This window comes from Vipera ursinii (genome assembly GCF_947247035.1).
Source record: "Vipera ursinii genome assembly, chromosome: 1".
In the NCBI taxonomy this organism is placed as follows: Eukaryota; Metazoa; Chordata; class Lepidosauria; order Squamata; family Viperidae; genus Vipera; species Vipera ursinii.
The window spans coordinates 119,206,596-119,278,684 of NC_139512.1; the positions used below are offsets into that span (position 1 = coordinate 119,206,596).

Sequence of the window (72,089 nt, forward strand, 5' to 3'; positions counted from 1 at the left end):
CTTTCCTTCTGCAGAGGTGCCTGTTCGTGTTGTTCAGTCCACTGCAGATGCAAGTCACATCTACCAGGCCTCAGAGCGTGTGGTGCTATCTTGTGAACTATCTTGCCCAGATGTTGCAATTTGCTGGTATAAAGATGGGAAGGAAGTGGTGGAAAACAATGGTTTCTTGCTGGAAAATGAGGGATTCCATCATCGCCTGGTCATCCCTGCTGCCCAGAAACAGGATACAGGACAGTATATGTGTGATGCTGCTGGAAATTCCATATTTTTCAATGTCACCATCACCGGTGAGGAATTCTCTGGGAAGGTACCCTACTGCATATATTTTGTATTTTTTTTTGTTCCTAAAATCTAGCAAGAGGCGAAGTGTATAGTGCTAGATAGTGACAATATAAATAATAAAATAATAAATTGGGAGGGGCATTTCTCCAAGTACATGTCCCCCAAAAGTTGCCCCTCTTCATTTATTATTTTGAGTTAAACTAAATATATATTATTGCGCATCTTGCAAAAGGAACTCCGATATGAATTGCTTAAATGCATGTATGGTTTGCTCTTTGGCACGGCAAGGTGACCTCCTATATATTCATGCAGTATGTTTGTCTACCAGAGCCTCTGGTGCAGATTTTGCAGCCAGCTGAACGTTCACTGGAGAAGCAGGTGCAGGAATTTGACGGCCTAGAGTTGAGCTGCACAGTGTCCATTCCTGATGCCCCAGTGCGTTGGTTCAAAGATGGCCTGGAGGTGGATGAGACAGAAAACCTGTTGCTTCAGGCAGAAGGTGCAGAACGTCGCCTGGTGATCTTGAGGACAAGTGTGGAAGATGCTGGGGAATACATCTGTGAGACCAAGGATGAATCTGTTTCCTTTGATGTCACGGTTTCAGGTGAGCTCTCCGGCCCTGATTCTGCAGTTCTTAAATTAATAAATAATCCAAAACCTAACCTGACCCAGCACTATAAATTATAAAACCATCAAATCTGCAAAAGCCTACCTTAATTTAGCTAATCTATAAATGCACTCTTTGTGTCCTCCCACTCCTAAATCTGGGTCTATACTTGTGCTTCTACATTTGTCCCAATATGGAATGTCTTTTCACAACTCTAGCAATGCCCATAAACTGCTGCAAAGTGTTTTAACAACAGGACTGAACTTAGTGTTACGAAAATTATGGAGTTTTCCCTGCTCTTTTTTTAAAAAAAACTTTCTTTCTGGTTGCATGCAATCAAATATAGAATAAATATTATGCCATTAGTTTCTAAACCTTGCCTTTTATCAGTTATGATGGGGAGGTGGAGGAGAATAAGGAAAGTTGAATGCAAGGAAAGATTAACTGAGATCAGACACATACAGCAACTGTGACAGCCAAGTATGAAAGTAACTTATATGATTGGACATTCGGGCCTTATTGAATTTTGCTAAGGATGCATCTCTCTCCTTAACTTAAACTTATTATTTGGCTGCACAAGTAATAATAGACTTTGGGATAAATACTGCAAGTATAATACTGACTACATCTGGATCAAGTGATGGGAATTTATTTTCTAGAGTGGCCAATCAGATATCCTTCGGGAAAGGGCAGTATATAAATCTAAATAAATAAATATCCTAAGAAAGCCACATAGCGAGACATGAAAGCAGCAGTAACTAATTGCTGCCCAGATTCTACAGTTTCTGGTGTTGGAAGTGGGCTATAATGAACAACTTCCTTCTTGGATTGATTAATTAAGCCTTCTGAATTAGGACAGATCACTACATTTCATGGGAAATAATTCTGTAGCATAACCAGGCAGGTATAAAGAAATGCTTCATTCTGTCATTCTGAATAGTCTTCTCTTCAGCTTCATTAGATGATTTCGGGATCGAATAGTGACAGAGACCTATCTACCTTCCCCACACCATGCATAAATTTTACAAATTTTTTCATGCTTTCCCTCTTTGCTTTTTGCCTAAAATAATAATAATAATGAAGATATCAAAGTTAGAATCTTTTCTGCCTAAATAGATAAGCAAAATTGCTGTGAAAATAAATTTTGCTGCTATAAAAAGCAAACGCAGAAAAGACTGCTATTAAATGTATGCATGTATTGCGTATATTTACAGTGTAATTGATTTGTTGAGAAATTGGCCACTGTAGAGCCAACTATTCGTGGAGAATCCCTATTGACTAAAATTTCCTTAAATTTTAAAACAGTACTGAGTCACTCGGGTTTGCTATGTAATATATGAGATTTTGCTTGTTGAAGCTTTGACTATAGCATAGGGCTGGAATGCTTTGCTGAATGTTTGCCCAAAAATAATAGTAAATGCAGAATCTTGACGATGCTTGGTAAACAGCAACATTTTGCATACAGTAGTATTTATCTACATTTTGCATACAGTAGTATTTATCTTCACTATTATATAGAATGGGCAACATATATAGAATTAGCATGTGGATCAGAGAAAAAAGCTTGTGCATAAACTGCTAATGTGAAGATGCAGTATAAACATCTAATGTCACACCTGATTTTATGAATAGAGCTGCAGGGAAAGGATTGCAAAATATTGCTTTAAGATAACAGAAGCTCTTTAAAATGGGATTTTAATTATTAGTAGAAAGTTGGGATGACCTAATCTTGGGAAATTGAGCCAAACTACACATACAGAATTATTGGCTAGAGTGGGGAACAAAATACCTTGGAAGAGGAGATATTTCAACTTGAGGGCATTTTTATTTTTACATAGGATACTACATATATAAATATACACAGAAAGCACACAAACAGAGCAGCTGCAATTAATCGCAGTAGAAAGAAGGAACCTTTTAAAAATTCCCTTCCCTTTCTTCTGAAATTCTCTTCCTGCTAATCTCCTCTCTATAGAGAAAAATACCAAGATAGAGAGGAATCCTTGAAGCACTTAGGTCAACACCGTTTTAGGTGGAAGGGAGGATCAATTTTCAGGGTGTTTTTAGAAAGACAGAAGTAACATCTATTATCTTCCAAGCTGAGAGCAAAATGGAAAAGGGAATTGTCACAATTTACCTATTAAAAAGATGGATCCCAAGTATCTCCAAGGCTTCCCCTCTCTCTTCCCAAATTCAAGGTATTCTTGCTGCAAAGGTATTCTCTGACCTATAAACGTTTGCGGTTTTGCCCAGCAACAGCAATGTTGCCTGTGGCCTCTTCAAACCTGGGCTACCTGCCGTCTCCTTCCAGAGCCCCCTGTGAAGATCTTGCAGCCGCGCAGGACTCCCTCTGTTCTGAGGGCCTCAACAGGGGAGACGGTGACTCTGGCCTGTGTGCTCTCCCATGGGAATGCGCCTGTCCACTGGGTTAAGGACGGTGTCACAATAGAGGCCAACAGCGGCCTCATCCTGGAGGAAGAGGGTGCCCGCCGGTGTTTGGCCATCCCTGCAGCTGGCCCAGAGCATTCTGGGAAATACATCTGCCACACTGTTGATGATACCATGACCTTCACCGTCCAGGTGTCTGGTGAGTGCAGCATTCAGGGAAGCTGATAGTGCTAGGAAAAGGATCTGAGAACGTACTACCGGGGGTGGTTGGTGGTTGGGAGAATTTGTCTAACAGGGTTGAATTATTTAGATATACTATTCTGTGTTGGTTCTTAGTTTCTTTTCTCGATGAGTAGGTATTCCAAAGCATCACTATACAGATCTTGAGCAAAATTGCCCCAGAGCTTCTGAAAAGCAAGGGTCTGTCCAATCTCTAGAGTTGGCACAATGGACATAAATATATTTTATCTTCTAATTCAAAGAAAGTGTTCTCTGATATGCAGGAGAGGCAGAAAGCATTACCTCTTACCCTTAATTGTCCAAACAAGCTAATATTTCTAGGTCTGCAATTGTTTGGTGACAGACTGTATATGAGGATTGGTATGAACACCATTCATGAAGCCATCTTGCTGCAGGCATTTCAGTTGCCCTTAATATTGACTTCCGTTAGCCAGGAGAGGATTATTGGCTATTCTGTTTGCATTCTCTTTGAGTTTTCTCTGTGTGTCATTATAGTGTGTCCTACCACTTTTATGTGCAACATGAATTAACAAGAAACCTATGCCTTTTTGTGCATACCATACCACCAGGCTAATGCGGCATATGTAAGATGCTAGCAAACGGAGAGTGTATATGGCAGCAAAGTCTGTCAGAGTGTGACAGCACAGCAAAATTGCACAGGTTTTCCCCTAGCTCGGCTGAATGAAATATTGACTAGGAGCTGGGAAATGTTAAAGGCAGCCTCTTTAATGGCCATAAACATAGGGTGAACTTGCTGGTAAACAAATTTTATCTGTCTCTGAAGTGAGGAAAAAAGAGAACGCAAATAGATTTTCCAAAACTGGCGAGGGTGGAGATTTTAGAAATTTGCATTGCATCAATGCTGGTTTGTGGACAATGTAGTGATATTAATGGGGGAGGCTGAGGCCCAAGGAGCAAGGAAAAAGCAGCATCTGGAAATGTTTTATTTTTTCAAAAATACACAGTTTATAAAAGTATGGTTGGACCAGATAAAAACTTTCCGAGGTCCTTAGCCAAGAGTGTGGCAGATGGAAGGAATCTGAACTTTCCCATGGCCAGACATCATTATATTGAGAATAGGAGGAAATTTAACCCATTTTCTAATCTGCAAAGTGCATCTCATTCACTTGAAAATTCTGGTTTTAGGATTATTGTAGGCTTTTTATTGCACATATGGCTCTCTGTGTTTAATGCTTGGTTCAACTTTGTCTGGTAGATGCAAGTGATAAGAAGTGGCTTTAAATGTTAAAATACAGAGCTTTTTTGTACGTTCCTTTGAAATTAAATTTTTAGTTTGATAAACTTTATAGAAATTCTGAGGATAGCATAGTTACATGTGGTCTAGTCTCCCTTCTGATTAAAATCTATCCTTACAATGTAGTATTGTATATTTATTAAATGCCATTATTGGTACTTGGACAGCTAGCATCAGACTGCTATTTTCCTACACAATGTCAAACAACTGACATTTTCCTGCCTCTTGGCTGCTTCTAAGGAATCTTTGGCTAAAGAAACAGCTGAGATACCCAAAGAGTTGGCTGAGTAAAATAAATTCATTTTCAGGCGATTTCTTTTACTTGACCATGCCTATGCTTTCTTGAGAGAGAAAATTGGATTTCCTCCCCTGTGTACAGTTTTACTTAGAGAAAGTATTATTAATAGAATAGTTGTTCTTTTTTTTAAAAAAATGAGATCTTTGATAAAAGCTCCTGTATTTTTAAACTGGCGTATGCACGGCATTCATTCAGAGTTTCTGCAGAATGTAGCTTTTGGTGTCAAAAATCTTTTGTAGGTCAGGGCCTGCCCTACAATTGGGCTAAGTAAGAAGGTTTTCTTGAGCAGTGCATTTTAATTGTCATGAAAGCACAGCTGGTCTACTTACTGTTGTATTAGTTTGGATTCTTAGACACAGTGCCAGAGTAACTTGACCAACTTTCTTTTGTACACACCTTGATTTGAGAGGCAGGCATGAGCAATATTCTTCTTTAGATAGCAAAACATCTGGGATTAATCAGTTACATTTCCATACATGGCTTTAAATAGCAGTATATAAGAAGCATATAAGAAGTGTAATGGAAAATACTTTGAGAAAGTGATCCTTGTTGCAAGAGAATGACCTCTGTTGCTTTGGCTCAATTGGAACTTTATCTGGCATAGCAGCTGTATGTAAGAATGTCCTAGCTGGGTAATTAAGAGAAGAGAGGAAAAAAACCTACAACACATTTTTCAAATAAACTTTGAGCAAAAATATGGAGAGATGTCTCAATTTCCTATTGGAGGAAAGAGGTTAGCTCCTACAGGAGCTGAATGAATTTAATCCCAGTGGGTCCTCGATAAAAGCCATCAGTGAATTGCTGTAGTTTTTTTTTTGTCCTGTAGATGGAGCTGGCTTTACGGCAGGCTTGGCATCTGATGTGCATTTAATGTATTCAGTGCGTAAGTGATGATGAAGGCCAGGAGATAGGATATTGTTTGGTTCTGATTTTGCTTTTCGTTGTTTAAGACGAGGCAGGAAATAAAGTACAGGTCAAAGTACAAAAGGCTTTCTTCTTTAATCCGCCATGTATACAAAGATTGTATAACTTGCGTGATATTAGTGTTGCTTTGGAGAAATGCTTGCTTTCAAAAACATCTGCTATGGACATCTGAGACTTGAAGACCTTTTCTCCACTACAAGAGGCATTTGTAGAAAAGGCAGGGAAAGGAAATCTGCAGACTCAGGGATGAAGCATCCTTTGGCATTTTGTTCTCATGAGACAAGTGAATGTTCTGGGATGCTTAATGTTGCAGACCTGTTGAAAGTCTATGAGGACCTTTGAATGGGAAATTATTAGGGAGCATCTAATAAAAGGGAGAAGCTCAATTTAAAGAGCTCTTCAGTTGGATTTATAGGTAGCTCTTGACATACAACCATTTGTTTAGCATCCACTCAAACAGTATCTTACAACTGGTTCTCACATCATCACAGCATCCCTACAGCAGGGCTGGGCAATTAATTTTCTCAAGAGGCCACATGAGAAACTGGGACTGTTGTGGAGGGCCAAACCAATAGGGCTGTGAAGGTGCATGAGCCCGCACACAGATACACATTCCAAATAAAAGCAGTGTAGTTGTATTGTGTGCATGGAATACACTCATTTAGATTTGATTCCTAATTTCTGATGGACCTCATGTGGGACAGGGAGAACCAAAGGACTGGATGTGGCCCAGGGGCTGTAAAATACCCAGGTCTGCTGTTCGATCATGTGAGCAAAATTTGGATGCTTAGCAACCAGTTTAGGACAGTTGCAGTGTTCTGGGATCATGTGAAGCAAAGATAATGGGGAAGGCGGACTCATTTTTTGACTGTGTGATTCACTTAACAGAAAGGTCATAAAATCAGATGTGATCAACCCAACTTGCTTAGCAACAGAAATTCTGGCCTCACTTGTGGTCAAGGACTACCGGTACCTATATAACAGGAAAGGGAAAGCTATATGGATAGGATGCTCACTGTCTGACAGAGACACCTTTCTCTTGCTGTCTTTTCTGTATGGACAATGATGTTGGAAAAACAGAGGAAGGGTGGTCCCAAATCACTGAAGCTTTACAAATGACAGTGCCCACTGTTTTATTTATGTTTAAGGTATCAATGTCCAATGGACTTCAGCAGGGCTGTCTACATGCCTGTTGATTCCAGAGGACAATCTTATGACATACTCTTGTTAGAAAATATTGACTAATCCTTGTTATAGTTCTTCCCCAAGCTCAGAAAGCCCTTAGTGTTTCTCTGGGAAAGGAAGGCTGGTTCTAAAACTGGCTGACAATGGTGAGAAATGTAATCTAACACAACCGAAGGATAATAATAGGAGAAATCTGATCCAGGTTCTCCAAGCAACATGTTCTCTCAGGTCAAGGTCAAGATCAAGTCTACCTTCAGCTACGTGTGGGTTTGTTTTTAGAGTTGATATCTTAAGTCGGATATCCCTTGGAGATTAAATCCTCAGGATAAGCTGCTCCTCACACCATTCCAATTTCTCTTCAATTGTGCACCACTTAGGAAACTTTTTATGTAAAATAAGAGGATTAAGATAGGAGGATTGCTATTGGGTTAATCACAATAGTGTTCCCTTCACTAAGATAGCACTTAAAATTAGAACAGGTGCAGAAATTTTAACTAACATTGTTTGTACTGGCAGATCCTCCAGTTAAAATAGTGGGACGAGATGAGCTGCAAACTCACCACCATTGTTTGGTTTCTGAAGACCTGGTGCTCTCCCTAACACTGTCTTGCCCCAGAGGAGAGATGAAGTGGTACAAGGATGGGGAAAAACTTCAGGACACAGAACGTTTGTGGTTGGAACAAGATGGAGCACAACATTCGTTGGTGATTTCAGCCGTGGAAATCTCTGATGCCGGGGAGTATCTGTGCGACAGTGGTGATGATAGCCTCATCTTCCATGTTACGGTGGAAGGTAATGTCTGAGTGTGCGGGGTGGAAGGGAAGGCCACTTACAGACAAGTTCCTTTTATGAGCACATTGCCTTGTTTATAAAGCAAGAATGTCGAGTGTAACATGGAAAGACCATTATCTTCCAGCTTCCAGCTTAGTTCAACACTATTTCAGTAATCCATATTCAGTACAAGAAATAAAAGATTCAGTAAAAACTTGTTCTTCCACTTACATTTGAAGAAGGTCAGCTTATTCACAGTCACTAGCGTTGTCTCTTCTTTTTGGTAACAGTAGATGTGGCTGCTATTTTGTGAATGGAACCTTAGATGGTTCCTCGTGATTCATAACCCGGAGAGTGCATGTTTTGGCTACTTAAAGTCAGTAGGATTTAACATCTTCTCAGAAACATGCCTGTACATTTGATTTATTTATTTATAAATTGCTTATACTGCTTCAATTTAAGAAGACTTTTAAGGGGTAATTAGTCTTTACACAATTGCATTTCCAGCACCTTCTGAAATCCCACTAATAAAACACAGTGTTATCATTCAGTGCAGAGCTTAAGATGGGCTTTGATTCTGCTGTTATTTATAGTAATTATTAGGCTATAGGGAGTTGGTTGCTTATAAAAGAAAGTTAAAATTTAGCATCAGGAAATGCTGGGTATTACTGAGGTACATCAAGTACTGTAGCTACACAACACCTTGCTTACTTAACATAAAGTCTTCCACTTTTATTTGTTGTGGGAAAAGGTAACACATTTTATATAGGACATGGCTGTGGAGGTTGACTTGCCACAAGGGCAATATTGCCTCCTGCATTAGAGATGACTGTGTCTTCTGCACAACAGTTCCCCTTTTCTCTGAAGTGACACCTAGGGGAATGTCTTCCTGCCATGAAGCTTCTTTTTTTTGGGTGTGGGTGTCCATTTAAAAGACTCTGATGCTAAAACTTGGGTTTAGCTTGGGTGGGGAACTAAGGCAAGCAAGCTACATATTTTTAGATCCTGAAATAAATGACTTTCAAGAGCACGCCCATTTGTCTGGTGAGCTACAGGACACTCATACTTTGTGAAGACTGGCAGGAGGCAGCTTGTCTCATTCAGCGGGCTGCCAAATGCTCTTTGGGCCCTGTTTTATGACAGTGTTTTCTTTTTCTTGCTTTTCAAGAGCCTCCCATCTCCATTGTGGGAAATGCAGGGATGCCAGAGCATCACTCCTTGGCAACTGGAGAAGATTTAATCTTGACTTGCGAGACGTCTTCACCTACAGCTGCTGTGCGATGGCTCCAGAATGGCAAGGAGCTAGGAGCTGGCAAGCGCATTCACATAGAGGCCAGTGGAAGGCACCAGCAACTCATCGTCCGTAGTGTCAACCCAGGGGATTCCGGCTCTTATGTGTGTGATGCAGGCACAGACCGGAGGGTGACTGCTGTAGAAGTAGCAGGTGAGAGAGGTTCAAGAGGAACAAAATGAAACACCAGGGAGAGGGTGGAAAGCACAGGGAGGCACAAAAATGTAGTTTATGGGGGACAAACTGGTGTAGAGCAATGGCTAAGTCTGAGAAGTTGAGCAAGAAGTTATTGGTTCAATGGTCTCCTCATTTTGGAATTTATAAAGTGTCATAGAGAAACCATTTTACACCGCTGTCCTGCGAGCTGCACTGGCTGCCAGTTTGATTTTGGATGCAATTCAAAGTGTGGGTTAATATCTATAAAGCCCTGCATGGCATGGGTCCAGGTTACTTGAGGAACAGTCTTAGCCCAATGCAGGCTCAGGAATTCTGGGATTTGAAGTCCATGAGTCATAACAGAGCCAAGGTTGCCTACCCCTGGCCCAATGGAACAGGACCACCTCACCCATGCTGGCAGAGGAGGCATGCTGCAGACCCTATTGGTCAAGGAATTCTGACCATTGGAGTCCAATAGAAAAGCCTTCTCTGCTACAGTTTGTACCTGTTAGAACAGTGGACTCCAATCTTTCCAACTCGGCGGACCAGCAGAGGTGACGGTGGTGGTGGTGGTGGTGGGGTAGAGGGGATAGTTTTGTGCATGTGCACCACTTTAACAAATACAGCTTTCTACGCATGCTCACCCACCATTTCCATGGCCTGGCACTGGTCCGCAGACCAGGGGTTGGGGTCCCCTGCTTTAGAACATCTTGCCTCTCGGGGTGAGATCTGTTCTCTCCCCCCCCCCCCCGGCCGACCTTCCTGATGGGCGTTGGCCTGGGGCCCAAATGAGGAGGTATCACACTGGAGGTGGTTGATAGACCAATGGAAAAGCCCACATCACCCCCCCCACACACACACAGACACAAATTCTGCTCCCTCCCCTCCCACCTTTTAATCATAATTTGTATTTTTATTGTTATTAGAGAGATATGCATTCATGGTTTTACTGCTTTAACATTGTAAACCACCCAGAATTGCCTTGCAGCAAGATGGGCAGTAAACAAATTTAATTAATTAATTAATCTTTCATCATCAATCCTGCTGACAGTAGTAGGGCAATAATAGCTACCTGATGGCTGATACAGATGACTGACAAAGTATAGGTTAGTTCTCAACCTACAACATTAATGACCATTTACAGTTATGATGATGCTGAAAAAGTGGCTTACACTGGTCCTCACCGTCGCAGTGTCCCTACAGTCCCAGGATCAAAATTTGGGTGTTTGGCAACCAGCGTCTATTTGCGATGATTGCAGTGCCCCAGGGTCATGTGATCGCCATTTGCATCCTTCCCAGGTGGCTTCTAAGAAGCAAAATCAATAGGGGGAAGCTGGATTTGCTTAATGACCAGGGTAAAAAAGGTCATAAAATCAAGACGCAATTCACTTAATGAATACGCCACTTACACATGGAAGTTTTGTTCCCGGTTGTGGTTGTTAATGAAGGACTACCTGTACATATCTATTTACCCCCTAAACTACGGTTCAAAGATATTTGTTAATTTTTCTTCATATCCTCATGATGCTGTCCTTGTCTCTTCTCTTTCCCATAGCTAAGGTGTCTAAACCATTTTTAGTTGATCTGATGTTAGGATTGTGCTTTTCATTGTCTCCTGTCAAGAGACTTGCTATATGCTGACTCTGTAAATCACTTAGAGAGGGCTGTAAAGCACTGTCAAGCGGTAGGTAAGTATTAAGTCAGGGGTCTTCAAACTTGGCCTTTTTATGACTTGTGGACTTCAACTCCCAGAATTCTTCAGCCAGGCATGCTGGCTGAGGAATTCTGGGAGTTGAAGTCCACAAGTCATTAAAAGGGCCATGTTTGAAGACCCCTGACCTAAGTGTTGTTGCTATCAGCATGATTTCTGCTTCAGCAGCAATGGCCTTGGTGAAGCTACCAGAAGAGGGCTTGGGACCAGCCCTCCACAGAAGTAACTAGGATTAACATTTGATTGATTATGTCATCATGCATATATAATCATTTGCCCCCCCCTGCTCTCTCCCCTCCCCCCTTGCCCCCATCATAGACAGCCATGTTCTGGTGAAGTAATGGTTCTGTTTCGGAAGCTGCTGAATCCCTTTGTTCAGAATGTTTCTGAACTCCTTTGGAGACTGTGTCTGGGAGGATTTCCCATCTCATCCCAGGCTAGTCCTTTGCCTGCTCTCCATTGGTTGTAACTTGGTCAGATTCTTAGACCTAGAAAGAAATTGTGGGGGAAGCACCAGGACAGATGCTTTGAGGAGAAGCAGAAAATAACTAATCGGTCCTTGCCAAAAGATAAGGTTGAACAGAGATAAGAAGCATCTTTTAGCTCATAGCTTCATTGAATTACGCAAGCCCCTTCGCCACGACAAGGCAGTAATCCATGAAGGGAAGCATCTAGGTTTAGATTCTTAATTAAAAGCTGTTTGTTTCTGGAGATTATACAGAGGAAAAAGAGTAACAGTGGTGACCTGCCACTGGTAATGGAGATTTATTCAGTTTCCCCAGAGTAATATGAAGAGGTCTTAAGAAGAAACTGGACATCTTTGTATTCAGTATTTCCACTTCTTCTCCTCCTCCTCCTACTCTTACATAGTATAAAAATAAATATTACTTATTTTTAGCATATGGCAATAATTAGCAGAAGGAACTGTCATTGCTGCTGATGCTGCCTGGATACGTTAAATTAATATTAAAGTGATTTCAATTCTTTTCCAGAATGGTAATAAAATAAGTGTCCAAAAAAGAGAGATGTAGCTGTAGTTTATCTAATCTCTTTTTATAGTTTCAGAAAGATTTATAATGTATTGTACTTCATTGGTAGCCTAAATTTGTTTTCCTAATTTTTTTTAAGACAGGGAACATATCCAGCTTTGATTAACAGGGAACTCTTTTTTTTCTCTTAGCCCCCCCTGTGCACGTTGTGAATAAGGATGATGCCCGGGAGCCTATTGAAGTCCAGGAAGGAGAGAATGTGACACTAGTTGCCCAACTTTCTCAGGAGAAGACTTGTGTCCAGTGGCTCAAGAACAGACAGCCTCTGTATCCTGGGCCACGAATGATTATGAGCAGTGAGGGACTGGTCCACAGACTAACCATCCAACAATCTGAACCATGTGACTGTGGCATGTTTAGCTGCAATACTGGAGATGATGAAGTGCATTACACAGTAAATGTACAAGGTAAGAATGCCCATCTTAATTTCAAGCCAGATGCTCTAGTGTCAGGCCTTAGAAAAGGGGAGGAATACATGAGGTAATGTGATGAGAGAAGCATGAGTCTGAGCGTGCTATGAAATATAGGATGGCCCATGTCGGGTGGACAGGGAGGAAAATACTGGGTTAGAATGATGGGGCTGAAATAGACTTGACCATTCCTTAAATATTGTCCTTTCTGACATTCACACATATGAGATTATTTGACTGCCTGGAACTTAGAAGCTTTTTCTTGAAGTTTCATTCTTCTCTGCATAACAGATATGCTCATAGACTGAGCTTCTGCTACTATCCTCTTTTAAACTGTAGTAGCAATTGGTTTGGCATCTCTGGGATGTTGGCCTTTCCCTTTCAATGTGTTTCTATTGTTATTAATTTTACTTATTTTTATTTTGTCTGGTGATCAACTGCTTACAGTATTTCTTGTTTCACTGAAGACAATTTGTGTGATTTATGGAGACAAAGAGATTCTGTGGTATCCTTAGCCTGCATAGCCTCAAAGCCCTCCTCCTGTAATTGCCGATGTCGTCAAGCTTATCTTCTCCCATTGATACGAACTCTGCCTATTATGCCAGGAGAGGAACATGTTCCAGATGCCTGTTAATGTTTCCAGAACTTTATATGATCTACTTCTAAAAGCTACTCTTCTCACTGAAGAGCAACCCTCCAAGAACAGGTACTGAAGGCTGCTGATTCAGGACCATCTGATGCCTCTACCTCGAAGATACTGTGTCCATCCCTCAGGCTAATTATATCTTAGGCAACAGCCAACATGCCTAAGTCAGCCTCAGAAAAATAATTCACAGTTGACCTGGAACATGAAATTCTTGTCTCCAATGCTGGGAAAGTCTCTGGACTTCTGCAGTTGTTTAGGAGACCTGTTCCATTCAGGATTTGCATGACTATCCTCCCTCCATATTATTATAACAACAACAATAACAACTTTATTGTCACTTTGAATGTACACCAATTGGCATACATCAAAATGAAATTTTGTTGCATACAGCTCTAAAAGTATCACCGCCTCCGATATACACTCCTTGTTAGTGGCCAGCTCAAGTTTCAGAACGTCCATTTTAGTCTCTAGGGAGTGAACAATGGAAAACAGGGCAGATGGAAATGGTGCTCCATGTGGATTAGCCCTCAAATTAGCTTATATTCCTGCACAACAATCTTGCCTCCTTTCCTTTTTCTGATCCTGTCTCTTTCACCGTTTTCTTTTCTTGATTTTGGCTTAGATTAGCAGTTCTTCTTTCTCTAGTGGCCTAACAACCACAGCTTCCCATTTCCCCCCCCCCCCAATATTGTTGGCCATCATGGTGACAAATTTTCACTTGTACAGCGTTGCCTGTCCATGCACGGACAATTGACACATGGTTGAAGCATCCTATTTGAAATGGGCAATATATTCTTGATTAGCTACAGACTTCAGAGCAACATCAAGAAAGTCCATTTCATCTTCCTACGTACTACAGTTCATTGGATACGAGGAAGGACAGAACTTTTCTCTCATTGACAAGTGCACATTTCTGTCAGTGTCTTATGGATCCTGTCACATGCCCAAGGCATACTTGGCCAATCCTTCAATTGCTCAGGCATATAGTAACAGCTACTTTTGTTACTTTGTTCACCCATTTGCATCCATTGCAACTCTGATACTTGCCCTCTATCCTAGAGAGGCAGACATTCAGAGAATATAGCTGTGTGTCTTATCAAATTATTCTGTATAAAATACCTGTGATACTCACCATACACTGGTTTTCTATGTAGTGGATTAACGTCGATATCATTACGGATGTACCTTATCATTAGCTAACTTTTTATCTGGTTTAGATCCATTTGTTATATAAATATTTCATGAAATACTTCCTTTGTTTTACTTACTTATATCTGTGCTGGTACCAATATGGAACATGTCATTGTTCCTGTTTGTGCTAATGCAGAAGCCATTTGGCTACTTTTGCCATTTGTGGTGAAACCCTGCATTCTTAGTAGCTGTAACTTTAGGCAGATAAAGAGATGTGCATCCTACATACAACATGCACTGAAGCAGAGAACAAAGTTAGATTTGCATTTTGATATTTCTTTCCTGCCGAAGCCCTCCTGCTTGAATCAAGATATCTTGCTAGCCCCACCCTGACGCCAGCTCTTTGACGCTGATGGAATGGACTATGCATGTTTTGGATATCTACAGAACGGTTGCTGTTTATTTGTGTCAACTGATTGCTTTCTGGGGAAACCAACATCCTTTTTGTTATGTATTGATGTAAATTACTTGGGAACAGTTATAAATAGGTAACTGTTGTGATCGTTTAAACTCTAGACCAGGGGTAGGCAACCTTGGCTCTTTTATGATTCATGGAATTCAACTCCCAGAATTCCTGAGTCAGCTGACTCAGGAATTCTGGAAGTTGAAGTCCATGAGTCATAAAAGAGCCGAGGTTGCCTACCCCTGGTCTAGACTGCCTGTCTGCAGAATTGTAAGCTTGTGTTTTGGGCGGGAATAACTGCTTTAATTCCATTGGGCACCGCCTATCAGCAGTCCGTATAAATAGAAGTTAAGTGGGTGTTAGGGCTGCTTCTGTGTTAACCAAATAAGTGTGTTGTTACTTTCACTTTTGCCTCATCAATGCCTCAAAGATCCCAGTACTTAACACTTTTGTGTGCTTTCAGGGGCTCAGAAAAGTTTAAGTTTACACACTCAGAAACTTTCCAAAAGAATTATGGCTGTCATAAGGCTCAGTTATGGTTTAGTTAAGTATCAGTGCCTTCTTGCTAACTGGGCTTTCTCTAGGAGAGCAACAGCAGCCCCTGAAGCTTTTCTTAATCACGTTTCCTTGCCCACACTTGGGAAGAATTGTCTGCCTTTATCCAACCCAACTTGCTTGATATCCTTCCTGGAGATATGGGAGAGCTTTTTTCTGTAAACCACTACCTTCTCCAGATAATAAAGTTGCTATTATGTCTGGCCCATGTATTAGTCACAGAGACCATGATAAAGAGCTTTGAACTGTGATTTTTTTTTTTAGTGGTCATGTGAATTTATGTTACCCATCCCCATTTAGTGCTGATGACATGTATGACATCTATCTGTTTCTTAGAATGGCCCTGTTGATCTCAGAAACCAGAGATTAGCAGGAGTCATTAGTATGTGTGGTATGGATATTCCGGTGAATTCTCCCCCCCCCACCCAAGAATCTTTAACTTCTGACATACTCTCATGAATCGCGAAAAAGTAACCAGTTACTCTCCAGCTACAAGGTAGAGTTTTGATGATGCTCAAAATGACATCTGTTAAGAGAGAATAGAGAGAGAGAGAAAGAGACCACGTAGCAGCTTCTGTGGTCACAACGGTGGGTGTGGATCAGAGGCCTAGCTAAGTGTTCCTTGCTTTCTTCAAGTCTCTCTGCTCCTTTTCTTACTCTAGAGACCCCGGTGCTGTTTGTGCCAAAATCAGAACATCCAGAGAAGGTGCTGGTCCTGGAGGGGGGCAGTGCAGTGCTCTCAGCCATTGTCTCCAAGGAGTCAGCTGTGGTCAGCTGGGAAGGACCCCGAGGTAACCTGGTGGCAGGGGAGCACTGCCAGCTGCGCAGAGAAGGACGGGTCCACAGTCTCTTACTGAGTAATGTAGGCAAAGCTGATGCTGGAGAGTACATCTGCCATTCTTCTCACGACCGGCTGCATTTTGAGCTTAGTGTGAAAGGTAAGAGATCCATGCAGAAGCTGTTCACTGTCCTGGCAATTCAAGAAGCAATCAGATATCGGCCCATAGCAATGGTCGTGGGTACTGTGGTCATATTTGGTCTTTGGGAATGTGCCAAAGGCCCTGCTCCACAAAGCAGGAGATGGGATGTATACTCAGTTTAATTTTTCTTCTTGGTTATCAGTTTGGGAGGCTTTCAGAGGCCATGGCCAATTATTTAGGGACCACCTGATGCCCTAGGGCAGGGGTAGGCAACCTTGGCTCTTTTATGACTCGTGGACTTCAAATCCCAGGAGTTGAAGTCCACGAGTCATAAAAGAGCCAAGGTTGCCTACCCCTGCCCTAGGGCATCAGGTTGGCATCTTTGTCTTATGGAATAGCTTAATAAATAAAATACAGCCTGCTCAAGATGGATGACCACAGTCCAAAAGGAATGAGTTTTTCTGTTATATTAAAACAAGGGTTTTGTAGGCAGAGAACCTTTGGTTACATTCAGCCATGGGATGATCCATATTGGTCAAAATTCTCCCAGCAACACAATCACAAAAAGAGCCTGTCAAACGAAGGATCCTATGTATCCCCAGCTGGACCTTCTGTCTCTTTAGCTTGCTTGACTATGGAGACTGTAGATCTTCTAATCTATCAGACTGACTGGCTTTGTTTACAAGAGGGGTCCTTGTGGTCACACAAGAAACAAACTTTGTCTACAGCATGGAAGCTTTAAGGCTAATTTCTCAACCTCTCACATGTGTTGCTCAAGCAGTTGGGAAAAGGGGAGGGTTTCCTATTATTTCTTCAGTAGTTCTTGCTGCAAAAATGTGTGGCTGTTTTTTTTTTAAAAATAGCCTGTTTTTTGCAATAAGGGAACTATTGGCAGTTATTAGCTATGAGTGCTAAGTAGATCATTTGTGTGTAGAGGTAATATATTCCTGATTGGCATATGGTTGTGGTCAAGCAGTATGAAAACTGTTACAGTCTACTGAGAGACTTTGGATACGTCTGCCTGGTCACTGTTGAAAACATAATACAGGGTGAAACAAACCCCTGTCTGATTCAGTAAGGTTGTTTCTGTTTTGAGTTCAGAGTTCTCTTCTAGGTACACCAATAACTGACCAATAATTCTGGATATCTATGTTTGATGCAGTTAGCCTGACTCTGGCTAGTAGCCAAATATGCACTTTGAATCTCTACGTCTCAGGTGTATTTGTTGTCATCTTTTATTAAAAAGATCCCAAGATGCAGAAGCAGAGAAATACTCTTTCCTGAAACTTCATTGTGCCAGGCAAAATAAATAGGTCTAAGCAGTGGTGGAATTCAGATATGTGAACAGCTGGTTCTCTGTGTGGATGCCACTTCTGGAAGTCCATTTTGGGCCTGGGCAACAAAAAATTAGCTACCGGTTTTGCTGAAGTGGTGCAAACCGGCTGAATCCCACCACTGGGTCTAAGCCTATGAGGAATATATTTATTTATTTATTTATTTATTTATTTATTTATTTATTTATTTATTTATTTATTCGGTTTATATAGCCATAGCCTTTGGAGTAACTGACCTTGAGAAGAGGCAGCGAGGATTGTCTTTTTTGTGGACGCTTTTTCTACTGTAGATATGTTTGAGCCAGAGTGAACTGTAGTCATGGGGTCTAATAGTTTAGAAAGAGAGCAAACTAGGAATGTGAAAATCTGCAAAAGTGGTGAGTTGTGGTATATTGGGGATGCATTGGAGATTTCCAGTCTACTCTAAACTCCCAATAATTTGACTTGGGTTCTGCCAGTTGCCAAGATCCGATTGTCCTAATCAAACTATTCTTTACCTACCTCAGAACTGCTGGTGAAGTTTGTTCGGGGTCTCTCAGATGTGACAGCACTGCAGGGTGACACAGTATTGTTCTGGTGTGAATTATGCAAAACCAAGGGTGATGTAACATGGCTGAAAGATGGGCAGGAGCTGGAACCCAATGAACACCTGGAGATCCGAGCAGAGGGACGAGAGCGTTCTTTGACACTCAGCAATGTGAGGACTGAAGATGCTGGCGAATATTCATGTGAAAGCAAAGATGACCGTACTTTGGCTATTCTCACAGTCCAAAGTAAGTCCTTTGGAGAAGTTGGAGAGCAGATACCTTGCATGGAAAAGGTCTAGTTTCAACTTCTAGTATGTTTAGGTACAACATCACATTAATGTAAAGCATCCTTTGGCCCCATTGATTAAAAGGCAGAAATTGTATGAACACATCCAGATCATATCAAATGGAGGAAGACCATAGCCTTCCTTAATTAGGAAATTATTTAAATAATTCTTGTTTCATAACAGCATGTACATGCTTCCCAGGCTACAGGGTAATTCTTTTATCCTCTGTGCATTGCTACACAGGTAGTCCTTGACCTATGACCACAATTAGCCCAAAAGTTCTGTTGCTAAGTGAGACATTTGTTAAGTGAGTTTTGCCCCATTTTACGACGTTTCTTGCCAGAGTTATTAAGTGAATCACTGCAGGTGTTAGGTTACTCACATGGTTAAGTGAATCTGGCTTCCTCCTTGACCTTGCTTGTCAGAAGTCTGCAAAAGGTGGTCACATGACTCAGGGACACTGCAACCATCATAAATGTGAGTCAGTTGCCAATCGTCTGAATTCTGATCACATGACCCATAGGGATGCTGCAATGATCATAAGTGTGAAAAAGGGGCATAAGTCACTTTTTTTCATTGTTGTTGTAACTTTGAACAGTCACTAAAGGAACTCTTGTAAGTCGAGGACTATCTGTTCAGTGGGCAGAGCTGGTGTCCACAAATATGCAAAAATCAATGAACGAGATGAAATATAGAAGGAATGAAGGGCAATGAAGCTAAGCTTCAGTACAAAGAGGCAAATCTGGATGTCCTAAGACAGGGCTCTTCAAATTTGGCAACTTTAAGACTCGTGGACTTCAGTTCCCAGAATTCCTCAGGAAGCCATGCTGGGAATTAAAGTCCACAAGTCTTAAAGCGGCCAAGTTTGAAGACCCCTGTCCTAAGAGATGAATCCCATGGTAATACCATGTGGGTGGTATTCTGGAGGTCTTCTATTGGATTGGTTCTAGGTTAGCAAACTCCATCTAATCTGAAATGGCACCTTTTTCTCAGTCCCTAGGTTGGTGGAGATAATTTCTGAGCTGCACAATTTAACAGTGCTAGAAGGGGATGATGCCACCTTCAAAGTGGTGATATGTCCAGATGATGTCAGGTTGAATTGGCAGCTGAATGGACAAGATGTAGTGAATAGTGAGCGGTTGACCATAACCAAGAATGGGTTATGCCACTCCCTCACCATACAACAATGCCGCTTGAGTGACACCGGCATAGTTACCGTCCATGCGGAAGGTCTGTCAAGTTCAGGCAGACTCAGTGTGCAAGGTAAGAGGAATGTCAACACCATGTATGTTGCTTTTTGATAAATGCAGATTCTTGGGCAGAACTACTTACTATGCATTAGTGACACTAATTAGTAATTCTCATTAGTTAGAGTTTCAAAGGGGTTATCAGCTAATGCCAGGGCTGTGTCCTTTCTTGTCTTACAAATTCCACGCTAAGAAAATATAAATTCTTTACTCAAAATAATATTTCTGCTTACTTAGTTTGCATAATTTATGCTGCTTCTTTAGCCATGTAGGGAAGATAATAGAATCCCTTTTGGAAATTCTACTTTGACTTCCCTTCGTCTTTGAAGATTTATCTAGGCACAGCATGTCAAATTTTCAAAACTTTATCTCTATAGCCCTGCAGGCTCTGAACTTGTTCTTTTTATAAAATAAGAGCTGGGGTTCTGAGTCTTCTGAATTCTATGTTTGTAAACATGCCAAATTGACACAGGCCTTGGGAAATAGCCTTGAATCCTGGCTTATCTCTCTGTAAAGAGGGAGGGATCGTGGCCTGGGAATGCATTTGGATTAGAGACGTATCAGCTAGTATTCAACCTTTAAGCATTATTTTTGCAGAGGCTCAGGTGCTGTTTCTGCAGACATTGTGTGATTTGACGGCTGAGGAGGGGCAGGATGTTCGCTTGGAAGTGGAACTGAGCGTGGAGAGTGCGGAGGTGCAGTGGATGAAGCAAGGCATCTTACTCCAGCAGAATCCAACATACTCCATGGAGGTACAAGGGCCAAAAAGGGCTCTTACCATCCACCACATTGAGCTTGCTGACCGAGGCACCTATCGCTGTGAGAGCCTGCATGATCGCACCCAAGCCAGACTGAGTGTGGAACGTAGGTCTCATTTCTATCCTGATCTTGTTTTCTCTCACAGTTGTACATTGTAAATTCTTGATAGAGGGTCAGTGTAACTTTTTATCTTAGGGGTTTTTTTCCGCTTCACTGACATCTCTGTTGAATGTGAGAATTCCTTTAACAACAATTAGCTGAATGCAGTGGTGGGATTCAAATATGTGAACAACCGGTTCTCTGTGTGGATGCCACTTCCGGAAGTCCATTCTGGGCCTGGGCAACAAAAAATTAGCTACCAGTTCTACCGAACTGGTGCAAACTGGCTGAATCCCACCACTGGCTGAATATTACCAGTTGCTTGGGAAGCTCTGCCTGCCTAATGAATTTAACCCTTTCTGTAACCCTAAAACATTCATGCATTCCATATTCAGTTCCTCTGATTCTTGTTTCATTTCCATCCATTTTTTTCCTTTCCTTCCCAGTGCATGTAGCTTTTCTTCTCACTCCTTTCCCTTCCCTTCCCTTCCCTTCCCTTCCCTTCCCTTCCCTTCCCTTCCCTTCCCTTCCCTTCCCTTCCCTTCCCTTCCCTTCCCTGTTTATGCTAGAAGGAAAGGTGTTTGAATGTGTGTACTTACATATTTCTGGGTGGAAGAGTGATTTATGCATGAGTAAAATAGCTTGGCAGATGCAGATAAGAAATCAATTATTTTTTTAATAAAGTACATTATTTTACAGATACTTATTTTTCTCTAGTAATTTTTAATTCAGCTACTGCAATCTCACTTTTGTCCTATCCTTGCCTTTTTGGAATCTGAGCTTTAGCAGTTATATACCTAGTGGCCAAATAGATTAGAAGATACTGCATAAGACTGTTCCCTTTGTTTATCTTTTTTATATATATGCAATGTTCACTTGAGTTAAACATGATTCATGGTGACATGTCCACATTGCTTGCTTGGCAACAATATGGAAGTGAGCTGCCATTGCTGCCTTCTGGGATTTTTTTTTTAAATATCCCAGTTTACCCCAGAGTCCTGGAATTTCCTCTTGGTCTCCCATTAAGTATTAGCCGTGTCCAACCCTACTTAGCTTTTGTGAGATTCATTAAGATTACTCTAGTATTGACAAGTTTCTTGTGAGGAAGAATTATCTCGAATTCTAGTTCAGCTAGTTCATTCTGATAAATGTGCTGAATCAGCTCAAACCCTTCCACTCTGTTAGCAATAAATGTATGAGTATGGATTCTGCCCAAGTAGAACAGAGAAACATAACATTTTCTTGCTAGTGGGAGTCACATGAGAAATATTCTATGATACTTTATCTGCTAAAATTAGAGTCTGAATACCATATATACATTTCCTGGTAACTTGATGTGATTTGTGAGGAGGAAATAAACTCCTTTCATGACAACACTGGATCTATCACAAACTTTTTTTCCTCTCCAGCCCGGAAGGTGATAGTGAAGAAACCGCTATTGGATGTGGAGACACTGGAAAAGGAAACAGTGACCTTTGAACTTGAGCTATCTCACCCCAATGTATTGGGGGTCTGGACACGTGATGGCATCCGTGTGAAGCCTAGTTCCACCTGCCAAATGAGTGCCTCTGGTTGTGTGCACAGCCTGACGTTGCAAAGGCTCACACTAGATGACACAGGAACTGTGGCCTTCACTGCTGATACTGTGAGGAGCTGTGCCCGCCTTACAGTCCGAGGTACTGGACCAGTGGAGGTGAAGTAGGAAAAATTGACAGAGACCAGGCCAAGCTCTTCAATGTAGGAAAGAGTTTATTTGCGCAGGTTCAAACTGCACTTAGCATGAAAGAGTCTGAACCCTGAAAGGTCCAAATCAACATACATTTATACAGTTACATTCATCTGGTATTCATACGTCATATTATAGGCGTTACAAAGGGAGGAATAATATATGGTAATGTAAGTAATAGCATATAGAGAAGTGAAATATGCCTAGTACAAATAAACAACAGAAGAAAAGGAGTTGTCAGCAAAGGGAGTATACATGTGATATATGTCAGCCTTGGAAGAGGACAACAGGATGCATATGTCTGGGTCAGGATAAAAATACTAAGGGCTGAGCACAGTTGTTGGCTGACAAGGAAAGGGAAGTAGGACATAGGTCAGAGGCTTAAGCCTTGAGAGCTCTGCCACAGCCTGAACCAAAGTTTCAATCCTTCAGGCCTTCAGGCCTTCTGTCCAATCTTTGGGTAGACATGTCACACCTGAGTTAGTCCCTGATTTTGCACTGTCTCAGAGGGAGGACTGCAGAATGGCAATATTGGTGCTGGAAATAGTGTAGGAGAAAGCCACTGCGATCATGCCCAGATTGTAACATCCTGAAGGGCATCTAGCTGGCCATTGTAGGAAACAGGACACTAGATTAGTTACTCTTTGGGTTAATCCTATTTTCTAACAGAGTTAATGTCCAAAACTCAATGTACCTGCAGAGCAGAGCAATTGATAGCAACAGCGGTGTGGGAAAACTGGGCATGGGAAGTAGGACAGGTACTGTAGATAAAATGGTGTCTTTCAAATTGAGGATAAGGGATGCAAACTGGTATGGTTTGCCTAAGTACCGTCTCTTGAAGACATTTCATCTTTTTAGCCTCCAAAATTGTGCATCTTCAAGCTACTTGCAACTGTATTTAAAGCCGTGGTGACACAGTGGTTAGAATGCAGTAATGCAGGCTAATTCTGCTGACTGCCGACTGCCAGCTGTTCCGGCAGTTTGATCTTAACCAACTCAAGGTTGACTCAGCCTTCCATCCTTCTGAGGTCGGTAAAATGAGGACCCAGATAGTTGGGGGTAATATGCTGACTCTGTAAACCACTTAGAGGGGCTGTAAAGCTCTGTGAAGCGGTATATAAGTCAAAGTGCTATTGCTACTGCTTATCTCTGTCCTTGCAGAGCCACCAGTTACAATGCTGCGCTTGCCCCAGGACTTGGGAATTCCCGAGACAGGCTCAGCAACTTTTGAGTGCGAACTTTCCCGACCCCTGGCTGAGGTGAAGTGGTACAAGGTGAGAGTATTACCTCTATCAATGTCCCCACTTCCTTGACCTTCTCTATAGCTCCCAAGAATGGGCTGTCCTGAAAAGTCCTCCTGATTTATTCAAGGGAACATTCTTGATTAATACGATCTCCATGTTCCCTCACTCCCCTCTGTGTCCTCAGAACACCTGAGAGCTGCCCTTAGTCTTTTCTCCATCTTTCCTTTCTCAGATCTAAAACAGGCCCTGTTCTCTCTCTGTTTTTAATTCTCATAGGATGGCAAGGAGATCCAGGTCAGCCCCAATTGCCGCATATATTCAGTGGGACGTCGGCGCCTGCTGCAGCTTAACCATTGCAGCCTTGAAGATGTTGGCGAATATATATGTGATGCTGGTGACTGCCGGGCTTCTGCCAAACTGAGGGTCTTTGGTATGGATGGCTAGGGCTATGTATGAGAGCAGAAATGAGGGGGGCAAGGCTTGGGATGGAGCTCCCCATACAAAGCATCCTCACCTATCATGTTCTGGATGAAGGCAAGGCCCATTTGGCTTTATCACTTCCCTGATTTTTGCCTCTGGGGGGCTGGAGCAGGCTGGTGAACACCCAGTGCCCAGTGCACTGTAGTGAGTCAGAATCTTCTTTAGACTTTCAAGGCTTATACAGAAAGCTAGATGGGAAATAAGAGCCAATGGATATTTGAGTGGGTTTTAGTAGAGATACATAATACATGGTTACTAGCCCAGTCATTAGATAGCACCTCCACGTATATGCCTGAAATGACAACTTCATGACCAATAAAAATAAGCACTATTTCCTGGAAACATCTGCTTGGCCATTCTTGGAAACAGGCTATGAAATAAAGACTATTTTGGATATTTCCACTCAGAGACAGCAGTCTAACTGAATACTTGTTGCTGAACATCAGTGTTGCTAGAGAGCTGTTTTTCTCCGGTCCTGCTTGGGGCTTCTTAAAAGTAGCAGGTTGGCCATAACAAAAAGCAGACAGTAGATGAATGTTTCTCTTGCTCCAGCAGGAGAACTATATTAGACTACACTAGCCCAAAATCAGGGAAAGGTTGACAGTATTTTTCCCCCCACCGAGCCCTGACAGCCCTGCAGCTCCAGCCATCTCTCGCTCAGGCTTGTGCGGTGCTGCCACCGGTTCAGTTCATTCCCCTCCTGCACTACTTTTCTAGGATGGTTGTGTACCACCTTCTAGGTGCCAATGTACCACAGGTGGTACCCGTACCACTGGTTGAAAAGCCCTGATGTAAATCACAAGACCCTGGAGATGCTGCAACATTCCAGCTGACTGGCACTTCTTCTGGGCTCAGAAGTACCAGGATCAGCATTGAGCTCCAGCTGGAGCCTGGCGCTGATCCTGGGCTTCCACTGAGCCCTGACAGCCCTGCAGCTCCACCCATCTCTCGCTCAGGCTTGTGCAGTGCTGCCACCACTTCAGCTCATTCCCCTCCTGTACTACTTTTCTAAGATGGTTGTGTACCACCTGCCAGGTGCCAATGTACCACAATGGTACCTGTACCATTGGTTGAAAAGCCCTGCCTTAGAATTGGACATGACTGACAGGGAAACCTTTACCTTTACCTTGTTCATTTCATCAGATGTTAAACTGATAGAGGATTTAAACATTCTTGTGGGATTTTGATGAAATAAGAATGGAGAAAGCCTGGGCACGCAGATGCAGCTTACATGAGCCAGACTACAAGTACCTCATCAATCAGCAATTGTAATGGGTTAAAAACCCATTGTGCTTGATAAGACCTTCTGAGATAGACTGTAACCTTTTGATGAACATGAATTTTTCAGCCTCTCACCCAATAATACTGGCAATAGTGTACTGTAGTTTACCATAAAACAGCCACTTTGAACTCTTATTCCGGTGTCCTAGGAGGGTAAAATGCTCTCCTATGATTTTCTCCTTGATCCAGCCGACTTCTTGCTATGTTCTTGTGACTAGGTTACAGTTGTAGCTCTTACAATCTTAGAAAATGCGTTTGTTTCTCATCATGACTTTTGATATATTTTTCAAAGTTGACATCTGTTGTTCTAGTGACAACTGGGGGAGTACCACGATCAAGAGTAGAGTTTTAATTGAATACTTTCAGGGAACCCACGTGAGTCCAAACATCATTTTTTGTAAAAAAAAAAAACTTTTCAATTCTAACTACATGGGCTTTCTCACCCCCATAGAACGTCAGGTCCAGATTGTGCGAGAGCTGGAGGATGTCCGTGTGCGGGAGAACGAGAATGCTGTCTTCATATGTGAGGTCTCCCTAGCTGAGGTGAAAGGTGAATGGTATCACAATGGAGAGAGGCTCAAGGTCACCAGCACTGTGAAAATACGGCAGGAAGGTAAGCGTACCCTTTCATTCTTGCCATGGCAATGGATATGAGATTTCTCGATTAGAATACAAGGGGGAAGATAGATTAAAAAAAACAGTAGATGACATGAGACCCTAGCTTGTACAGAATAGGATAAACATAGCTGGAGTTAAACTGGGCTTGGACTGCACTTGTGACACGCTGACCCAAATGGGCCAATACTATTCTTATCATTAGCAGGAAATACTGTGTGTGGTATGGGCAGTGCTTTTTTTTGTAAAAGAAAAAGGTGCCGGAACTCACACATGTCACACAACCCGCCTTGCCTACCCTACAAGGTTCCATCCCAAAAAGGTGCCGGAACTCCGTTCTGAGCGTTCTATGAGGAAAAAAAGCCCTGGGTATGGGTGCAACTAAGACGGATAACATCTTCTTTGTTGCACTAAAACCTGTATGTAAAAACTAATAAAATCAAGATGTGCAATGAAGATTATGTGAGTGAAGATCATGGCTATGGTAGTCGCAACTTGGAATATAAAAGAGATAAATTATAAAGAATGTGAGCTGATGAAAGAAAGAAGGGGTGAAAAAATGTAGAGACTGGCCTTAGGGAGCAAAAGGAAACAATGAACCATGAAGGAGATAAAAAGGCAAGTCACCTTTGGGGAAAAGGAAAGTATGAGAAAGAGACTCAAAATAACCCCATCTTCATTTTGTTTAAGTTTAAATAGCTTTCAAGATTTGGTTATTCTAACCTACAACAATAGGAAGGAAGGAAGGAAGGAAGGAAGGAAGGAAGGAAGGAAGGAAGGAAGAAGGAAGGAAGAAGGAAGGAAGGAAGGAAGGAAGGAAGGAAGAAGGAAGGAAGGAAGGAAGAAGGAAGGAAGGAAGGAAAGGAAGGAAGGAAGGAAGGAAAGAAGGAAGGAAGGAAGGAAGAAGGAAGGAAGAAGGAAGGAAGGAAGAAGGAAGGAAGGAAGGAAGGAAGGAAGGAAGGAAGAAGGAAGGAAAGGAAGGAAGGAAGGAAGGAAGGAAGGAAGGAAGGAAGAAGGAAGGAAGGAAGGAAGGAAGGAAGGGAAGGAAGAAGGAAGGAAAGAAGGAAGGAAGGAAGGAAGGAAAGGAAGGAAGGAAGGAAGGAAGGAAGGAAGGAAGGAAGGAAGGAAGAAGGAAGGAAGGAAGGAAGGAAGGAAGGGAAGGAAGAAGGAAGGAAGGAAAGAAGGAAGGAAGGAAGGAAGGAAAGGAAGGAAGGAAAGGAAGGAAGGAAGGAAGGAAGGAAGGAAGGAAGGAAGAAGGAAGGAAGAAGGAAGGAAGGAAGGAAGAAGGAAGGAAGGAAGGAAGGAAAGGAAGGAAGGAAAGGAAGGAAGGAAGGAAGGAAGGAAGGAAGGAAGGAAGGAAAGAAGGAAGGAAAGGAAGGAAGGAAGGAAGGAAGGAAAGGAAGGAAGGAAGGAAGGAAGGAAGGAAGGACCTATGGAATTAAGATAAAGAGAATGGGTGTAATAGATTAGGCTTTCTATAGGCATAAAATGTGCAGATCATATTTTTGCTTTCCAGTAGCATTGAGAAATGAAGACATCAAAGAAAATCTACTTTATACTTGTTGTTTAGACAAAGTGAAAAGGTTTGAATTATGGAATGTTGTCCACAAACAAGGAGCTTAAAGTTAGTTGCTTATTGTAATAGGACCAATGTATCATGGCGATAATGCACGCTTCTGAATGAATGGAATACTAAGTAAATGTTTCAGCAGTACCCAAAGACTAAGGCAACAATGTGTGATATTCCCTCAGTTGTTTCACGTATGTATGGATAAATGCATCTGTGTGCCCAAGGAAAGGGCAGGAAATGAATCTGCCTATGAAAACAAAATGAAAACAGAACAAAATAAAACAAAAATAAAAATATTGGTCTTCCAGAAGAGTGATAGACCTATTATTACAACCTTTAATTTATCAGGTAAGATGGAGCTTATAAGTAGATCAACAGATCATCTTCCTACTTCACCCTGTCCCCCATTCTGTCAACCAGGGATACTTTTGGAACCATCTCTTCCCACAGGATTTGACCCATTTAAGGCATTTTTCCTAGATGAAACTGTTGGTTGTGGCTCATTTCTGGGAGGTGAGAGAGGCTGAAGTCCCATATGATTAGCCTTCTGGAAGCTCGTTAAGCCCAAGCTAATTCAGGGGTTAATTGTGGCACAATGGGAGTTTTGTGTTTTGGCATTAATATAACTCTAACTTAAATACACCATGGATGCTTCGTTGTTGTTTCATAACTGCTATGAACTGCCAAGAATTTTGAAATGTAGCTTATACTTAAATAAAATAAATAAACTAATATCTCTTTTTCCAGTTTCCTGGAAAAATGGCATTTGCTTGGTGTAGCAGAGACCCTTGTTCACTGAAAGGTGGTGAGCTGATCAGTGAAAACAATCTGTTGTTCTTCCAAGAAATACATATTTCCTTGCCAGAAACAACAGCTAAATGGCTGTGTGAGTCAGGTGTCCGGTCGGTTTCACATCTCCAGTCAAAATACCCATGGAAAGCAGTACCCAATAATGGCCAAACAGGGAGGTGGCATGTCTTTAGAAACTTAAGTGGCCAACAATTGGTGGACAGATCCTGATGCAACTGTATCATTATCAGACACATCATAGACTGGACAGATACTTTTGTATGGGGCAGAAAGATAAAAAAAACTTCTATGACAGTGAATCAACTAAAGGGAGCTCTGGATGTTTTCAACAGGCTGTGGTTGACAGAGAAACAATGCTATGAGGATATGTCCCTTAAAAATGGTTAGCAAAATGTACTCATGCTATGATATGTGCCAGATGGCAATTTGCCCATGGATTAAAAACAAATTGGGGAAAATGCCAGCTGAGCAAATAACACATCCTCCTATTTGAGATTGTAACAATGGTAGAAAATATACTTAAAAATCTGAACAACCGAGTGCTCAAAGTACTATTCTCATTTTTTTTTACAAAATAGACTTCCAAATATCTGGGATAATATCTGAGGAGAAAGCAAACTGGGGGACAGGGAAGAGCCTGAGAAAATATCTGAGTGGCTTTTCTTATGCTCTCATCCCTTGGAGGGTAGTTTGGCTGCTTAAAGAATGAAGATAAAGAAATAAAAAAGATAGATCAAAGAGCCAACTTGAAATTAGTCTCACTGCATTAAACCCAAAGTTATTATTTTCAGTCCTCAGGGTAAGCTCCGAAAAATTAATTCTGCACATTTCAGTGAAGTCAATCAAAATGAAGAAAAACAACTTTGGGAAGACTCCATGACAAGGCCATGTTTGCACACTGCTCAGGGCACAACAGGGTAGCATAACAAATCAAGATACGAATGAGCAGCTTGCTGCCACACATAATTTTGCTTACCACTACCTCCGCAAGCTTGCATGCTCCTTTTGCTTGATTCCTGCCTCTTCAAGGCAGGTTATCAGAGGTATTACATCAATGTACAGCCCATTCACATAACTTCAAGCCTCATATGAATGGGGTTCAAACTTCCCTGCTTCCAGTTTTCTTTTTAATTATTGGAAGAGAAATAAATTAAAGACATGGTTAAATAACAAGGCATGGTTAAAACAAGTCAGGATGAGCAGGGCAACCTGATTTTATGCGATGATTTCTTATAAAGCATAATTTCTCCCTGAGAATGGGTTCACACCTTATTCTAAACAACAACAACAAAAAAACAAAAACAAACCCCTGCATTGTAATTGTTATATGGAAAGCAGACTTTGTGATTAAAGAACCCACTGTGATTGCTATGAAAAACATCATGTTGGGCCCTTCTTAGCTTGTGATTCCTTCTGTAATGGTATGTGGGAATGACCTTGAAAGACAGGAGGAAAAGTCACAGACTAGAAAACAGATAAGAGGCAGCCTGGCCGCAGAAGCAAGGGGGACATGGCAACATCTCAGAAGGGACCCTGTCTGATTTCTTGGGTTGTACAGTAAACGATGCAGAAGGAAGTCCTATTTCAAATCCAGTTTCAACCAAGAGAGTGATAATCTAACACTGAAGAAAGGGGACAGAGATGGAGTGGATGGTTACTGAATGACAGAGACACTTTACTTTCAAAAACATTTTATCCCCCATGGGGCCTATCAATAATCATAATGGCTACCCCCCCGACCCCCCCCCGCTGCCCCCCCTCCGATTCATGGAAAGAGATATTCAAAGGAAACCAAGCTATTGTGTGGTGGGTCCGACGCAAGCAGGTGCCTGCATACATAACACAAGCCTTTCTTTCCATCCAGGAGACTCTCTTTCCAGCCTCTGGTTAAAGCGTTGACCTTGGAGTGGCAATGGGGGTGGAAGGCTCTGCCCTCCAGCCAAAAAACATCCAGCAAGGATGTCTGCTCTCGTTTAGGAAGTAACCTTGATTGGGGGTGGGGGTGGGGAGTAAAAGCAGCATCTGCTAATCTTCAGCCTTGGCTTGGAGCACGTCTCCCAATGTACAACGCTTCTCTTTTCTTTCTGATTAAGCGTACACCTAGCTCTCCCTTTGCTGACTTCCTACCAGTTCTTACTCCGTCCCTTGATTTCAAAACAGCCATCTAGCCGGGGGTGGGGGGGAATAGGATGGCATCATAGGCAACCACTACTGATCCATGCGGTTGTAGCCTACATTTCTAGTATTTCAATAGGAGGGCATTTCCCCCCCCCCACCCAGGATTTGAAAAGTGTGGTTTAACAGCTGGGGGAAAAACAACAAAGGCTGTGCTGTGATCCTTTGAAACAGCTGTTGTTTACTAATACAAATGCATCAGTGTTTGTATACCCGGGCAAACCTTTCATTACCTCCGTGAGCAAGATAGAGCCCTTGTTTCCAGCCACCAGTATCCTGGCACCCTCTGGCCCCTCATAAGCCCCCACATGTCTCTCCTTAAAAATGCAGGAAACCTTCTTTTTCCTTTTTTCCTCCCCATCACCCCAAGGAACCCGCCACTTCCTGCTTTTGACCTCTGCCCGCCCTGAGGACACAGGACAGGTCTGTTTTGTGGCCAAGAGAACTACTTCGGAAGCCAGGCTGGAAGTGGAAGGTAAGGAAGCTACTTCTCTGTTGGATCCGATGACGTTAGCCCTAGGGCGAATTGGGTTGGGCTCAACAAGCAAAGGAGTTTGTGCTGGGAGAGCAGGCCTGTCTCTTTGTAGGGAGGGGAGCACTACTACTATACTTGCCCCAATCTGCTTTGAGACCTTTCCCGGGCATGCCACAAGACACACACTTCAAAAAACCATGAGCAGAGCAGGACGTAAACAAAAGTTTGCTTCCTTTGTTCCTATGGTCGGAACTAAGTGTAGTTTAAATGTTGGCTCCTTGATCTCATAGTTAACAATTTCTCCTTTCTGGTACATTAAAAATGAAGGTCTGTGAGAAGGAAGAGCCCAGATTGTGCATCTCCAAGTCCTACATAATGACAGGGATTTTATGGTTATAGGCAGGTAGACCAGGCCTTGTGCATCTGTGTGCATGTGAGCACAACCAGGGAAACTGTAAAGATTGGTGTGGCTGCTGGGGAAAGACTATATGTGAACATAGAAGAAAAAATTGAAAGTGCATTTGTAGCAAACTGCTGTTTCCAATAATCTGCTTTGTTTTGATAAGTCTAGAAATCGTATTTATGTGCACAGCAATGTTTTCACGTGAGGGTAGAATTACTCATATTTCTTCCATTTCTATCCCACCACAATATAATAACTGGCTTATTAAGGGATAAAGAATTATTAACAGAATAACAGAGTTGGAAGGGACCTTGGAGGTCTTCTAGTCCAACCCCTGCTCAGGCAGGAAACACTATACTATTTCAGACAAATGGCTGTCCAGTCTCTTCTTAAAAACTTCCAGTGTTGGAGCATTCGCAGCTTCTGGAGGCAGGTTGTTCCACTGATCAATTGTTCTGTCAGAAAATTTCTCCTTAGTTCTAGGCTGCTTCTCTCTTTGGTTAGTTTCCATCTGTTGCTTCTTGTCCTGCCCTCAGGTGCTTTGGAGAATAACTTGACTCCTTCTTCTTTGTGGCAACCCCTGAGATACTGGAACACTACTATCATGTCACCCCTTGTCCTTCTTTTCATTAGACTAGACCAGGAATGTCAAACTCATGACATCATGTGATGTTGCGTGACGTATCGGGACTTTTTCCCCATTGCTGGCAATTGGGTGGGCGTGGTTTCAGCGTGATGCATCCAGCCTGTGGGCTGGCAGTTTGACATGCCTGGACTAGACACACCCAATTCCAGCAACCGTTCCTTATATGTTTTAGCCTCCAGTCCCCTTATCATCTTTGTTGCTCTTCTCTGTACTCTTTGTAGAGTCTCAACATTTTTTTTTCATCGTGGTGACCAAAACTGGATGCAGTATTCCAAGTGTGGCCTTACCAAGGCGTTATAAAGTGGTATTAACACTTCACGTGATCTTGATTCTATCCCTCTGTTAATGCAGCCTAGAACCATGTCAAGAATTAAGGGGATTGAACTAGAAGAACTCCAAGATCCTTTCCAACTCTATTATTCTGTTAATTATATTTATGTAACAAAATGAGAAAAAGGGTGTCCTGTTACTATGATGCATCATGATGAAAGGGGTGGAGCTTATGGCATGATTCATTTGTTCTCCTTTTTACAAAAGCCTTAAGATTCTCAGGATGTCTCCTTGTGTGCTGGTTATTCAAAATTTATTATAAGGAACCATATCTCCTTTATTAAATTTGCAAAAATGGGCCAGAGGTCAGGAGGTGAAAAGCCAACTTCCCAGAGCCTTTGGGCCTGCTCTTTTTACAGCATTGCCAATTCGTATTGTGAAGCCACTTCGGGATAAAACTGTACTGGTGCGTCACAAAGCCACACTGGAATGTACGGTGTCTCAGGCTCGGGGACGTGTACGCTGGTTTCGGGGTGACACAGAGATATTTGCTGGGCCTAAGTATGAGATCTGCAATTTGGATTGTTACCGAACTCTGGTTATTCACTGTGTGGAGCCTGCAGATGAAGGCCTGTATACCTGTGATGCCCTGGATGATCATTCCACAGCCCGCCTGCTGGTGGAAGGTAAGGGTGTGAGTGCAGTGAAGAACAACAGGGAGGAGAGATGGTATATTCCAAAGAAGACAATACTATGGAGAAATGATTAGCAGGAGTTGCTGGCCGGCAACAGACTGAGAATACCAAAGAGGCAGAAGTGGAGCTAAAATTAGAATAAGGGTCGAGGGGAGGGATTTTGTATTCAAAAATGTACTGTAAAACTTTTCAATTAAAAAAAATTAGAATAAGGGTTGGCAACCTGGAGCTGCATGGCAGAAAGCCCTCTTTGCCAACCTCTGGTGCCCTATTGACTTTGCTGTCACATATTGTTGACACTGCCCTAAACTTGGTATGATTTCTCAACTTTTGAGAGAGCAAATAGATGACAATTGTAGCAGAAGCCTTAAAACAGGATTGACAACTTTAAATAAATAAATGTATGAAGATTTCCACCACACCAAGCATGCAAAAAAAATCCTCTCCTTTTTTGCACAATGTTGTTTACTTTCTGCCATTATTCTTTCCATTGCAGTCCTCCAAAATAACAAGCTGTGCAGCCTCAGCCATCAAAAGAGTGCCTGGTTTAGAACCTCACACGAGGGTGCATCTTTTGTTATATGCTCAGCTGAGTTTGCTTTTAATACCTAGACTGAACGGTCTTTGCATACAAGAACAGTAATCATCCTTTCTTCAGTTTTTCACCTTTGCCTTGTTATTCTAGTTTTAAAATGATGGAGGGAGCCACATTATTGTTGTTATTGTCTGATACTTAAAACTCGACTCTTGCTCATCCATAGCAAATTACCCAGTAATCTGTTAGTCTACTTCAGCCTTGTTCTTTAGAAAATGATTGCCGAGTCTATACATTTTTGCTGTTCTCTGCTATTGCAGCTGAAGGAATCCAGGTGGTCCAACCTCTGAAGAACGTGGAAGTGATGGCTCCCTCCGAGGCTCAATTTGAATGTGAAATATCTGCCCCTCCAGACTTGACTCCCCAGTGGAGCCTCAATGGGGAGGAGCTGCAGCCTGGCTTGCAGCTGCAAATGGAGAGCATGGGACACCTCCATAAACTGAGGTTCTGCAGGACTAGTCCTAACATGAGTGGGATGGTGAAGATTACCATTGGTAATGCCCGGTCCAAAGCCCATCTCACAGTGCGAGGTAAATATGTCTGATGTGTTTGGATGTGTGCAGGGAATATGTGAAATTCTCTTTTTACGACCCTGTGATAAACTTGGTTGTAAGATTACTGTGAGCTTTGGGAAATAATGTGAGAAATGGATCACATCTTCTACAGCCTGCAGCTCACTGTAGACTTACTTGGGATACTGATCAAAGATGAAATGGGCTATGCACTTGGCCCAATAAAAGACTGAATTCAGAGTGACAATCTCTAAATTTGATAATGTTCCTAGGATTCCTCAACACTGGCCATGCTAGCTAGGGTTGCTGGGAATTACAGTTCAACAACACCTGGGTAACTCTACATTCCTGTCCCTGGGAATATACCTTGGAAGGAAGTGCTTGAATGGTTCCCTGGTCATGACAGATTTGTCTGAACCATTGCTTTTTTTTCTTCTTCTTTTTTTGACAGAGTGCTAGCATCAGGAAAATCTTGAGTCCAGCTGAGACAAGTTTAAGCTTGGAAAGGCAAAGAAACAAATTGGACAGTAGTATGAATAATCACACACAAAAAGACAAGTCATCTTGTCTTCTTCCTCTTCTGCATGATATGAGAAGCTCGTTCTGCTTTATTAAATGTTCTTAAGTCCCGATTTTTTTAAAAAATGTTGCGTTTGGTTGATGTAATGATCTGCTGGTCCTGGATCAATGGGGGAAAAACAAAGGCCAGGAACTGTATTACCTCTTAACTTTATATATTCTTCAATGGGTCTAATTCAGACCAACTGAATGGCCAACTACTCTTTATTTTCTTCTCTCCGCCCAATAAAACCTACTTCCCCACACAGATGCATTGAAATCATGGTATGTACTGCGTTCTCCTCTTCTCCCAAGTTCTTCATATAAAGCTGCAACAGGCTGAACAGAAGGCTGTATGCTTAGAATATGTCCACGGTGCAGTATACTTTTACGTGTATTTGTATTTCTACATCCCATTCCTTAAAGAAGATCTGAACTTAAAAAGAGAAAGGTTTTCCTTTGGAGGAAAAACACAAATGGATAATTTAAAGCAATTGTCTGGGGTGTGTTATGCCTTTACCAATAAAGTAGGAAAACTTCAGAACTTCAGGACTGCTCTTTAGATATACCTGCTGAAAATACTGTTTCAAGATGTGGACTGACTTCATTCTCCTTCCAAATTAAGCCTTAATTCACCTCTAGTCCTATCTCCATATGTAACAGTAGCTTGGTTCGAGTTTGATGCTTGCAGGACATTCATTAATGGAAACGCAACTCCTAAAAGGCTTTTTTTTTACTTGCGCAGCCACAGCCCGGCAGCGTTTGGCACATATACAAAAAGAGAGAGAGACAAAACAAACAAGAGTGCAAAGTTTCTGGGGTGACAACAGTGATGATCAGTGACAGACACATGCAGTTTCTCAATGGAGAGAAGCCTTGCTGGATCCTTATCTGTCTCCCCTAAAAAAAAATGGCTGATGAATCCTCCCCCCCCCCCCCGCCCTTTCAGTTTCCTTAAAGTTGGAGATATTGAGCAAGCCCTAGCCCCAGAGACAACAGTGGAAGTCCAAACTGAAAATGTGGGAGCTGCTTAACTTAACCTCTATCACTGTTCTCCCTTGGTTTCACGAGATTAGGTAGGAAAACATGGTTTGGACCTAAGACTCTATTCCCTTTTCCCTATCCAATTTCTGGAATCGGACAAAACTCTCCAGTCCAACTCTTGGTCAGTAATAAATTAATACAAATAACTGTCACAAGACTATGTACATGTGTTCCCCCTCGCCAGCTCCATTATTACCTCACACTCTTGCCAGCATCAGAAACGAAGAGAGGGGGGTGGGTATCCCAAAAGGTTTGTTGTCTGGATACCAGTCACTTGTCCGTATCTTCTCCAGTGCCACCACATGCACACAGACTCACACTCACGCTTGCATACTTCAACAGTGACAAAGCCCAGCCCAGGTTGCCCATCCCCACCCTCCTCCCCTTCTTCCTTGAGTCTCGCATTTAAACGGAATGCCAGGCACTGGTATGGGCAAGGGGCCCGGGGCCAGAGGGCCCCATTTCCCTGAGCTGGCTAGTTCCCACCAGACTGGAGTGAACTGAGTCAAAAGCTTCCACTAACAGTACACAATGGCACCTGCGCCCTGAAGCAGTCCTTCAGGTCAGTGCATGCAAAGACAATTTATAGGGCAAGGAAGTTGTGGCAAGAGAACACACAACCATCCAATAGTCCTTCCTCTTGAGGCCCGCTCCAGAAGTGATGGGTAAGAAAAAGTTGCCATTGCTTATTGTGGGGGCTGTTCCAGATGAGTAGTTCTTTCTTTAGTGGCCTCCCCTCCCCCCCTCCTCCCCCACCCCACCCCGCAAGTTCTTGCATTTCACATTCCTGACCGGGGTGGATTACAGCCAGATCTTGCTTCAGCCCTTTGTCCTCAAGCACCTGGTCAAACTCCGTCCTCACCCCTTGTTGCATGATGGCTTAGAAGCACTAGGAAGAACTCTTATGTTTAGCAGTTTGAGAAGTGTTGAAATACATCTACACATAGGCCGCAAATACCAGTGAAGAATGTGTTCTCAAATCCTGGTGGTAACCAAGATGCTAGTTCCAGCCACGTGGCTTGGCCCACATGACCACAGGAGGCAGCACTTGTATTCTGGGGAAAGCGCTGGTCTATACTCGCATGGCAGGGCCTGAGCCGGTGGTCAGGGGCACAGTGGAGCCACAGTCGTAGTCTATGTCAATGGCAGCATGAGCGTTGGCCAGGAGGCTGTTGAGAGAGGAGCCTGTCTGCCGTTCTCGGAAGCTCTGTATGTAGCTCTGGGAGGGGGGGGGGAAATGAAGAAATAATTTTAAATGATTAAAAAGCAATAATAAAAAAATACTCCCCATTTCTCACTGACATTTTTACCATAGGGAAGAACTGGCTTTGCTATCTTGCTCCAAAGTGCTCTGGGTAAATCCAGCTTCATCTCCTGCTCTGCTTGGGAGAAGGCATGCATAATCTCTGAGCTATCACTAATTATCACAGTACTGCTGTCACCTTCTATAGCTGCACTCATTTACCACTTTAAACAAGTTGCAATTTGCTGCATTTAGCTACTGTACCCCAATAGCAGGAGAGACAGGGTGGCTTGTCGTAAGAGAATAAAAATTTGTCCCACTTAGTACAGATAGCGAAAGTGTAAACCAATATTGGCTGGCATAATTTCAGAATCAGAATAGAGCTGGGAGGGACCTTGGAGATCTTCTAGTCCAGCCCCCTGCTCAAGCAGGAGACCCTATGTCATTTCAGACAAGTGGCTGCCAATCTCTTCTTAAAAACCTCAAGTGATGAAGCACCCACAACGTCTGAAGGCAAGCTGTTCCACTGGTTAATTGTCCTCACTGTTAGGAAGTTTCTCCTTAATTCCAGGTTGCTTCTCTCCTGGAATTGTGTTTATGCTTATTAGAGGGAAAGTTCCCGACACGTACTTTAATTTGGGGGAGGGAGGGGTTCCTTAGGGCAACACTCTGTGTAAAAGGCAGGCATTCCTTTATGGTTAAAAATAAAATTTTGAAGAGTTAGAAATTTGCTGTTCCATTCCTATCTTCCAAATGCAACCACCAAAGCCACAACTGGAATATATTTTCTCTGAATGTCTTCTCTTTATATACGCAGCCCCTCGATTAGTGCGAAGGCATCAATTCATAGCCAGCCAATGAGTCTGGGATCTTCCCATTTGTTTTCCCCCCCCCCTTACATCTCAAAAGAAATTCCAGCTAAATTGGCTGGGGGGGGGGGGAGGGGGGAAGAAGCATGGAAAGCAGTAGATGCAGAAACGCATCCGTGCCACAAGAAAAGGGGGAATTGTAAAAGTGAAGAACTAGGAGCACACTGTGAAAACACAAGTGGAAATACAAGAGGCCTGGAAGGAAAAGAATGAGAATGACAAGCTTATTTCCTTTAGCAGCTCCTTCCACACCATTAATGGCAATTTGCAGCTGAGTTTCCTATGACCCTAGCACTGTGAAGGAAGACCCTGGCATGAACTCACTGGGGAGAGCACATCCCCATCAAATCGACGCACAGGATTAGGCTTGCGGCGGTAGGCCGGCTCAGGCGGGTGGGCCTTATGTTGCAGGTGGGGGTGAGGATGTGGCCGTTTTTTCTTCTTTTCTTTCCGCTCTTCCCGCTGCTTGATCCGCATCAACTGCACACGACGCTGCTGCCGACTGATAATCACTGTGGGGGAAGAAGAGTGTGGCGTGAGATTCCCCCTAGGACAGGGGTGTCAAACTCAATTTCATTGAGGGCCACATCAGCACTGTGGTTACCCTCAGGGGGGCGGGTGGGTGTGGCCAGGGTGGGTGTGGCCTACTGGGTGGGCGTGGCTAGAGTGCATATGGCCTACTGGGTGGGCATGGCCAGCTCTGCATCATTGGCATCAAGGGTGCCCATGGGGGCCTGGGCAGGAGTGGGACAGATCTGAGGGTCTCTGGCAGAAGGAGGGTCTCTGGGCCAGGGCCAAGGCAGTGGGGGGCGTTCCCTCACTGTTTCCAGGATGGCTTCAGGGGCCACATGAAACCACTTCGCGGGCCGGATCTGGCCCCCGGGCCTTGTGTTTGACATGTCTGCCCTAGGACAAAGGGCTGGCCCCAGTGAGGGAGTGCAGCCATTTCAAAAGTTCCTTATCGTGCATTTCTTTGAGTGAAAAAGCAGAGTTGACCCCCCCCCCCAACAAAAATTGGGTAAATTTGTGACTAACACAGGTCCCGAGGCATTAGTCTGCATGACTGAGGAAAGGGCTTTTATTCCCAAAGGTTGGGGACCAAGTACTTGACTTGGTGGGTCTCCCCTAAATGAGGAGACAGCCCTGCTAGCCAAAGGTTTATCCTAGATAGGTCTTCTACATTCAGACCATAATCGCTAACCATTCTTAAACTCTGCTGAAATTATAAGGGGAATCGTTAATGAACTGTTTGTATGCATTCAAAGTTCAGAAGATGGTAGAGGACAGGAAGGCCTGGACTGGAGGAACATTGTCCATGGGGTCGCGGTGGGTCGGACACGACTTCGCATCTAACAACAACAACAAAGTTCAGGGAGAAAAGGTATGAGGGATTTACATGGAGGAAATGGATAGGAAAAGAATTAAGCATATTCTGCTGTTACTAGTATCAGCTGCATTCCCCTACAGTGGGTTTTTTCAAGAAAAGGATGACAAGTTGCAATTATAGCAACTTGCACGTAATAATGTAGCTTAGCTCTCAAAGTCAAATATATGGTCCTGAATAAAGTCTGAATAAAAGTTTTAAAATAGTAACTGATTAATTACTGTAATTAATCAGTTAAGCTTTGTTCATATATTAAAGTTTGTTTCAGATTAATTGTTGGGTACTTATGTGAGGAGGACTCGTCCATATTTCAGAGAAATGGAAAGTAAAAATGGCACATCTGCCGTTTGATGCCAATAGAAAGCACACATATTGCCTTTCAGGATGAAAGTGACCTTCTTCTAACAGTAACAACCCTTGGCAACTGACCCTGAGAGCATTCAGTTGACATTCATGTCAATATGCTTTTATAGTCGGATTTTGCGTAAATCTTATGGTCATAAATGTATATTGGTACAGATATGTTGCCATATCAGGGAACATGACATAATGCCAATCTTATTTTGATTGTTTATCTTCAATTTATACCCCGGCCTTTATTCCAACTCTCAAGGTAGTTGGCAACAATTGAATTTAACATTACGAAGTCAAAAATTTAAATTTAACATTGTAGAAGAATACAATCCATGGCATTAAAATCATTCCTCAAATAATTAACAATTAAAACTTAGTGAAAGATGCATTTTTATCCACTCCCTAAATACAGGGAGACGGAGTCATTTAACTTTTTGAGGAGCACATTGTTTAGCTCTCAAGAGCTAAACAAAAGGCCCTTTAATCCGTGCTCAACGGTAGGGCTCCAAGCACCAGAGGGGCATCTTCAGAAGAGCCTCAAGAGATCATGTCAGGAAAAGCAGATATTCAAGCCCTAAAAGTCATTTTAGGATTTCAGAGGGCTACAGTATCATTTTGATTCATACCCCTCAGTCACTGATAGCACACATACGCCCCTGTGAAGTGCAGATCTTTCGATATAGGCATATGTAATATGATCCCTGTTCCTTGCACAGGTGAGCAGTACTTGCTGTGGTATTTACCACCAGTTGTAATTTATGGCCACTTTTCAATGGCAATCTCAATAAAATGCATCACGTAGCTAAGTTGGGTTGTAACCAAGTCATGAATAATTTGGTCTGTCTCCAGAAGGGCTGCAGTTACTGCACTGGTCATAAATGTGTAAACATACCTTCACTACAGTCATATCCAGTGGTACATGAGGGACAAAGAGCCACCCAGCTGTAAACTTGCTCTTTCTGGGGAAGTGCAATAGTATCCAGAAAAAGCTTCGCCTCAATCCTAGAATCCTCTTTGTGGAACACCACAGCTCAATACGATAGCCTAAACGCCAAATGGAAATCCCCCAGCACCACCTTCTGGATACTTCCCAACAATAAATATTGGAACTACAGATCAGTGCCCAACTCTTTCAGTTGCTCTGGAAGAATAGTTTTGTTTATGGTATCCAAAGCTAAAAGGTCCAAGAGAATTGGAAGGATCACATTCCCCCAAATAGTTTCTGGCACTGTGTATGTAACAATGTGGTGTTTTATTTCACCTTTTGCTATAGACTCATAAGTTCTCACTCCCTCTGAAAGTATTTGTTTCGTTTGGACAGCTTTAGCTAGATTCTGACTTTGCTAGGTACAAAATAATTCACTGTTTAATTTCATTTAATCTACACCAGACAATTCAGCGTCCTCTAGATGATTACAATCTCCATAATCGGACCCCTGGCCAGGGTTGCTTTTATTTTTAAAGAAGGAACAAATCAAGTATTGATAGTAAAACAATGCAACAATATTACACTTTTATGGACCAGCAGCAAGTTTGGGCAGCCTGTGAATCACATGAGACATCCCTTCTTTGCCATTTATCAGCAGCCTTAAATCATACTATCAATTTTTAGTAGCAATATCACATGATTTTTTAAAATATAAAAGTAAAGCTGGAAATGAGAGCACGGATCTAATTTTGGACATTGTTGGCATTTGCAGAATTAAGGATGGGAATGGGAGCAAAAGATCTCTGAAAAGCAAAGCACTCTCATCCCTATAGTTTTATCTTCTTATCTTTGAAACGTGGCTGAAAATCAGTTCCAAAATGGTGATCTGGTAAGTATCTAAATGGGCCAGGAAGGCTTTAGGATTAGGCTGGGAACAATTTGCCTTTCTGAAAGGTTTCACTATTATTCCCACGCTTTATCAGTCAGGGGTATGTTGTAACAACATGACTGAAAATCTGTAAAATGCATGTGAAAAGGGTGGGGCCCCCATCATATGATTGCAGCTGCTATTCTGACTTTTGTTTTTTGCTGCCCCCTCATAGTTGCTCTGTCATCATATCATCAGATGCCCTCCAGTGGCCCTCCAGAAGATCAGGAAATTGTGTTGTTCCCTCCTAACCACTCAATCTCTGCTCACACCTGATCAAGCTTTCCACATTCAGGAACTTGAAATGATTTATCTCCCTAGAAAGCAATAGGGGACAGGACGAACCTGTAAAAGACAAAAACTGGAATAAGGAAAAAATTGCTATGTAATTTCACAGCAACTGTCATTATGCTGTAAAGAGAAAAATGTGATGAATTTGACCAGAGTCACAGGAAGCACAAATGGAGAGACAGCCCTCCAAAAACTAAGTAAAAATACAAGAGAATCCTCTGGTTCTCTTCTGTTCTTTTGCAATCTTGGAACAAGCCCTTTAGGCATGACATGCAATGGGCCACACCTGTAAGAAGCATTGCTTGGGCTCTTTATCGGTGCCACTTCTTCCTTGCTTTTGACCAAAAAGGATGATAAGCAATTCTTTTTTTGTCTTGGGGATAACTTTAATAAAATCAGTGCCAGACGCTGTTATCGGGAAGTCTTCGCCCAACCCCACCCATCAGAAAGCTTTGATCTTTTACAGAAACACTGGTATGATGCCAGAATGACCCAAGACCCGTTGCCCAAATTAGCTGCTCCAATGTTCACACTTTAAAACTCAAAGGAATCCCACCATCAAAAAGTTAGGCAGGGCTACCTGCTTCTATCCTGCTGTTTTTTTTTGTAATGCCAACTGTGATCCTAGTAATGGTTGGAGGATAGGATGTGGCCTTAAAACTGGAAAAGTTATCCATTCTAAATGTAGGTCTTAGTCTATGAGGATTGTTGCTGTTGCTAAATAAACCATGGTTAATCAAATACAACATTCAAGACCAGTCAATACAAGGCAAATCACTCATAAACCTCATTTAATCTAAATGCTGATTCGCTTGCTTTCAGCCATTTTGCTCTCCACCCCGTGTGACCATACTCACCTTCAGTGTGTGAGTATCCTTCAGCTGTGACTTTCCATTGCACCAAGACACCCAAAAATGCCAGGACGGGCCAAGTACCCAGGATGACCCAGCTGTACCAGCAGATGGGTCGGGCAGGTGCCACCTTGACACGCTCATAAACATACTGCAGCAGCAAAAAGAGCTCAACAAAATAGTCAGCAGTGGCAGTCATGACGGCACTACCGAAGACAGCAGTCGACAGTGTGGTGAAGAGGCGCTGCCATTGTAGGGTCAGGACAGCACACAGCATGCCCACCCCCAGCAATAAGCCAATGGGAATCCAGACAGTAGGAGGGTGGTAGAACTGCTCCATCACTACCAGTGTAGCCACAGCTAGTAGCAGCCCCAGCAGCAGCCCAACCATGAAGAGCCCGACACTGCGTACCAACATGGTGACTAGCCCACAGAGGACACCAATGCCCAGGCCAATGCCCACAGAGGCCTCCACGCTTAGCTGAGTGTCCAGCACCCGCTCTTTGTAGCACAACATGAAGATGATTACTGAACCGAACATCAGCCCAGTCAGGAACATCACTGCTTTGAAGCATCGGTATCCTTTGGGGAAAAAAAAATGAAAGGAGAGTGATAAGGGGGATAGGTTGCCCAAAGCAGAATGATTCCCATTCCCTTTGGTGACCTGTGTTTGTGAGCATTTGTGTACGAGAGTTTGCATGTTCTCTTATCACACATGTACAACATTGTATTATGCATTACTAGGGGATATTTGGAGGTTTAAAAAGAGGACTTTATATCCTTTACTTGAATATTTCAGATCCTCTGTAATATGTCATTGGAAGCACAAAGCTGTCACTCTGAATGTTTCCTTCTAGGGCTTTTTACATTTAGCCAGGGACTCAGTCAAAGAGCCTTGGTGGAGCAGTGGGCTAATGCCTCCTTAAGTAACACCAGCTGCCTGCAATTAGTGCAGGTTCGCATCCCACCAGGCTCAAGGTTGACTCAGCCTTCCATCCTTCCGAGGTAGGTAAAATGAGGACCCAGATTGTTCCGGGCAATTAAGCTGACTTTGTAATAATGCCGCTTGGGGTGTGTGTGAAAGCCCTAATAAGCAGGCATATACATAGAATGAAGGCTATTGCTAAGCACATTGGTTTGTGCTTAAATTGTAAGCCGCCCTGAGTCTTCGGAGAAGGGAGGGCTATAAATGGGATTAAAAAAAAAAGAGTTTGCTATAGTTAGGAATGTAGCCACAGGAGGATATTGGCTAGAGCAGTTCAGAAACCTGTGTTCCATTACATTAGTACTAAATATACATTGGTTATGTTCATGGAACATGGCTGAACCACTCTCAGCCAAGAGACTATTTTATGTTTCATTTTATTCCATTTACATGGACACCTGTCTCAAACAAGTGACACTGGGTGACTAACAAAATGAGCAAAAATAAATAAATACAAGATACACAAAATAAATGAACAATCGACAGCCAAGATAAAAATAGCAACTCTCAATACAACCACCTCATCAGCTCTGACCACAACTGTGAACACAGCTACTTATTTTGATGTGCAGGTAGCCACAACTCAAAAATGTCTGAATACGTCATGCCCCAGTTTTGTTGATTGTTAAGTTCTACCTGCTGTATCGAAGGAGGCTGTCCCTTTCTTCCTCACTTCCAGTGTTTCAGGTGTGTGGGGACTTTCCTACCCCTCCATACTTTATAGCAGGAGTGTCAAACTGCTGGCCCACGGGCCAAATGCGTCATGGCAAAACTGCGCCCACCCCATTGCCAGCAATGGCAAAAAAGTTACGATATGTTGTGCACGTCACATGATGTTGCGAGTTTGACACCCCTGCTTTATAGCTACACAGCATGTGAACTTTCAGTAAAAGAGAGACTAGGATTAGTTAAGTGTGGGTTAGAGAGCTGATGCAACACATTTGCTCCTTCCCCTTTGATCAGTTAAGTTTGTCATGCTGCATAGCTGGCTGTAAATGGGATGGCCCATTAAAATGTCCCAATAAGACACTGAAATAATACATTCCCATTGAATCCACGTGCTGTGCCTTTAATTGTCTTCTATAGATTTGGAGAAATCTATAAGTCATCCTCCCCAACAACACACTCACCAAACACTCACCAAAGAAGCAATAGATGATCCCAAAGAGGCAGCACATGGCACATACAACTGAGGGCACTACTTGATAGTGCCTCTCAATCTCCTGATCACAACTATGTGTCCGGTCTTGGTCTGGTTCATGTGGAAGCAGTGGGAAACGCAGAGACTGTACAGTTGACGTCATGGCTCTTCAAGGCTTCTGTGGCGATGTCAGGCTCCCCTCTCCCTCCCAGTCACTTGTAGAAGATACTGCTTCATGACTTAGCTTCCATCTGTTGAGAAAGGATAGGAAAGGAATGGTGAACCTCAAGCTTCTGGAAGTCCAGTGTGGTACACTTGATAATACAACCTTCCATAGGCTACGCCATCTCTGAAGGAAGAGCCCGCAACTCCTTACACAAAGGGCTATTCTGCTAGAATTTCATAGGGATTTAAGGAACTCCCACTCAGTCATCAGATCATCACTCCCACCTAACTCCCGATTCTCTCTTTGGGCAGGAGATTTTCACAGCTCTGCTAGAAGCTGGGATCTTCCTTATGCAATGCATGCATGCTCTGCCACTGAGCTAAAACAACTCCTCTTTTGTAATGGCTGCAAGAAGCAACTAAGAATCAGAATTAAACAAATGACATCAGAGTTAGAAACACCCACCGGCTCCTAGAACTTGAGCCCAGTCCAGCAAATGTTACAGTCAAGCAGAAGCAGCTCTCTAGAATGTTGGCAAGACGTTAAAGGGGCCTAACAGACCAGATAACTAACCCCAAGCTATTTCTGTTCTTATAGTTATTCAGAAACTGGCTGATCCTCCTCCTTTATAAGAACCTCGCAAAGCCCGCTAGAAACTGTTTTGTACCATATCCCATGACAGAACAGCTCAGAGCAATTCTGGAAGAAGGGAGAGCTGAATAGGAATGGGACAAGAAGTTTCCAAATTTGGAAGAAAAAAAAAGTGGCTATAAAGAGAATCACCACTGTATGGTCTCTATAGCAACAAAGCTAAGAACAGATGATACTTTTAACAACATCCCCCCCACACACACTTCCAACCCCCAGTCTCTGGCTTAGGAGGGGTAAGGGAGTGAGTCATCAAAGGGGGTGTAGCAGTTCAGAAAAAGCATCTGTCAAAGGCTGACTTGCATTAACCCTACCTCGGTGCGTATGGGCTGCTGGAGTTTAAGGCTAAGCACAGGCTTAAGTGCCTCAGGCAGTCTCTTCTCATGTTTGTGCTTACTGTTTACCACAAGAGAAGAACAATAAAGATAGGTGGCACAAAGGACAAGAAAAATAAAGTGGCTCCCGGTTTAAAACCAGACCATGCAACAGCCTACTTCCTGCTCTGTTTTGATGGGTTATAGCAGCGTTTTCCAACCTTAGGAACTTGAAGATGCGTGGACTTCAACTCCCAGAATTCCCCAGCCAGCATAGCTGGCTGGGGAATTCTGGGAGTTGAAGTCCACGCATCTTCAAGTTCCTAAGGTTGGAAAACGCTGGGTTATAGGCTGCAAGGCAAGCAACAAAGCATGGCTTTGTTAACTATTTCCTGCTTGTGAAGAATTTGCCAATCAACCAAAATATAAGCTGAAGCAGCCCACGAGCCCTCCCCACTCTAGCCTTTGACAACTGAAAGGTCAAAATCCTGAATCAACAATGCATCTCAAGCTGGATTATGGTTTCTGCAACCCATTTCCACACAGCCTCCTTCCATATCTACCCACCACCCACATGGACACATGGGAATCCTTCTGCAGCAATGCAATCATTTGTTAGTATGGAGGGGAGGAGCACTGAAGGTGGTATATAGCTCACATGCACACAAAGAGGTCAGCAGCCTAGGAAAGCCGAGACCTCTTTCTATCTTTTTCCTGCCCCCACCCCACTCCGCTGCTTTTATTCCCTCCCTCCCTCCCTCCCCACAGCCAATGAAAACCAGGACTAAAAGCATACCCTCTTCTGATTGGTGTGCTCTATGTTGCTAAGGCAGGCAAAGCATTTTCTGATTGGGTGCTGTGAAATGACCAACCGACTGCTTTCCCCCCCCTCCCAGGGTTGCGCTTTTTTTTTTTTGCTTTTGCTTTGTTTCAAAAGCTCCTCATCACCTGGCAAGAATTTGTGGATAATGGTTTACGAAATTATGAAATCAGCCTTCTCTAATAGAGTGTTTGTTGGGTATATGGCTAGGAATTCTGGGAGTTGTAGCCCAATACATTGTACCTGGAGAGCACCACGTTGGGCACAGCTGGATGAAACAGTTATCCTTTATTCTTCCTAGCTTTCAGGGTGAACAATATGTCCCTCTCCAGTTTTGGGGAGATTGAAACTCCTGTTATCTTAATTCACTGGCAAGCATGGGAGGTAAAGTTTTAGCATCATCTGGTGGGCTATGCAAAGCCATTCCTGCTGTATATAATTGCTACCTGAGCTACATGCCCCTATGATTAGTTCAGTGAATCATGCCCAGCAACGACCTGGGTCATGGGTTACAGTGGCAGTAATTTTTTTTACAGGGAAGATAACATCCAAGCTACTGGAAAGAAAACAATTTCTTTGAATTTAATATTACGATTTTATCTAGAGGTAGTAATGGGAAACTGCCCGGTAATCAGCTACCTATCACATCATTAAGGATAATGAAGGTGATCTAGGAATTCTGGGTGAAGATCATGTCAGACCTGCTTAATTCAAAGAAGATTCTATTGAATCCCTAATTCTGCTTAATTTAAATAATGTCTTTTCCTTGATATTTTATCAACGGAAAGCTCTCTCTCTCTCTCTCTCCACTAACATTTGCTATGGCCCCTGCTTACAAATGAATCTGTCTAGAAATAAATCAGGCTTTTCAATTGTGACCCCTACTTAATGAAATATCCTCCCATCAAGATGCAAACTTTATCTTCCCCAGGTAATTTTAAGAGGAATCTGAAATTTGTAATGTAGATATACAGGGAATAACTCCCTTATATTTCTGGAAGCTATGTTGTGAAAACACATATGAGAAGTGAATAAAAAATGAAAGGGCAGAAAAAGGTCAGCTGGATTAGATCAACAGTCTATTGAATCCTGCAATCTGCTCTTACAGTGGCCAACTAAATGCCACTAAATCAAAGCAGGACAAGCAGGACATAAAAGCAATAGCTCAGGCCTGTAGTTCAACCTTAATATTTGTTATTCATAAATACAGTATGAATATACTCTGAAAATTGCAAGTTGGCGTGAGAATAGAATCAGAAGATCTAGTACCCATGCAAAGTTTATAGAATGAATAAATACATTTTCTACCATAAAGGTTCCACAAAGGAAGTCCCAATAAAATATGCAGGATGTTACACAAAATTTCACAATCTGAGAACTGTGGTGGAACTTATGTGGGGAATTGAGTCCCCAATAGAATACTGTATTTTCTAGTCAACTACTAATCTGTTTTTCCTCCCATAGCACAGCTTTTTTAATTCTTCTCATTCCCTTGGTAGCTAAGTTTCCTTTTTCTACAGGGTACTGTTGCTAAGGGAAGAACCTACCTCACAAGCTTGTTGTGGAAGAATGGGTGGAGGAAAAAAATGTTACGTACGTTTGCTGCCTTGAATTATTTATAAAATAATACAGGTAGGATATAAATAAATAAATCTATAAATCAATAAAGTGGCTCACAACAAACTGGGAGTCCTGACACTAATTTTTGTCGATCTGTAATACCTGGGCTGCAAAACTGCAAAAAAAATCCAGGCAACCATTGGATAGAAGCAAAGCAACGCATAAAACTGCACAACTTTGCTGCCATCTAGCTTTTGGTGGCAGAAAAGTCACGCAGTTTTACGCGTTGCTTTGCTCCCATCTAGTGGTTGCCTGGATTTTTGAAACTCAGGTTGTGATAGTCCCAATTTCTAGTATGATCACTGGCACTTGCTGTATAGAAGAACTCTTGGTCCATATTATCTTGTATATATACATTAAGCAAACAAGATTCTGCTCCTCATTAACCACCCACATCCCATCCTTCACTGGGAACAAGGAAATTCACACTTAACACTTCTTAGTATTTGATATAGTTTAATGCTCTACCAAGGCTATGGAGAGGGATGCATGACTGACTAGGCTACCTGTGTTATGTGTTCGAGGCCAGCCAGTTCGGCTTCTTTTCTGGAATTGAGTGAGTCCCGACTAAACCTCCTCTGCAGTGACTGAAGGTTCAAGTCCCCACTTTCCCACAGGCTCCTTCATAAACGATATTCATCCCAGGAAACTTTGCAGTTGCAAACAGCAGTGAAGATGATCCTTCCTTCCAAAATATATGAAGCCAGAAAGGAAAGAGGAGAAAGGAAGACTGTCTCCATAATAATTTCTGGGAATCTATATCAGCAAGAGAGGGACGCGGTGGCTCTGTGGGTTAGGACGCTGAGCTTGTCGATCAGAAGGTCAGCAGTTTGGCAGGTCGAATCCTGAGTGCTGCGTAACAGAGTGAGCAGCTGTTACTCGTCCCAGCTTCTGCCAACCTAGCAGTTCGAAAGCACATCAAAATGCAAGTAGAAAAATAGGGACCACTACGGTGGGAAGGTAACAGTGTTCCGTGCGCCTTTGGTGTCTAGTCATGCCGGCCATATGACCACGGAGACATCCTCGGACAAGCGCTGGCTCTTCGGCTTTGAAATGGAGATGAGCACCGGCCCCTAGAGTTGGAAAAGACTAGCACGCATGTGCGGGGGAACCTTTACCTTTACCTTATATCAGCAAGATTTGAGTAGCTCTGCAAGCCCCCCTTTTCAAAGAGGCATGGCAGTCAATACTGCAATCCCAAAGTACAAGCAAGAGTTCCCTAATGCAACTCAGGTATGTCAAACAAGGTTTTAGGCGTGGGAGAGAGACTGGTCTCTCATGGAGACGTGGTAGGAGTTGGACAAGAAATTGATGATGTGAAAGTGTCATTTGCACAACCTGGTTCCGATGGAAGTAGTTTCTTCAAGGCACAAACTTATGGCCCCAAGCTATTTGTATCTTAGCAAACAGTGCCAGGGCATACCTTGTTATGCTCTGCAAATGTTTCCTGAAAGCTCATAAGATCTGTCTATGAGGAAGCAGATCATCTTCTTTTTCTTCCCTCTGGCATTATTCTGGCAGCTTGCTGAAAAGCTCCTCCTGAAATAATCCTATTAACCTGGGAACAACCCAAGGTAGTGGTACTATGAGGAGCAGCTGCAGCATGGGGGCCTATGTGACAGATGCTCTGCAAGCAAGGAGACCCCAGAGCTCTGCTTTATGCTATAACAAAATGCTGCTGTGTTTCTAGAGAGGCAGCAAAGAATGTATGTTTTGTTTGAAAAGGGAAGCACATGCTTGAATGTTTTAGCACTAATTTTGTGCCTGGCATTAAACTCAATCCCTCCTTGGATGAAAGATGAGCAAGCTGTAAGTATTTATGGTAGCATATCCATATAAACACACACACTTGACACAAGGCAGAGGCTATGGCCACAGGCTACAGCAGTCCCTGTCACTTAGAGGCTTTTTTTGTCCCGAAATGATTAGTTCAGTATTACCTCATTAAGCAGTTCTCTGTGGCTAATTTCTCATTATCCTATAGCTAATGAGTCTAGTGGCTGGGGGGGGTAGGCTTCAAAGATAGAAGTAACTTTATCAAAGCATAAATTGATTACTTTGGAAGACAGGATCTTTCATAACTGAATCTATATTGCTCTATTCCATGCAAGCCTCATCCTAAAATTTCCCAGTGGCAGGACCCTTTCCACTGCCCTGTTCCATGCATCATCCAGCTTCAAAAGCAACCTGGTACATCCCATTTCATAGCAAAGTTATATACCCTCTTCCATCCCAAACACAAAACTCCCAGATATTTTCAGGAAGAAAGTTTACATTTGTTAAATATACTGAATCTGTCTAGTTGAACATGTAGAAGTCATACCTGTGCCAGTCCCTATGCTGACTACTATGCATCCAAATGAACTACTTGGATTAACACAGCAGACACAGTAGTGCAAATCTTCTTTCCCTTTTATGGAATAATAGCATATCATTGAAACAACAGAGAATCTGGTTGTAGCTTTAAAAGTAACACTTCTACTATAACACAACCTTGTAGGCAGAGTTCACTGTATCAGATGCACAAAGTTTTATCATAACTGCAGGTATATACCGTATAAACTCACATAGTGCTAGTTTTGAAAATTATAAAGTTAAGTCATTGGGAGCTAAATATGTCTATATCATCTATATTTATCTGTCTATCTGTCCATCCATCCATCCATCTCTATCATCTATCGGAAGTAGGCAATGGCAAACTATGCCCATACTGTTGCCAAGAACACAGCATCATTTATCAACTTTAAGTTTGTCTTTTCTTCCCCGCCCCCCCAAAAAAGAACGAAAATGCAAAAACCACAAATACTACCAAGCACTTTCTGTTTTGGTAGTAAAGTAATTGGGGTCAGTTAGCTTTATAAGACACCCCTTTTGCTATGTCTTCCTAAGGAATCCTGTTTTGCTAATGGTAGTGACCTTGTGTCCCCTGTTTCTTCTCAGTCTGCATTTCTTCCCTGTCTTCTATTTATCACCATACCTGGCCGTGTCCATTCATTTATACCCCAGGCTGCTGCTCTATCAGATTATCAATATAATGCTGTCATTAGCACAAGCCAGATCGAGATGCGCCCTTGTTTGGGGGTTGGCAGACCACATAAGGGAAGCTGAAGGGTTGCTAGGATACTGAGCTGCAAAGACTTCTGGGAGAACCCACCAGATTCCCTTTGTTTGGGCTGAGAGGTCCTCCGGGAATCATGGGCTTGGGAACCCAATAAAAGCTGGAAGACACCAATAGGGCAAGTCTTTTCTTTCGAAAGGGGCCGGCATTGTTTCTGTCCCCCACTCAAGGGCTGTGGGCTTTGTGGCTGTTCTTTTAAAGCTTTGCCTTTGTTTACCCAGGGCAAAGCTAATTCCAAGAGGGAAGAAGGTAGTGGGTGGGCTGGGCTTTTACTACTTGCTCCCTTTGGGTGCTATGTCTAAGCAATACCGGTCGGGACAATGAGGTCTTAGGAGCAGACACGGACTCCCTCCCTGAGGATTTAGCTTGCAACGGGGATCAGTTTGGTGGATCTGAGCCTAGCCTCTGTGGCGGACAACGGTGAGCTTGCCTACGATCCGAAAAGGGCCAGTTGTGTGCATGGACGTTCGGGACAATATGGAACAGCAACAACCCAACCGACCGCCCCCCCCCCCCCCCGACCGCCGTTCTTTCCCCTCTTCCAGGGCTATCCTGCTTAATCCCATCGGTGGCTTCCCGCGAACTGGCACCGCGATGACGGGCATGCACTTCACCCCCTGCCTTTCCAAACTTCTTATCGTTTGCCCGAAGCTGTCCCGGCGCAGGAAGGAAAGAGAATCATGGGCTCTCTTTTCACTCCTGCATTAAGCGGCGCGCTCGGTGTCCCGGAGAGCAGACGCCGCTTTGTCTTTCCTCCCCTCCCGCCCTCCACCCATCACGGGGAGAGTCCTCCGCCTAACCCTCGGGGGGGGGAAGCGGCGGGGGACGTTTCCCTCCCCTCCTCCCCCAAGGGGTGCTGCTGCAAGAGAGGAAGCCCCAGCGATCTTCCCCCTTGCATCGGTAACGCTCTTACCTGCACGACCCAGGCTCGAACCCGGAACGCCAGAGCCCGCCTGGCTCGGCCCGGTGCTGAGGGACAGCTCCCCGTGACGTCACGGCGCAGTCTCTCTCTCTCTCTCTCTCTCTCTCTCTCTCTCTCTCTCTCTCTCTCTCTCTCTCTCTCTCTCTCTCTCTCTCGCGAGACCCGGCGAAGAAAGGTTGGCTGGGGCCAGGCGCGCTGTCGTACAGCAGCCGGGCGGGCGGTCTTTGCCGTTTCCTTCTGCCAGCTGCCTCTGGTTGAGGTCGTCGCCCGCCCCCAAGTCTCATCCTCCCCCGCCCTCCCCCGGCTTATCGCCTGGGGGCGCGCGGCGTCGTGGCGGGGGAAGGTAGTGAACGTGTTACACTCGCCCACCGAGTCCCCCAACCCACACACAGGATCCCTCCTGTCGCCCCCTCTCCGTATCGGAGAGAGGGCAGCTCCCCTCTCGCTTGCTTTCGCGTCCCGGCAATTTCCGGTTGGAAGTCTCTTTGTTTAGGCCAGGGCTCGGCAACCTTGGCTCTTTTATGACTGGCGGACTTCAACTCCCAGAATTCCTGAGCCAGCTATGCTGGCTCAGGAATTCTGGGAGTTGAAGTCCGCCAGTCATAAAAGAGCCAAGGTTGCCTACCCCTGGTTTAGGCATATCCCGGTACCACGCCGGCTTCCAGAGCACTAGGTTGGCTGGTCCTTGGGGCTTGCCCCCGTTGGCTTTGAATCGCACTAGTAACCGCCGGTTGGACCTTTTATTTGCAACCCTCTTTTGCCACCCGTCGTTATTTCCTGAGAAGAAGACCTAGTGGGCGCGCTGCGCTAGAGCAGAGCAAAATGGAAACAAAGCCTCGTGTGGCACCTCACACCTTATTTTGGGTTACGTTTTCTTGCTCTGCCACCCTTTACATCAGACTGAATTAGAAACAGGTCGTTCCCTTCTTGTTCCACACCCAACAGCCTAATTGCTGGCGTTATCTATTTCTGCTGCGATTGTTCAATACTGGGTTTCGGCTATTGACAATTAGGTTAATCCTGCTATAACAATTCCCATTGTGGTTGCAGGATCCTTATATTATCCTTTATCAACATATTTGAAATCCTACGGATGATTTGCTTTTATCCAAAGTAGAAAGCCCCCTTTCAATCCAGTTTTGCTCGTCTGTACCATTGTCTAAATGGGACACGGTGGCTCAGTGGGTTAGGACGCTGAGCTTGTCGATCAGAAGGTCGGCAGTTTGGCAGGTTGAATCCCGAGTGCCGCATAACAGAGTTGAGCACCTGTTACTTGTCCCAGCTTCTGCCAACCTAGCAGCTCAAAAGCGCGTAAAAATGCAAGTAGAAAAATAGGGACCACTATGGTGGGAAGGTAACAGCGTTCTGTGCGCCTTTGGCATCTAGTCATGCCGGCCACATGACCACGGAGACGTCCTTGGACAAGCGCTGGCTCTTCGGCTTTGAAACGGAGATGAGCACCGGCCCCTAGAGTCGGAAACGACTAGCACGCATGTGCGGGGGAACCTTTACCTTTACCATTGTCTATGAAACTACCATCAAATATTAGGACACTAAACAGGAAAAATGAATTTATTGTTCTGTCACAAAGTTGTGTCAGAGTCTTCACAACCCTATGGACCATAGCACACCAGGCCCTCCTGTCCTCCACTGTCTCCTGGAGTTTTCCCAAATTCACATTCATTGGGTCAATGACATTATTTAACCATCTCATCCTCTGCTGTGCCCTTCTTTTGCCTTCAGTCTTTCCCAACTTCATGGTTTTTTCCCATAAGTCCTCTCTTCTCATCTGGTTGCCAAATTATTTGAGCTTCAAGAAGGATGAATAACATGAGGTTATATATGAGGCTGGAAGAGTAGCATTTGTATAAATCAGAAAATTTTAATATCAAGGATCCTTAAAACAGCTGGACACAAAACTGTAACAAGCAAAGTGTATTTAATGTATTCTTGAACTCTGGAATAGTACAGAGTGGTATGGTATTTTAATATTTTCCAGCATAGCAACGGCAAAAGTGTGCTGTTCAGTTTAAAACTAGCCTGGATATATTGTTTTGTTCTTTTACCCATGATAGACTATGGAGTGGTTAGTTTCACAAGAAATTGCAAGGCATTTGAACCAGTTTATTTGGTTATAATACAAAAGAGGGGGGAAAATAACAATTCTATGTGCTAGTCTTTTTATTAGGCATTTCATTCTAAAAGAGCAATGGACAAGAGAATACATCTACTGACATGGCTGGCTTGGCCATACAGTGTGCAGGAAACTCTCCTATTCCCATTTGGCAGAGATTATAGCAGTTGCTCCCTTTATAGCCATTTTACTGGTTCTTTGAAGTTGTTCCTTTACATATAAATATAAAAGCATAATTGCAAAATGCCAACTTGATAGCATACAGATTACAGAAAAGATGTGAGCTGGAAAGCAAAGCCAAGTATCCTTGACTCCCCCACCGCACCAGAGGTTAGCTACTTTACTAGTTGAGACACGTCACTGAATCTGCTCAAGTCTGAATCCCACTTGCCATCTGCTGAGCTCTCGGCATCATGAAGAGGATGATGAGTAGGAATGATGGGCTGTTGCTGTTCTTGCTGCCTTCTCCCCTCCCACATTTGGTGTTCAGCAGCTCAATTTAGATTCTCCTCCGCTATACTAGCTGATTAATTCTGCCCTGTGGAATGGAAAGCCTTTCTTTGTCTTAGTGCTACATTCTAGCAAAATTTGAGTACATTTAAAATCTTCCCTAAAATGTAAATGATTGTAGAAAGATACTAGGACCCCACTACCGGCACTCAAAACTGTATGTGGATCCTATTTTGGGGTACATCAGATGATGTTTTAAATTGTCCAGCTCTGAGTATGACATCCCTTATGCCAGATAATTAAACTATTACAGTATTATTTGTTAGGATGGGGTAAGAAATTGACATATTTATATGAGTAGTCCTTGACTTACAACTATTCATTTAGCAACCATTCAAAGATACAATAGCTCTGAAAAAGTGACTTATGATCAATCCTTGCACTTATACGTCCTAAGTCCACTGCTGTTCACCCTGTTGACCCATGACTGTTTTGCTAGGTTTGCCAGTAACCATATTGTGAAGTTTGCAGATGACACAACAGTAGTGGGCCTTATCCATGATGACAAGATGGAAGCTTACCGCAAGGGGGTTGAGGGGTTGGTGAACTGGTGTAAGGAAAACAGCCTTGTTTTAAATACCGGAAAAACCAAAGAGATCATTGTCGATTTCAGAAAAGGCAGTAACAGCCACACTTCTCTGTGCATTAATGATTCACCTGTGGAGACAGTTGCCAGCATCAAATTCCTGGGTGTGCAGCTAATGAGTAGGCTGGCTTGGTCACTCAACAGTGAGAGACTGGTGAAGCGGGCACAGCAGCGCCTGCATTTTCTGTGTCGCATGAGAAAAGCACATATTCCTTCCCCTGTCCTGACCACTTTCTACAGGGGGACGATCGAGAGCATCCTGTCATACAGCATCACAGTCTGGTTTGGAAGCATCACTGCTTCAGACAGGAAGGCGGTGCAGAGAGTGGTGAAGATGGCCAAAAAGATCATTGCCATTTCCCTCCCCTCCATCCAGGACATAGCACAGAAGCGTTGCTTGAGCAGGGTCCATAAGATTATCTGGGACACTACACATCCTCTTCACAACCTGTTTTCCTTGTTACCTTCTGGGAGGAGGCTTCGTGGTATCCGTAGGAGAACATCTAGATTCAGCCATAGTTTAATTCCATACAGCATTGACCTTGTGAACTCTCAAGCTTCCTCCTTCCGTTATATATTCAAGGTGGACAGTATTTAATATTTATTTGTTATGTAATGTAGGGGTGTGGGTCTATACATACGTTGTATATAGTATGGTTAGGTGTGTGTCATGTATGTTTTACTTTGAGAGCGGGCAACTAAATTTCATTTTTGATGTGTGCCGTTGTGCCCACAGTAAAAAAAAAAGGACAATAAAGGTTATCTTATAACTGTCACATCTCCATAGTCAAAAAGATCAAAATTTAGATGCTTGGCAACCGGCATATGTTTACAACAGTTGCAGCATCCCAGGGTCATGTGATTGCCATTTGCAACCTTCTCAGTTGCTGTCTCGCAAGCAAAGTCAAGGGGGGGGTTGGATTTGCCTAAAAACCATGTGATTCACTTAACAATTATAGTAATTTGCGTAACAATCATGGCAAAAAAGGCATGATTCATTTAAGAACCGCCTTGCTTAGCAACAGAAATTCTGATCCCAGTTGCGGTTGTAAGTTGGGGATTACTTGTATTCCTGCTTTAGGACCAAAAGCACACTGTGCCCACTTTTCACTCAAATCAAGATATTTCTGAAAATATGTAAAATTTGAGCATACTATATGAAAAACGTTTGGAATCAAAGGTAGATGAGGTGACAGAAAACAAAGTAAAAAATATGTGACGTTTTCCAGTACAAAATGGAATATCTGCTTTTAAAATTTTATCAGTTTGCAAGATTCATTACAACATTATGACAACATATGCTACTGTTTTAAAAGTGAAAGTTTTATATTGTTACACATAGTTCAGTGAAATTTTAATATGTTTGAGAGTTGTAAAGAAAATTTTCTGAGGTTTTCAGCCTCTGTATTCCTGGGTTCTTGCCCAAATAATTAAGGATTTATAATTTTATAATTTTTGTTTCAAAAATGTTTTTAGTTTCTAAATAGCCCTTTGAGGTGGACTTGAATGTAATATTGGATTATTCAACAAGGATTCAACAAAACATAAATATAAGTAGGTATTTGGCAAAATATTAAAATGTAATGCAGAATGCTCACAGAACTATATAAAGAAAATCATTTTTATGACTTTAGAATGTGGTATGAAAAGCTAGTGGCTTGAGGTCTCAAAACATCACTACAAATAGGGTGCAGGAAAGAAAACAAGAGAATATGGCATTTTAAAGATCTGTTGTCAATATTAAAGACTGACTGTAATAACGTTTTTGTTGTGTTCCCTACAACTGAATAACAGCCATTCTGGGAAATGATGTGAAAGCTTCATGGACTGCATGTGCCCACAGTCAGAGAATTGTAAAGGAAACATATTGATTTGTTTTTCCTGATTCCCATCCCATTTTACATAAATTGAGACTGGATAAACTGTATAATAAAAGTTCAAAACTGCATGATTTCTGTAGATGGCAGAATATATATTTATGATATTTGAGTACAAGAATGAAGATACATCAGTATATGCTTGCTTTGAAAATCTTGACCATGAGGAAATCCCAATTTTTTTTAAAAAAAAAAATACTAGGCAGGGAAATGAAATGAAAAAACAACAACAAAAAACCCAGATGAAGACAATGGGGAGAAATCAAATCTTTACTGCTGCCAAGAAATTCTCCCAAAGATAACCTCAATTCTAAGAAACCTTTACTATTTCATTATTTCTGTCTGTGATTTAGGCAATAAAAGCGAATCTATGCTTTCAACAGGAGAGAAAAAATCCGAAGTGGCAGATTGGAAATTCCAGTTTAGTCTGCAAAGAAGTCATATACACGAACCTTTTCCCTCTCGGTAACCACGGGTAGATAATTATGAGAAAAAGAGGAAAAATTCTAATTCCGGTAGCTTCCTGATTTGCTAGGTTCTTCACGCAGGAAAGTTATTAGCTTCTCTCCCCCCCCCCCATTTCAAGAGCGTTCTCCTACTACTAAGGGTTGCAAACAGTTGCACGCTTCAGACTAGAAGTCTTGCGTGTTCCAATCTCCCCGCGTCACCTTGATTCACGGTTGCTACCATCCAGATTCAAAAAGGCATTGCACTCCAGGTGCCGAGCCTTGACACCGAGCCCGGAGTTGGGCACCCAATAAAACTGCTACGAACCGCACAAGACAGGAGCCTTTTAGGCTCCGCACCCCTTTAACGACCCCCCCCCCCCATCCTATTCCCCAATTCAATCGGGCTGAGGAACTTAAGGCGGGCTCTGCCGAACCGAGGCATTTTCGGCCGGGGATTGGCTGAGGAGGGAAAGGGGGCGCGGCCGGACGAGTGACGGCTTGGCGGAGAGGGCGGGACCATCCAGGGTGACACGTCGGACGGCGGCGCCAGCGCTAGCGGCGACTCTTTCGAGAGGAGCGGGAGTGACGTCTCCGCCGTGCCGCTCCCGTTCGGCGAGGAGAGGCGAAGGACTGACACCCCCTTCCCCCTCTCCGCTTCTTCTCCAGGGCCGGCATGGAACGGCTGGACCAATAGGCGCTGCTCCTTCAAAGGTTTCCGGAATTGGGCCGGGCCCACCTCCTCCGTTACTTAGCTTGCAGCCGCCCCTCCCTCTGCTCGGGACCCCGCGCCACTACCGGGTTCCCTCCCCGTCTCGTGGGAATGGTCCTTCGCTGCCCCGATCTCCAAGAGTGCTGTGCGGGTTAAAGAGGGCCCTTGGGATCTCCCTGGGCAGGGACCCTGGGATCTCCCTGGGCAGGGGGACCCTGGTTCTCCATCCCTGAACCCCCCCCTACTTAGAAAGTGCGCTTCTTCGGGGGTTGCTGCCCTCCCCTTTTTTCTCTCCTTTTAACTCGGTGCCCCTCCGGGTTTGGTCCGGGTCTTGGAGCCCCTTCAGCCGTGCGCCATGCGCTTCTCTTCGCTTCTCTCGCTCCTGCGTCCGGTGGGGCCCGTGGTGATTGGGGTGTCTCTAGGTTTCACGCTTAGCCTGCTCAGTGTAACCTGGGTGGAGGAGCCGTGTGGGCCCGGCCACGGCAGCTTCCGTGAAGGGGGCCTGGAGCAGCATCAGCATCAAGGAGGGCAGGGCAACGCTGCCCGCAAACCGAATTCGGTCTCTGGGGGGCTAGGCACAGAGCCCGAGCAGAGCTGGGAGCCCCGCGTCCTGCCCTACAAGCCTCTGAACCCAGGGAAGGTGACCAAAAAAACCATCAGGTACCTATGGGGAAGGGGAACTGGAGAGGTTGGGGAAAGGGGCTCTAGAACACTTGTTTTCCAAAGGGGATTGGGATGTCTTCTCCGGGTAACCTCTGAGCCACCCTTTGTGTTGGGCGTCAAGTGCAGGGAGCCTTACGAACAACCTGTGGCCTTTTTGTAAATGCTGATGTGGATCAGCAACTGGTTTAGGCCTGTGTGGGGGTCTTGTTTAGTTCTTGGCCTGCCAGCATCAATATTTAAACAATAGGACTGCTTTCATATGACATCGGAATAGCCCCGTGAAGTACGTAGTAAGGAAATGAAGGTTTGAGGGCCCGTTTAGCGTCCCACCAAAAGCAGATGGCTTAGGAGTTTATCTTCTGATTTTAATGCATTGGAAATCACTTTGTAAAATCTTAGGTTTGAAGTGTGACTAAGTTTTTAAAATAAATACGTATGCGTATGCTTGTGTGTATCCCTTGGCTCCATTTGGAAGTGGCTGTCACTAACAAGCTTGGATAACCAAGCTTCTTCATATGACTTGCAAACTTACAAGATGCCAAAAAATGACTGCAAACAGTTATCAACCTTCAAATAAAAGCCTAATCTTTTGAGGGGGGTTTGTGTCCACAAAACCATAATGCCAATCATAAATGATATAAACATGGTTTACAAACCACAGGTGACTTATTGGCTGCACTATCCATCGACAAAGCCAGTATGTCCTTATGCAAATCTTAGTATGATTTGAAACTGGAAGAGCTGATTCTTGTCCTGCCCAAAAGAGGGAATTATAGGACTGGAAGGAGCCTTGTAGTCCAACTTCTTATAAGGTCTGCCTATATAGAACATAGTTGTATTTGTGGTTCCCAGGTCTCATGGCCCACAGCAGACTGCTTTATTAGATAACACAAGTGCATTTAGAAAATAAACACTTTGTTCTTCTTTACAGTATTATGCATGCCTTTTTCTACCAACCAGGACCTTCAGAACAATGTACAATCAAATTTTTAAGAAAATAGGAAAAAAATAAAATAATGAGAAAAACAAACTGTTAAAGGTGAACCATAGTTACCAGAATTTATAAATGTCCTGCAAACCACCCCCCCACTCAAATTCCAGTACAACTTGGAGGCAGTTTGGTTTATTCTAGAAGAGAGTTCTACAACTGAGATGCTGCTAGAGAAAAGTTTCCATTTCATAGAAATACCGACTGGGTTTCCTTTGATAATGGGATATGCCATTAAGCCTCAGTGGAAAACTTTAAATTGGGCAAAAGCTAATATGAAAGGAAACCATAGATTCCATGTGGTTAGAGATTTATAAGTCAAAATCAGCAAACAGTGCAGCAAATCAAACTCTAGTCAACAGTAGACATAATATATAACCAGCACGACTAATAATCATTGGTAATCTTTTCCTCTTATGCATTTGGCTGAGACTTTATTTTAAAGCCATCCAAACTGTTAGTCATCTTACACCCTGGACAAGTGAGTGTCATAGCTTAACTTGCCTCTTGAAGGATTGTTGTGCTTATAATCATTCATAATTTAGCTGCAGCTTCCTATGCCGCTGCGATACAGTTGAAGGAAACTTAGAGCTTAGAAGGATTTATGCCTTGTTTTTTAAATGATAGCCAAGATGGGAGGAAAAGTGGGCTGAGGGCCATATGATATTGCAGGGCTGTCAATCATGGGTTCATATGGTTTTGTTTTTGTTTTTGCCTAGTTGTTCTCTGGTAGTGGGGCTTGAGGTTGATGGATCTCTGCACCTGATCTCCCACAGGAAAGATTTGGGCTGCACTCTCACTGTTCAGGAAGTCCTTCTGTGCAAATAGTTTCCTTTAGAAAGAGGTGGGCTAGAACTGAGGAAGGAGCGCTGATGGCAGCTGATCCCACAAACTAAGTATTGTGACTCTGGCTCATTCTGAGCAGGCTGGAGGACAGGGCTGAGTCACACAACTCTTTGGGCTCCTTCAAAATATTTTCAGACAGTGGAGTTTGTTTTAAGATTAATGCAAGGGTGGACAGTGGATCAGGATCTGTTGTTAGGTTTCTGGGGGATTTGCAGGGGATCCAGACAAGTTTCTGTTTCCTTGTTTCCTTTAGCAGCAGTGAGGTGACCCCTCGTCTTAAATTATGCTGCAGAAGAATGCAGAAAGGGAAGAAGTCATCCAAAGTAGGGTTCAGCCCTTTTTATTGGTAAAAGGGCTGAACCCTTTTAATACTGCTATCCAGAACAAATACTGAGGTGAAGGTTATATATCTCCTCAACCTGATTTACAGTAGTTGGTTGATTTGTGTGGTTAGTAAAAATAAAAGCAGATTTAAGCCTGAAGTCTGCCCATCCTTGAAACAATGAATGTAGAAATAACGTGTGGAGGAGGCTTTGCACATTTTGAAAATCATGCAAAAGGAAGTGCTTCAGGCTCTCATTTATTAAGACATGCAACTTTGTTACATTGTAAATGAGAAAAATAACTGGCAGGAACTAATCATTAAGATAGAAAAATGAGTGGAAGGAGAAAGAGAAGAGAACACACACATCCAAAAGTGCAGAGCAAAACAAGAAAGAGAAAGAAATGTTTGGAAATGGCTTCTGACTTTCCTTCACAGCAAGACAAAAGTGTCATTTCACATTAAGCTCCTTATATTTTTCACTTTTCTATTATCTACTGTTTTTTCTAATCATCAAATCCATATGGTCGTTATCTTAAATACTCTGGGAAGAAAAAAAAAAAGATGGGTTAAGAATTATTTCAACTCAAAAAGAATACTTTGTCCTGAGGAAATGCACTCCCTCCCCCCCCCCCCCCGCCGATGCCGCTTCTTTTTATATGTAGAAATGCTCTAGTTCCCCTCTTCCCTGCAGCAGAGTGTGTCAAATGTCACAGTTGCACAGGCTGTAAAGCCTGTGACTGCTCAGGCCTCTATTTTGTGGCAAGGAGTAGAAAGGGAAACTAAGGCCACCAACAGAATTCCTCTGGTAGACAGACCTCCAGCCATTCCTTGTGATTGGAGCAATTACTGCTTATTGAGCAGGAATCGCTTATCTATGCTCGCCTTGAAGAATAAACCAACAAAACGTCTTTTGTGCCGTGCTGCTCACCTCCAGTCACTGTACCTCGAGTATGTATTGCTAAGCACATTGATTTGTGCTTCTTAGATTGTAAGCCGCCCTGAGTCTTCGGAGAAGGGTGGGATATAAATGGGATTAAAATTAAAAAATAAAAAATAAAAATAAATGTATAGGCATAACTAATGAGGGCTAAAATGCATTTGAGGCATATTTTTAGATACATTTCTGGTCTGCAGCTTCTGGCCCAAATTGGATAAAAACATTACAGAAGCTTCTTCTGTCCTTACAAACTATCCGGTCCTGTTTTATCAGGCTGTGCTGCCATTCGTAGTTAATTTGCTGTGAGGCAGAAAAGTTGGAATTGTATTTTTCCAAAGCCTTAGACTCTGCTGAAGGTAATGTGAAACGACTGCACCTCCATTTTTATGTGCGCACACACACACGCACGCACACAAATAAGTACTGATTTCCAGTCTTTTCTAGTAGCCTACATTTCTTAAAAGCCCCCTAGCTCTTTGCTCCTGCATTTGTTGTCTATCAGATGAAGGGCCAGGGTGTGTATGGGATTTGGGGGGTGGGGGGGAGGGATCAGAGAACATGTATACAGGTAGTCCTCAGTTTATGACCATAATTGATCCCAACATTTCTGCTGCTAAGCAAGACAGTTAAGTGAATTTTGCCCCGTTTTATTACCTTTCTTACTACATTGTAGCTAAGTTAGTACACGGTTGTTAAGTGACTGTGGCTTCCCATTGACTTTACTCATCAGAAATTTGCAAAAAGTGACCCCGGGACACTGCAATGGTCATAAATATCTCAGTTGCCAAGTGTTTGAATTTTATTTATTTATTTATTTTATTTTTATTCCATTTATATCCCGCCCTTCTCCAAAGACTCAGGGCGGCTTTACAAACTTAGCAGTAGCCTTCATTCTATGTATATGCCTGCTTATTAGGGCTTTCACACCCCCCCAAGCGGCATTATTACAAAGTCAGCTTAATTGCCCCCAACAATCTGGGTCCTCATTTTACCTACCTCGGAAGGATGGAAGGCTGAGTCAACCTTGAGCCTGGTGGGATGCGAACCTGCACTAATTGCAGGCAGCTGGTGTTACTTAAGGAGGCATTAGCCCACTGCTCCACCAAGGCTCTTTTAATTTTGATCCTGTGACCATGGAAATGTCGTAAGTGTAAAAAACGGTTGCAAATCACTTTTTTTTTCAGTGCTGTTGTAACTTTGAACAGTCACTAAATGACCTGTTGAAACTCAAGGACTATCTGTATTTACGGTTACGTTAAAGCTTCCCTGGCTGATGATAGTTTATTTGGGCCATTAAGTAATTAAAAATCTATCCAATCTTCTTTGGCCAAAAACAGGGCTAACTGCGTGAGGACTCTTAGTGATTTGCCATCCTACTTAAAAAATGGATGGAGTTTGTTTATCCCCGAGATCCTAGTTATCCTTGGATGCAAACAGTTGGTATCTAGATGCACGGCGCTCATTGTCCTCTTGCTTCAATTGCTTCTTGTGTAAAGTTAGTTGCTGTTGTATCCAGCAGAGTAGCAGAGGGGGTGATATATGCCTTGTGAATTCAGGAGGGAAAAAGCCAAGCTGATAAGTAGCTGATCACATAGACATACTTAAGCTCTCTGCATCCATAGCTGTAGGAGAGTGGGTGTGCAGAAAGATAACTTTTGGTGTGGTGCCATGTTGGCTTGTGGACATCTAATTGAGATAGACAAAAGGCAAAACTAAAATATGCCTTGCTGTCACCAGATAGGGCTATGCAATCATCTTGGATACTTGGTGTTCAAAGTAATATTGTGCATATGGCTGCATTGAGGCATGCATCCTCTACTCATCTCTCCGCTGCTTTTTCCCCCCCTTCCTCTCATTTGAAGACGGTGTGAATATGGAAGAAAGGGGTGCAATGATTTCCTAATAGTCAATAATGACCTGGGCATAATTGAAAGGAAAGAGATAACGGAGAGTTGGGAGAAGGAAATTTTTCTTTTCCATAGATGAGATATTGAGGCCTCTTATCTGTAAATGGGGTTGTTGTGGCTTGTTCCCAGCACTTACCTGAGTTTGCTTTGAGGAGGGTGGTGGTCGGCTGGATCCTGAAACCACCTAATGCAGTATCCCTGCTCATCAGACCAAAGTTTGATAAGTATCTTAAGGATGAAACTAAAGACTCCAACTTCTACGTAGTCCAGACAATCCCCATTTAGTTTTTGCAGGGATTCTTTCCTGTTCACTGTGTGTAGCAGCCAGAGAACTGGATGATGTTGAGGTCACTCTAGTGGAGATTCCCACATTGTGGCGGGCAACATGTTTTCTCTTGGGTAAGGTGATGGATGATTCAAAAGACCCAGGGCAGTGAATTTTCCCAGAGAAAGGCAGACACCTCTTAGGATTACAGAAATTGAACCTGAGTGGATAGGACAGGTGCAGGAACGAGAATAATGCTGATGGAGGAAGCGAAGAGATTTGCTAATCTCCAGTTGCATGTTCTTTTTGTTTCCTTAATTGTTGCTTAGTTTATTACTTCCTTTCGGTAAAGTGTCAGTTCTTCTAATTATAGAAACATCTGCTCTTCCGAGAATGTTACAGAGATGCTGTATATTTAATAGATACCGGTGGTTAATTCTACCAATTGCTAGCTTGGGACCTTCTGGGAATTTGTCTTCATCATTATGTGTTCTCTCTTTACCTTTCTAATATATTCTTCCCATTCAGAATTGGCACTTCATTTCTCTATCCTCAGTGTGCACAGCATTCTTTATTCCTTACTTTCTGACAGTGATGATCTGAACTTCATTCTTCATCTTGGTTCCTTTTCTGCCATCTGTATGAGGATATATAACAACTTAACATTTAGGACCGTGCTCTCTGCTGCATCCAGTTTCTCTTCTGAGGGCTCCAAATTCAATTTCTGTCTGCTGGGTGAGATCAGCAGTAGGGGTCCAGAAAGGAGAGATTGAATGAGTTGTGTTTCCACAGGAGAGAGTAATGAACAGGAAGTGGAGGCTTTGAATGAGTCTACTGTGAGTGAGGTTAGAGATGGGAGTGGCTGGGGAGCAAGGACTTCCTGCGGCATTTGAATTAGAAAACTCTGAAGCTAATTGTAGAGAAAGGCCATCTGTCTTCCAACACTGCAGTATTAATATGGAGCCAGGTAAATGCTTTCACCCATCTTTCGCCTGACTCAGCTCCTCTGCACGGTATTTTCTCTTACTTTGAGGATCAGTGAAATTGTTATGGGAAATCAAATCCCCCGGAGCGTGGCAGTTTTTACCTTCACGAAAGACATCTCATCCCTCCTTTCGCATTTGTGTAATAGAATTCTTGACAGGTTGCTCTGCCTTTTGATATTTTAACAACTCACAACTAAGAAGACAAACCAGCATGATTTTTTAAGTCAAAGAATTTACAGTCAACATTTATCAGAACGAAGAGCTGTCTGCTTTTATAAAACAAGAAACTACATTATATAAACAGAATTGGTTGTCGGTTTTTTTCTTTCTTTCTGTGCTTGAGTAAACGAACTCTTGGCAAGAACTGATGAGTTCTTTTAATAGTTAGAGATGTTTAGACATATAAGAAGCTTCTTTTAATTCTGTGATGGATGGTATTAGACTAGTAAGATTAGCCCTCTCACCTTATCAAAGGATTGAAGAAAAACTGGGATTTGAAAATATATAACTTTTGATTTATTTTAATATTGGCTTGATTTATATAACATACTGTTTTTATGTACTTATGTATTTATATATATTCTGAATATATAAATCTAATGAACTTTTCTAATTGTTTCGTTTAGTGATCTTTCAAAATGCAGGATAGGCTTTTCCTAATGTCGAAGCTTTGTTCTGAGGATTTACTACCTTGCATTAAACCAGGGGTGTCAAACTCAATTTCATTGAGGGCCGCATCAGCATTGCGGTTGCCCTCAAGGGGCCGAGTGGGTGTGGCCAGGGTGGGCGTGGCCTACTGGTTGGGCGTGGCTAGAGTGCGTATGGCCTACTGGGTGGGCATGGCCAGCTCTACATCGTTAGCATCAAGGGTGCCTATGGGGGACTGGGCAGGAGTGGGAGAGATCTGAGGGTCTCCGGCAGAAGGAGGGTCCCTGGGCCAGGGCCAAGGCAGAGGGGGCCGTTCCCTCACTGTTTCCAGGATGGCTTCGGAGGTTGCATGAAACCACTTCGCGGGCCGCATCCGGCCCCCGGGCCTTGTGTTTGACATGTCTGCATTAAACAAATTTTGAGTTACCAGTCGTAAACATATTTGGAAAAAAATTGACAAACCCAGTGCCAAAGTCATTTTTCACCAGAGAAAAAGAGACTTGCCATTGCAGACATGAAATTATGATGGGAGCCCAGATTCCTTGGACCACGAAATTCTAATTGTAACACCCTCCCCTCTTCCTCCTGTCATGCCCTTCCTGCTGCTCTTGCTACATTCAGCTCATCTGGAGATTATGGCACCAGAATCACCTTGACATAGTAATCATTTACTCCCAACATTTGACAGGAGACAACTTCTGCCAAACATTGTCCTTCAAGGAAATCCCTGACTTGTCTTCCCAACAATAATCTCAGAGAGTGAAGAAAGACAAAATGATCAGCTGTTCCTATTTGATATTAATCAATAGACTTAGCTGAGGAAATGGAAGTAACAGGTACACTGGAGGGCAGTGACTGTGTAAGGTTGGAGTTCCTGATTATAAGAGAAATAGAAGACTGAGATTAGTCAAACACAAATATCTTCAGAGGTAGATTTTAATAAACTTAAGAGTAATAATAAATAGGATTCTTTGGGAGGAGAAGCTAATAGGAAAAAGACCTCAAGCAGGATGGGAATTCCCAAGGACATGACATTAGAATGCGGTAGCCATATGTCCTTCATTGTAAAGGACAGTCCTTTATTTCAAAAAGTTATCTGTTAGATTTATTTAATTTTATTTATTTTCTTGAATTTCCCTTTGTAAAGCAAAGTTATAAACATGAGCCTCTTTCAGATTTGCTCCCTTTTCAGGTTTGTCCTTTATTTTTCCCAATAAAATATGGCCACTGAAGATTACAAACGATTCCAGCTAAGGTAAAAATGGAGAACGTAAAAAAAACCCAGTGGGACTGAAAATCTAAAAATGAAAAGGAGGACATATAGGAAATAGAATGAAAGCCAGGTCACTGAGGGATGAAGTTGAACTATTTTAGAAAGTGGAACACCCAGAGTGAATAATGGTAAGAATAAGACAACGAAAAAGACTGGCATAGATAGATAACATTCAAAACAAAGGTAAAGACTTCGTGAAGAAGGTAAAATCGTATAGATACTCAAGAAATGGTAGAAGTAGTCATCTCAGAAATGGGGCTCCATTTTGAAAATGCAAAAAGCAGGGTGAAGGGGCAAGACAGAGCTTCACGTCAGCAGAAAACTGAGGCGGTAGTGCTTGATTTTGAATGACTTTTAACCTTCCGAACCTGGTAAACCTCTTCCAAAAGTACTAAAGGAGGAAAGGCCAAACCCTTTTATAATGTCCCTGAGACAACCTTGAGATTTGGGGAAGTGTCTGATGACTAGAAATACAGACCCTAACTTCAGAAAGGAGAAAAGAAAGTTCTAGCAAACTATATAGATGGTTGGTCTGACATTGATACTCGGGAAGGTTCTAGAGCAGATTATAGAGAAATTGACCTGTAAAGGTCTTATTATTACTTATCATTATAGAATTTCTGTATTATACCTCGGCATGGATTGAAGAACTAATTTTGCCAGTTTAAATCTCATTTTTGATTGGTAACTTTCTTAATTGAATGTGGGTATACTGTGGACATGGGACGCGGTGGCTCAGTGGGTTAGGACGCTGAGCTTGTCAATCAGAAGGTTGGCAGTTTGGCGGGTCGAATCCCGAGTGCCGCGTAACAGAGTGAGCGCCTGTTACTCATCCCAGCTTCTGCCAACCTAGCAGTTTGAAAGCACGTAAAAATGCAAGTAGAAAAATAGGGAGCACTATGGTGGGAAGGTAACTGTTCCGTGCGCCTTTGGCATCTAGTCATGCCAGCCACATGACCACGGAGACATCCTCGGACAAGCGCTGGCTCTTTGGCTTTGAAATGGAGATGAGCACCGGCCCCTAGAGTTGGAAACGACTAGCACGCATGTGCGGGGGAACCTTTACCTTTACCTATACTGTGGACATAATCCAGAACCAAGAGAGATCTAATTTTCAAGTTATTGGACATAATTGTGCCGCTCTGTTCTGCATTAGTTAGATCCATCTTGAACACCATGTTTAGTTCTGCGCTATGCATTTTAAAAAGGAATCAGGCAAAGAGATAGAAATAAATCAGGGGACTGGAAATTAAGACCTATGAAAATAGATTAAAGGTCCTGGGTACCTTTAGCCTCGAGAAAACATCAAATATCTGAATTACGGGAAAATCAGAAGTTGCTCTCTCTTATTCCAGAAGGTGGGCTGTGGAATAGTAGATCTAAATTATAGAAATTGAATGTTAAAAATAGGCGCCTTATCGTAAGAGCAGTTTACCAATTATCTGGAGCACCAATAGGCTTCTTTTTACTTAATATGAATACAAGCTAGATAACCATCTTTCTGGGATGCTCTGTTTTGGATTACTGCCCTGGGGAGGGTTAGATTTGATGGCCTAAATGGCTGCTTCCAACTTTATGATTCTGAACTATATGGCACTTTACAAAGTCATTTTTTTTGTTATAGAAACTGTATGTAGATATTACAGTGACGTTGCTGTTATGCTGGATAGTTTGTCTTGGATGGAACCTGCTTCCAGAACTTGAAAACAGAATCACATCTCCTTAGCGGAAAGAATTGTGTGGAAAAATAAACCTCAAGGAAAATTGAGAGTTTTTTTAAAGATAAGAAACGAGTAAGGAACTTTGAGGAAATAAAATTGCTCTCTGGTATGTTCTAAGGTTTGCCTAACTTCTTTTTCTTCTTTGGGCTCTCATTGCCAGTATTATAGTTGGATCCAGTGGCCACAATCTGCTTGTTCCAGATTGTGTATGTGATTCACAATTGTTTACATAAATAAATAGGCTGCAAGTCTATTTACTCTTGGCTATTTCTATCATTTTCCAAAGAGCAGGGCTAAAGAGTTGACATACTTTTACCAACTTGATTTGACCTTCCAGGATATTATTAGTCCTTCCCAGACAGTGGGACCCCTAATGCCCTCCAATCTCTAACCTGTTACGGTCATCACCTTGGTCATTGGTTTCTCTGACAGCATCTCATTTGAAAACTGCATACTTTGCAATACATTAAAATTTTAAATGCGCTCTTCCTAGGATTGAGGGAGAGAGTGACTGGCCCAAGTCACCCAGTTGACTTTGTGCCTAAGATGGGAGCAGAGGTTTCCTAGGTTCTAATCTGGTTCTCTACTTATGGAATGTACAGAATTATTACTGATGAAGCAACAGTAATGTGCAGTACATGGCATTTTACAGAGTAGGATAGCCAAAAGTAGGAAGCTCTCCTCCCCACCTGGGGGGTGGAACTTCCAGATCAGAAATGCAATGATGGGAAGAGAAAGAAGATAGAATGCATCAGAAGTAAAGATAACAGGGTATCTGTGAACCTGTGTGTAGTACTAGTATATGCAATAACGAGTAAATATGTCTAATGATCATTGTTGGGAAGGAGAAATTACACGGGAGAGCATGGAGCAGGGGTATGGCTGATTAGCTGGCGAAGTGAATAGGAGCAGGTCACAATATCAGTTCACTGTAAATCGTATTTACTTATACTGTATAAAAGATAATGTGCACATGGTTCCAGTAGATGGAAACTGCTTTTTTATGGTTTGGGCATAGGAGCTATGATTTTTATATAAATACAGAAGTCTCATTAGTCCACCCCCCTCCCCCCAAAATATCATCTCTTGCATCTTCCTTGGTTGGGTGAAGATCAACATGATTTTCCTCAACCACGTGGAGTCTGTATTTTCACAGGCATAATATATGCTACAACTATAGCACAAAACCAGCAGGTTTTTTTTTTACCTTATGCAGATCCTTCTGTGCATGAGCAGGCAGGGGTGAAAACAGAAGATTTTATGGGAAAACTGAGTTTGAGGTCTCCAAATATGTCCATTGTCAGTGCCTAATGTCCACTAGGTGGCGCCTATTCTTCAAATATCCCGTGGGTGATTAGTAAAATAAGCAAACCGTTTTGTCGTTTAAGCATCCCAACCCCCAAATGCTATTCTGACCTTGCTGGTAAGATAGGAACGGGCTATTTGACATTGGATCTCTTCTTATATCATTGGGACGACAAATGTTAGGACTGGGACATTTTGATAATGAAACTGTTTTCACACATCTTTAGAGATTGGCCAATTGCTATGAAGCGCAGGGCTGAGATGTCCTTCCCTTGACTGGCAGGGTGTGATTGTTGGAGGAGAGGAGTCTTAACTGTCTTGTTTTCTTCTCTTTTCATTTCCCCCCCCCCTGCATTTCTTCCCCACTCCTGAAGGACCCGATATATCAGCACAGAGCTGGGTATGCGGCAGCGTCTCTTTGTGGGCGTGCTGACCTCAAAGAACACATTGAACTCGCTGGCAGTGGCAGTGAATCGTACACTGGGCCACCGGCTGGAGCGCCTTATCTACTTCACAGGCACCCGGGGGCGCAAGGTGCCCCATGGCATGACGGTGGTGACGCATGGAGACGAGAGGCCCATATGGAACATGTACCAGACTGTCAAATACATGATAGACCATTACCTGTCAGACTTTGATTGGGTGTTCCTGGTGCAGGATGATACTTACGTCGAAGCCCATCGGGTGAACCACTTGGCCTCTCACCTCAGCATCGACACTCTGCTCTACATGGGCCGACCAGAGGAGTTCATTGGTGGGGACACTCAGGGACACTACTGCTACGGTGGCTTTGGTTACCTGCTTTCCCGAGCTTTGCTCCTGCGTTTGCAGCCTCACTTGGAAAACTGCCGGAATGATATCTTGAGCGCACGCCCTGATGAATGGCTGGGCCGCTGTATCATTGACTACACAGGGGTAGACTGCGTGGCAGAGCAGGAGGTGAGGCTTTCTTTCCTCTGATGCGGCCGTGTCTTGTTTCCTCCTCCTGTGGGGATAGCTTTGCTTGTGTGATACCTTCACGGTCGCAATTTTTGAGAAATGGAAAAGAGGGGAAAACCTTTTGCTTTTATCACGTGAGGGTTCAAAGAATAGAATTCTGATATTCGTGGTATGCAGTTATCAGATATCTCCTATTCAAGTTGTTACCTTAAACCTCATTGGGCTTTCAGAACCAAAGAGACAAGTGGGTTGTTGTTGTTGTTTTAAAAAAAGTGATTTTGAAACAGGAGACGCTTTTGGTGGAACATGTTTCCTGTGGGTATCTTTTCACTGAGGGAATGCTACTTAAATATTGTTTTTGTAGCTCTAACTGCTATTTTACTATGGGCAAACCCTTTCTTTCTGGATAAAAAGGAGGCAATATTCTGGTGCTGTCTCATTGTAAGGGGCCCTTGAGACCTAAAATAATCAGCACATTTGCCTTTGTGTTTCCAGTGAGACTAAATTAAAAAACAACAACACTTTTTTTAAAAAAATTGTTCCGTTTCCATCCCATCTCCAGACCAAGGACTCCAGTCCAAGAAGAGCGGTGAAATAAGCAAAAAGCAAAGAACAAGAATGATTTGCCCACTGAATGTTTTTATTCAAAGATCAGGACTGACTTGAGAGAATAGTATGTTGTGAAGTACGTTCTTGGTCATACCTGCCCTCCAACTGAAAGCTGAGCATCTTCTTCAGCTGTCTTTTATTTTGCTAGCAAATCAGAGAGAGATGCTGATTAGCCTCTGGGTATATTTGCCGGAAA

The 72,089-nt window shown here is 42.9% G+C and overlaps 3 protein-coding genes across 3 annotated transcripts in view; 2 read left to right on the forward strand and 1 right to left on the reverse strand.

Moving 5' to 3' along the window:
* Positions 1-7,802: 7,802 nt before the first annotated feature.
* Positions 7,803-34,869, forward strand: OBSL1 (obscurin like cytoskeletal adaptor 1; the record flags this gene model as incomplete). Its single annotated transcript, XM_083365672.1, has 15 exons — positions 7,803-7,971; positions 9,119-9,394; positions 12,289-12,564; positions 16,025-16,300; positions 18,123-18,389; positions 19,424-19,693; positions 20,275-20,541; positions 21,945-22,211; positions 23,423-23,535; positions 23,782-23,935; positions 25,718-25,879; positions 30,807-30,911; positions 32,650-32,916; positions 33,781-34,050; positions 34,484-34,869. 15 exons carry the CDS (start codon positions 7,803-7,805, stop codon positions 34,489-34,491), a joined length of 3,147 nt encoding a protein of 1,048 aa, XP_083221798.1. The 3' UTR covers positions 34,492-34,869.
* Positions 34,870-36,551: 1,682 nt separating this feature from the next.
* On the reverse strand, positions 36,552-44,771 carry TMEM198 (transmembrane protein 198; the record flags this gene model as incomplete). The annotated part of the gene is made up of 4 exons (XM_083348462.1): positions 36,552-36,853; positions 38,071-38,258; positions 42,489-43,064; positions 44,609-44,771. 4 exons carry the CDS (start codon positions 44,769-44,771, stop codon positions 36,707-36,709), a joined length of 1,074 nt encoding a protein of 357 aa, XP_083204588.1. The 3' UTR covers positions 36,552-36,706.
* Positions 44,772-58,325: 13,554 nt separating this feature from the next.
* The window catches only part of CHPF (chondroitin polymerizing factor), a 22,444-nt gene continuing 8,680 nt past the window's right edge, over positions 58,326-72,089 (forward strand). Inside the window, exons 1-2 of the mRNA XM_083357357.1 lie at positions 58,326-59,141; positions 70,720-71,284. Coding sequence (XP_083213483.1) covers positions 58,837-59,141; positions 70,720-71,284 — 870 coding nt within the window. The 5' untranslated portion in view covers positions 58,326-58,836. The remainder of the gene's footprint in view (positions 59,142-70,719; positions 71,285-72,089) is intronic.